General features: G+C 52.1%; 2 protein-coding genes across 4 annotated transcripts; one reads left to right on the plus strand and one right to left on the minus strand.

The window, feature by feature from the left end:
* Positions 1-599: 599 nt before the first annotated feature.
* UHRF1 (ubiquitin like with PHD and ring finger domains 1) lies at positions 600-32,087 on the minus strand. 3 transcript variants are annotated; one of them, XM_036883914.2, is made up of 17 exons: positions 30,260-32,087; positions 28,846-29,012; positions 19,887-20,150; positions 19,011-19,171; positions 16,899-17,114; positions 13,261-13,361; positions 12,968-13,154; positions 12,115-12,238; positions 11,913-12,020; positions 11,500-11,604; positions 10,622-10,728; positions 8,599-8,761; positions 8,379-8,516; positions 6,742-6,877; positions 6,499-6,653; positions 5,105-5,209; positions 600-2,038 (listed from the first exon to the last, which is right to left on the minus strand). In XM_036883914.2, the coding sequence occupies exons 2-17, from the start codon at positions 28,996-28,998 to the stop codon at positions 1,892-1,894; spliced, it is 2,370 nt and encodes a 789-aa protein (XP_036739809.2). In that variant the 5' UTR covers positions 28,999-29,012; positions 30,260-32,087; the 3' UTR covers positions 600-1,891. The 3 variants fall into 3 exon arrangements, with proteins under 3 accessions (XP_036739809.2, XP_036739793.2, XP_036739800.2); XM_036883898.2 differs by having other exon boundaries at positions 6,499-6,656; positions 30,260-32,085; XM_036883905.2 differs by lacking the exon at positions 30,260-32,087 and adding an exon at positions 29,648-29,769 and having other exon boundaries at positions 6,499-6,656.
* A 1,516-nt stretch (positions 32,088-33,603) lies between these two features.
* ARRDC5 (arrestin domain containing 5) lies at positions 33,604-44,167 on the plus strand. Its single transcript, XM_036882913.2, is given in 4 exon segments — positions 33,604-33,856; positions 34,745-34,950; positions 43,557-44,064; positions 44,067-44,167. Coding segments are annotated over 4 exon segments (1,068 nt in total).
* Positions 44,168-52,626: the final 8,459 nt, after the last annotated feature.

Raw genomic sequence — 52,626 nt, forward strand, 5'->3', positions numbered from 1 at the left:
AGGACCAAAGGAGAGAACTTTTTTTTCATTAAATCACATCTGCCCACATCATTACTTAACCATCAGTAAAAGGCAGCAGTTAACAGGCCCACGCCAGTAGCTGCCTCTGCAGAATTCAGCACTACTCCCTTCCCAGAAGTTGATCTGTCAACTTGGTTCAAAAGGCCTCTGACTTCTGCTGGCAACAGCAGTTCAGATGGTCAGTCCCGGAACCCCCTTAGGCCTCAATTTCCCCTGGCCTGCAGAGAGCCCCTTCTAGGATGAGGTGACTTCTCGGTCGCTGATTTGGGCTGGTGATGCCCAGTCAAGGCAGAGCCACTCTCCGTGTTGCAGGTGTGTGTGTCAAGGGGCCAGTCGCAGATTCAGTTTCCTCAAATGTAAATGGGGGCAGTACCACCCACCTTGGTGAGAACTAAATGACTGCTGCACAACACTTTAGACTCTTCTAGGTCTTTGCCTTCTCCTCTGTGATGTATGTGGGCATGATGTTACCTGCCTGGTCCGTCTCCTGGGTTTTTAAGAGAACATGCAGTAATAAGAGCAGACCCACCCAGTGGGCTAGGAAGTGACTTGCAAACAGAAGAAAACAAACTAAGTGCATCTCTAAAAGACATTTATTCTGAGCATCTAAAATCTGGACAAAGAATATTGAGCTTTTTAGAAAACACCTACACAGGATTTTGTTGTTTCTCCCTAATACATTAATAACCTAGGCAAGGAGGGAAGAAGAAAAACCTTTAAAAGAATATTGCTCCAGTTTGTCTGCAGTTGTAATTTAAAATATCCTGTTCTGTTGAGGTATAAGCTGCAAACTTTGGTAGTTAGAAAAATTAACAAATCATTTCAAAAAAATACAAAACCAACAAAACAAAACAAAACAAACCCTAAGTCATAGCTTTCTTAGTACATATACAGTAACTACAAAAAAACTTTTCATTTAGAAAGTGTTTATTAAAAAAAAAAAATTCCCTCTTATAAGTCTCAATGGGTGAGTTGAAAATGCACTGTCGAGGACCAACGAAACTCAAAACTATCCCCAAACACTCACCTAGAATTGGGAAGAACTGGTTAACCACAGTTTTAGAATCTGGTTGGCATTTTCAACAATTCAGTGCTAAAAAAGAGCCCCATGTTTAGAAAGAAACAAAGGCACTTGAACATGGCTTTGTCTGCTTCCGTGGTGTGGTTCCACGTTGGCACCGCACACCCAGCCCCCACGAGAGCCCAGTGGAGGTAGTTTCTGTGGCCTCTGCTCCCTGTTCACATGGGCAGAGGACCCTGCGTGCAGCTCTTGAACCCGAAAGCAGACTGGTGGTGGGTGGCTTTGAGGCAAGGGCTCATAAGGGGCCAAATGGGATTTTTCCTCTTCCTTTCAACAGGTTCCTGGTGGGTGACAGCAGGGACCCTCCACGTCCAGGGCCACCGCCGGACACCGCCTTGCTGGGTTTTAGGTGATACAATGCTGTCCTGAAGATGTGCTCGCTTTCACTGCAAACCTTGGAAAGATTGTTCTCGGCAGCCAGACGCCTCATTGCTGGCTGGTGGCTTCGAAGCTGGGGACATGAGCAGCCTTCGCGCCTAGTCGTTTCCCATTCCATCTTCGGAAAAAAAACGTGTGTGTGTTTTCTGCTGATAAATCGCAGGCTTTGTGTTTTTTTTAAAAACCAAATAAAATGCTGAGAAGTCCAACTTTCTTTCTTTCTTTGAGCCATAACACAAATTCCTGAAAATTGACAGATTAAAAAAACAAAAACAAAAACCAGGAAGACGAGGCTTTTTAGGGAATGGAGGAAAAACTACATGTTTAATTTAAGCCCACTAAAAACAAAGTAGGGGCCAAAGACCCCTCTGATACATTTTTTAAAAATAGCCAAAAAGAAGTGCTTGGAGATCATCGTCCGCTGCCGTAGCCGGGGAAGAGCTCGTTGAGGACGGCCTGCAGGGGCTGGTTCACCTGCCTGGAGTAGCTCCGGCCCAAGTCATAGCGGCAGGCCGGGCAGCTGAACACCTGCGCCCTGAACGACCGGTCCAGGCAATCCTGCGAGAGAGAGCAGGTGGTGAGAAGTGCCAACCAAATGCCATCGGGGCCGCCACTGTCACCAGGGACAGAGTCAGGAGGAAGTGGAGACTCACAGGGTTCAGAGGCCCCTCCAAATCCTCAGTCTTACTTTCTACCACCAGTCTGGCCTCCCTGAAACCTCTCGAAGACGCCACGCTCACCCTGCCCTCCGGGCCTGGCCACTTGCAGATCACAACATCTCACAGGCTCGTCCCTTAGCTGTCGCCACTCTCGCCTCAGCTCAAAGCACGTCCTCAAGAGGGCACATCCCCCAACGACACTGACGTATCAGAAGCGGCCCCACTGTAGCCAGTCCTATCACCTCCCCGTTTATCTCAGAACAGCACCTTCCACCTTCTGGAATCGTCTTGTTTACAAGTGTGCTTGTGTGAAACAGGCCAGGCACTGCCTGCGATTAGAGGCTATGTCCGCTGACTCTCCCAGCAACCGAGCACAGGACCTGACACATAGTAGATGCTCAATACGTTCCCCTGTGAAGGGAGGGAGGGAGGGAGGAATTCTGACCCTAGAGGCCCTGGAGCCAGACTTCTGGGTTCGAACCCAATTCTCAACCAAGTGATGCGGGGGGAAGAAAGGCAGGTGGAGAAAGGGTAGGGGGCAGACAGGCTGTGAGAGGCAACAGTACGATCAGAGGAATAGGGAAGACCCCACCTGGCCAGCAGCGAGGCACGCGGTGTGTGGGCACCTGCACAGGTGCAAACACCTGAGGGATGGCATCGGGCAGCTGCGTGAGGGAGTGAAAGCACAGCAGAAGCTTGCTGGCATCATGGCACTTTTAATGCCTGGATGCAGGCTGCAGGTTTTGCTTCCTATTTTAAAAATCTGAAACCTTTTTTCCAATAGAAAGTGCATGGCCTCGACTCCAGAGATAAAGGTTGCTTTTTCTGCTCAACACAACTAAGATTTGGGTCCACATTAAAAAAATCAGGTTCTGAGCTGCTGCATGATTATTCACAATAGCCAATGGTGGAAACAACCCAAGAGACAGCGACAGATGAATGGCTGAACAAAATACGGTGCATACGTACAATGGAGTATTATTCAGCCTTAAGAAAGAAGGACATAGTGATGCCTGCTACAACGTGGACTGACCTTAAGGACATGGTGCCCAGTGACATAAGCCAGACACAGGACAGACCCTGTCTGATCCCCCTCCTAGGAGGTCTCTAGGGAGCCCCATCCACAGAGACAGAAAGTGGCTGGCGGTTGAGTGTTTCATGCTGCACATGTGAATGTGCTTCATGCCACTGAGCTATGCTCTTAGAAATGGTTAAGATGGTAATAAACTTTGTTATGTACACTTTACTACAGTAAAATAACTTTCTAGTAGAGCAAAAACAAAATCAGGCACTGGGACATCAGGGTGGAGGGCCAGAGCCACTTTCCCGTGAGCCCCCCAGGATGCTGGCCATCTTGGAGGTGTACCAGCAGGGACGGATGGACAGGACAGACACATCACTACCGGCAGCCCCTTCCTCTGCAGGGTCAGGGATCTAGCGGCATGTGTGATCGATGCCCTGAGACGCTCGGTCCCTGAACTCCCTGACTGGCTCCGCTTCTGGGGTGGGGCCGGGCCCGACCTTGTAGCAGCAGCCCCAGCGTCTCAGCCTCCACCTGCACCCCAGCTGAGTGCTTGCTCTTCTGCATGCAGTGCAGGAGCCGGAAGCTGGCCAGGGGGGGTGCCTTCCACAGGGCGCAACTGAGGCTCAGAGGAGGGAGGCGGCTTTCCAAGGTCTCACAGCTGGGAGAGGCAGAGCTGGGGTGGGCCGTCAAACACAAAGACCCATGCCCATCCAAGCTCTTCCTCCAAGCACACAGGTGGTGATGAGGTGTCTCTCCCGACCACACAGCTAAAGGCGTCACCAGGCCACATTGGTGCGGCAAGGCAGAAAAGCACAGGGCCTGCCCTAGACCCCCAAACTGCTGAATGTTCTGTGAATCCTTCCCCTGGTGGATCCTGGACTGAGATGGCCCCCAAGGCCAGGAAGGGGGCGAGGCTGAAGGCAAAATGCTGGCAGCTCCGAGACCCAGGGTGATCACAGGGGGGACAGGCCCTCGTAAAGCCACCTGCCTGCTCTGCCTCTAAGTTCCTCCTGACTGAAACTGGCCAGGACACGGCAAAGACACCATTCATGCAGACCAGTGCTTCCCAACTGGGCCATTCTGTCCCCAAGGGACACTGGGCGTGTTGAGGACACCTGTGGCCGCCACAACTGGAGATGCACCTGGCACCAAGTGGGTGGGGGTTGGGGTGCTGCTCACCCCACCGAGGGTACCCAGGACAGTGTCAGCCCGCTGAGGGAGAGGCTTTGGTCCAGCCTCATCTCAGCCCGGCCCAATCTCTCTCAGTCATACTGTGTCCCTCTTGTGACCGGTCACCAGTCAGAACCTATGGCCCCACCTCCTGGCCCGGCTCCCCAGCCCCTCATCCCCTACAGGCCCCAGCTGCTCTGACCTGCCTGCCTGTCCAGGCTTCTCATGTGCCATTCTGCCTACCTGGGATGCTGCACTGAGGCCCTCTTCAGATGCAGATTAACACCACCTCCTCCAGGAAGCCTTTCTTCCTACTTCTTTACGAGCCAAGCACCTGATACCCGTCTAGCCGGGTCCACAGCACACTTACTCATCACTTATGACAACCAACCTCTGGCCAGGACTGCAGCCGGTCCTGGACCCCAGTCACACAGGAAGCTGGGGCAATGCCTGGGGGTCAGGAGACTCAGCACGGTCGCCTAGGGCTGGCAGGCAGCAGCCTGTGGAGGGGCGGGCAGAGGGCCAGTGTGGCTGGAGGTCCCAGGTGCTGCGTTTTACCCCAGAGCCCTGGGAGGTACGGGAGCGTGCAGAGCAGAGGACAGGGTGATCAGAGCCCCTGAGAAAGGCCGGGAGGCTGCCTGGAAACAGTGAGGCCTCATGAGGGGGCAGAAACGAAGCCAACCAGTCCAAGCCAGGCCCGTGGCAATGCGAGGTCAAATCTCAGAGCACCTTTCCAGCACCTTCAATCCGGCTCCCACGGTTGTCCCTCACCTTGCACACATTGTGTTGGCACACAGTTGTGATCGGGCGGAATACCAGCTCCTGGCAGCAGATGCACTGGAAGGTTTCCTCCACTTTACTCAGGAACTTCTGGAACTAGAGAGAGCATGTGAGAGCAGCGTCCAGGCGTCAGAATGAACGGCCACCTTTGGGGAAGGCAGAACAGCAGCTCCCCGTGAGGCCCAGACCCTGGGTCCCCGGATTTCATTAAGTTAAGGACACTGAGGTGGCAGAATATTCTGAATTATCCAGGGGGGCCAAGTGTCCTCACAAGGGTCCCCACCAGAGAGAGAAGTGACACTGAGAAGGCCGTGTGACCACAGAGGCAGAGGCTAGAGGGATGCAGCCACCAGCCAAATGCATGTGCTCCTAAAGCTGGAGGAGGCAAGGAGCTGCGACTCTCCATGGGAGCCTTTAGGGGGCCCAGCCCTGCCCGCCTGCATCTTAGCCCCGAAAGGCTCATCATCCCTGGGGGCTTCTGGTTTCCAGAACTGCAAGAAATAAACCTGCGTTGTTTTGAGCCCCTAAGTCTGTGGTCATTTGTCCTGGCAGCTGACGGGGAGTCCAGGACTGTAGTGGGGGAGGGGCTGAGGCCAAGGGCAGAGGCCCTGCCCTGGGATGATGGACAGAAAGGGCCAGGGCAGTGTCAGAAATAACAGGCAGATGGCCCAGGGTTTGGGCTGGACTCCGAGAGTGGGCGGCTGAAGGCCAGTTCCTACCAGGTGGGGGTGGCAGCCAGGGGACACAGTCACCCGCTGTGGCAGCCCATTTCTGTCACCCAGCCCCGCTCAGGTCAGGACTGGTGATTCCTCGGGGTGTGGAACACAGAAGGACCTGCAGGCCCAGCAACCCCACTACTGGGTTTATACCCAAGAGACTGGACAGCAGGGACTCCGTCGGGGGCCTGCACCCGGTATTCACAGCGTGATTCACAGGAGCCAGGAGGCGGGAACAACCCAAGTGTCCATCAGCAAGCAGATGGATAAAGTGTGGTCCAGCCACACGCCTTACAAAGGAGGACATTCTGACACCTGATCGGCGTGGATGGACTTGGGGACAGCATGCTCATTGAAATAAACCATACCCAGAAGGGCAGATCCCGTCTGACCCCGCCTAGAAGGTCCCCGGAGGAGCCACACCCACAGAGACAGAAAGAGGCAGGGGGAGGGGAGGGGAGTGAGCGTTTCATGGGACAGAACTTCAGTTCAGGAAGATGGAAGGTTCTGGAGACGGAGGATGGGGACGGCTGCACACCATGAACGTGCCTCACGCTGTGAGCTATGCACTTACGGACAGTTAAGATGGTGACTCCTACGTTATCTCTACTTCCTCACAACATGAGGACAGTGAGGGGACGGGCTGCAGGGCAGGCAGGGGGCGCTCACCGGCCCATCCTTGAGGGACTTCAGGATCTCGCTCCACAGCTTAGCGTTGCTCCTGTCCTCCTTGATGAGGCTGCTTTGCTGGGCCGAGAGGCTGTAGGGCTCCACCTTGGATTTCTTGGGCGTCCCCTGGGGGGACCCGGGGCTGGACTTGCCGCCTTCTGGGACAGAGTGGGCGGGTGAGAGCGGGCAGGTGGCCCCGTGCACAGGTGCACGGGTAGAAGGGCCACCAGCCAAGACACCCACCTGCGGACGGGCTCCTCCGCTTGCCCTTCCCCTTCCCGGGGGACGTGAAGTCCTCCTCCTCCTCCTCCTCCTCGGCCTCCCTCTTGCTGTGCTCCTTCTCCTTCCTGGCCAGGGCCTCCAGATAGCCTTCCGGATACTGCCAGAGGGTGGGGACACTGCTTCAGACTACTGGAGAGTTGAGGGGGGACCCAGACTCCCTGTGCGATCTGGGGATCAGGGAGGGCCCCACCAAGCCTCCTGCCACCCCGGCCCCAGGTGCCACTCCAGCCTTAGAAACTTAAGACTTCTTTCTGGCTCAGGCTCAGCTCAGAGGCCTCCTCGGAGCAACTCTGGGGCCTTAGGCAAAACCTCGCTAATCAAGAGGTTTCCTAGGGAAAAAAGGGCGAGTGGCACAAGCCACCGCTGACAGGGTGGAAGTAAAGCATTGAGGGAGACGGTGTGTGGAAGATGAGTAGCTCCAGACCCAGCCAGGAAGACAGTCTTGCTATCCCTCCGTGGCAGGCAGACATTTCCCTCAAGGGGCCAGCTGGCACATCCCACGTTGGGGGGACTCTGAGCCCTGCTGCAGCTCAAAAGCAGGCCCAGCCCAGAGGGGAATGAATGGGCATGTCTGTGCCCCAAGATAAGTCCATTTACAAACAACTGGCCTCAGGGCCTTTGCTCAGCCACCCAACCCAACCTGTTCTGATGGATCTTGGGCTCCTCCAGGTCCTAACTGGCATGATTTGGTTAGGACCCCACCTCTAAGACATCTACAATCCTATGGGATTCTCCAATGTCTCAAGAAACCAAGTTTCTTCAGCAACACTGAGCTGCAATGAAGACTTAAGTCATAAATAAAAATCCTACTCTCACCAGACACTACCACTCCCATCCCGTGTCTATTTCTCTCCCCAGCAACTCAGCTTCTGAAATTCCCTGTGGTACAAATACTAGGTTCAGAACACAAACTCTTCGTGACCCCCCCAGGGGGTAGGCGCTATCAGACTCTCAATAGCAATTAAGATTCCTTAAATAGTCCCACCACGAGTTATCAGCTATAAAGCAACTGCCATAATGAACAGAAAACACCATAATTACAGTGCAAAACAGCCAGCTCCCACACCGGGCGGGTCCCGGGAGACGGGAGGCGGTGGTGCTATGAAGAGGTGAATGACCCCTTGGTGGGGTCATGCCTCCTTATCTGTGCATCTAGACCTCTCTGTGTTCCACCGGTTCTGCTGGTTTGTTTCTGTGTTTTTGGAGGAGGGAAGGGGAGAGAAGCAGAGAGGAAGGGAGAAGGCAGCCAAAACAGAGCAGAGAGGACTCCAAACCGCTTCCAAACTCCCCCATCACACAGCCCTGCTAAGGAAGTCTGGCTCTCGACTCTAAAACTAGCAACCAAATGATTCCCTTTCCACATCTGCTGGCAAAAGACCGAATGGCATAGCCAGCAAGGTGTGAGCAGCTGGGCCACATCCGCCTGGACGCTGTTCAGGAGAGAGACCCAGAAGCACCCCCGGCTGAGAAGGCAGGCTCTGGCTGGCTGCACTCTCTGCCAGGATCCCCACGACCCGGCTCTGCAGCCAGTAGGTGCCGGCGGGCCGGGGCAGGCTAGAGCCGGCCTCCCAGCCCGGAAGTGGCGGGCCTGGACGCACCTGCATGGTCAGCCCCAGCTTTCTGATCCGGTCTTTCCCCTCCTTTGTCCAGGGGCCAGGCTCAGTGTCGTCCCTCCGGAGTAGATAGCGCCACACAAGGAAGCCAGACTTGCCCTTCTCGGGCCAGTACCTGACGACCTGTGGAAAGTGCAGTCGGCTATCAGTGTCACCTGGGGGGCTGCAGGGCTGAACGGGCAGGGGGCACGGGCAGGGCCCTCACCTTGTAGATGCCGTCATACCGGTTGCCCTCCACGGGGGCGTATTTGCTGTGCTTGCGGCCCTTGACGTTGCGCACCACCCGGACAGGCTTCCCTGACCGCCAGTCCTTGGCCTCTGCCCCTTTGCGGTCGTTGATGGGTGCACTGCAGTTCAGAGCCAGGGCCCTGCGGGGAAAGCGGGGCCCCACATTGTAGGCTGGATTGTGTCCCCAGAAGGAGAGGGCTGAGTCCTAACCCCCAGCACTTATGAAAGTGACCTTCTTTGGAAAGAGGGTGCTTGCAGATGGGGTCAAGTTCAGAGGAGGTCGGAATGCATTAGGGTGAGTCCTAAATCAATGACTGCTATCTCTAAGGGGAAACACATACAGGCAGGGGAGACAGCCATCTGCAGATGGAGGCAGAGGTCGGAGTGATGCGTCTAACAGGCCACGAATGGGAGCAGACACTGGGAGAGCCATGAAGGACCCTCCCCTAGAGGTTTCAGAGGGAGCACAGCCCTGCTGACACCTTGGTTTCGGACTCGGGGCCTTCAGAATTATTCGAGATTTCTTGTTGTTTTAAGCCACCCACAGTGTGGAATTTGGTTACTAGAGCCGCAGGACACTAACACACCATGTGAGGAAGACACCATAAAGAAAGAACGAGGGGGTGCAAACATGGGTGGGGCTGGCAGGTCTGTCCCACCACAGAGCAGAGGCCCGGGACAGGCAGACCAGAGGTCAGGCTCAAGGCGTTCACGCAATGACGCCATCCGCATCGGCGGTGTATGAAAATGCACCCCATCTCCATAGCTGCCCCATGAACAACAGCATTTTGTAAAGAACAGATTTCTTCAACTTTTATGTCCAGATTTTATCACTTAATGTTAGCTCATGAGCAGTTCCTCACATCATTTAATCTTTTCTGAAAATGGGATTTTTAGCAGCTGAAACTAAAATATCCTATTAGACAAATAAATGTGCAACAATGAACCCCGCCCTCTTTTTCTCTAGCTATTTAGTTACTGGCATTTTGCTGTCTTAGATAACAAAATGGTAAACACTACCACATATAAAATTTTCATCTCTCCACATCTTTCTTATGTGCTTTCAAAGTAGAATTACAGGGTCATGAGTAAGAATGTTTTCATGGCTCTTCATCTGTACAGGTAGAGCTTTCCAGAAAGATGGTACCAATTTGTATTTCTACCAACAGTGCCCCACTAGTCTAGGCCTTGGTATTTCTCAACATTTTAGAATTTTGGGTCAATTTCAGAGGGGAAACGAACAGTATCTCACAAATGCTTCCATTTATATTTCTTCAATTACTAAATGTGAATAATTTTTCATGGTCATTGGAGATTTGCCATTTATATTGTGAATGATTCACATGTCCTTTGCTTTCTTTTACTACTTTTTCTTCTTGAGTTAAAACAGCTCTTTATATATGATATAACCATCATGTGTCATGTTTGCTGCACTTTTCCCCCTAATTGTCATCTGCCTTTTCATTTTACTTACAGACTTTATTGATGAAATTTATAATACTCAAAAGTCATCAAGTTTCTGTCTTTTCCTTTGGGCTTAATAATGGGTTTTTTTTTTGTTTTTTTGCTTACAAAGTCCCTACCCATCCTGCAATCAGCGGTCAGCAAACTCTGGCCTACCACTTGGTTTTACAAATAAAGTTTTATTGGAACACTGCCATGCTCATTCATTTAAGTATATTCTGCAGTTGCTTTCATGCTCTGATAACAGAGTTAAGTGATTATAACAGAGACCATGTGGCCTATATAACTGAAAATATTTATTATCTGGCCTTCCCGGGAAAAAGTTTTCTTTAATGCATCTCAATGACTCAGAAGTCTTTATCAGACACAGAAGGGAAGAAACATGTTTGTCACCCTGTGTTCCACCACATTCTTAATGGGAATCTGACTTCCTGGACATGACATCGCAAAACAGAATCAACTCCCTCCTCTTTGCAGCTGCCCAAGGACAAGGCAGAAGGGTTGTTGGTGAAATAAGAAAACCTGTTTCTTCAAACCTGTTGGTGTTGGTGAGTTTCTGATCACAAGACTGTTCTGCAGTCCGCTTGTTGCCGGAAAGATCTCGACCACCACTACCTGTGTATGTGAAAGAATTCCCGTGGTCCTGAAACAGAGAAGGGCAAGCTGAACCCTCCACGCAGAGAGGAGAGAGTCCACGGGAAATAAACCCACACACACCCGTCAGGAAGTCAACTGTCAGAGAAACAAAACAGGAGGTGGTGAGGATGTGGAGAGACTGGAACCGTGTGAGCTGCTCATGGAAATGGACCACAGCACAGCTGCTGTGCAAACTGGGAAGTTCCTCAAAACATCAAACACAAATTATAGGACCCAGCAATTCCACTTCTGGGTCTATGCCCAAAAGACCTGAAAACAGATCTTAAAGGGTATTTTATACCCATATTCACAGCAGCAAACCATAGAAGCAACCCAAGTGTCCATCGGCAGATGAGCAGACACACACAACATGGTCCACACACACAACATGGTCCGCGCACACACTGGGGCACGGCTCAGCCTTTAAAAGGAAGGACAATCTGACACCATGGAGGACCTTGGGGACACGGTGCTCAGCAACATAAACCAGACACAGATGGACAGATCCTGTCTGATCCCACTTCTAGGAGGTCCCCGGAGGAGCCCCATCCACAGAGACAGAAAGCGGGTGGTGGGGCCGAGGGCTGGGGGCTTAGTGTTTCATGGAGACAGAGTTTCAGTTTGAGAAACTAGAAAGTTCTGGAGATGGAGGGTGGGGATGGTTGCACAACAGTATGTGTTTCATGCCCTTAGCTGTGCATTTAGTCATGGTTATATGCTTTATGTGTACCTACCACAGTAAAAAAAATACCCCCCCACCCCCACCACAAACACTCACCACATCATCCTCGTACCCCCCAGCGAGGACCAGGGAGTAAGCCCCATCGCTGCTCCGGCCATGGATGCCCGCCACGTGAGGTCGATGGACGCCTGCCTCGCTGACCTGTGAAAAACACCAAGAAATCACTGGCACCTTCTTGTCTGGCCGCCACAGAAAAGCTCCAGCTCAGCATCCGTGCTCCCGCCTTCACCCGTGGCCTGACTCTTCGGCTGAATACATCTCGCCTATTAGAGAGCCGCTCCCCCAAACGGCCTGAGTCTAAGCCACGCCAGGGGAGCTGCTGGCTTGCCGCCAGCCCTCCGGCCCCGCCGGCTTGCAAGGAGCCCTTTGCCGGTGAAGTGCAGCTTCTGGAAAGCCAGTGAGGCCAGGGCCTGTTGGCTGAGCCAGGGAGCCGGGGTGTTCGCAGGTACCTGGACTCTGAACCTCCACATGGTGCCCACGGGGATGCCTGGAATGGGTCCATAGTGGTTGGACGGGACGATGGTGCACTCCTTGGTGCGCCCCACGCACGCCATGCCCTGTCCATCCAGAAACAGCGAGGAAAGAGTGCTATGAGCACCCGTGGGGGGGTGGAGAGGGCAGAGGGGGTGCAGCGGCTGAGGCCCGCCTCACCTTGCCCCAGTCCCGCTGCGAGGACGACGTGGCCGATGCCATCTTTGCCTTCTTCTTGCTCTCCTTCAGCTTCTCCCCTGCCAGCACCACCTCGCTGGCGTCATTCCGACACTCGGGGCAGTACCTGTGGCAACGGGGATGTCACCCCCAGCCCCGGCCCGGCCCGCACCCGCTGGCTCCGTTCAGTGCGCTGCTGTCCTGCGCTGTCCAAGGAGCGGCAGGGGCCGTAGAACTTTAAACTCATTAACGTCAAGGAAGACATCCAGGTCCTCGGTCACGTGGGCCACGTCAGGTGAGCAGTGACCATGGTGGGCAGCGGGGCAGGAGCATTCCCATCACCAGAACACTCACCAGGCAGCAGACTGTCGTCCCCCCACGCTGACGGGAATTCCCAGGTGCCCCCCGACAGTGAGGGCAGATCCCGCTGGGATGCGGGACACACTCGGGGAAACCCAATGGGCACGTTCCTGCGGCTGTGGAGTCAGTTTCCCCTTCTCCATGGGGTGGGGAGGGGGCCATGCATGAACTGCCACCTCCAAGTGGCACAGACAGGTCTGCTAATAGGCCGCGGTCCTCAGACCAGGGCCTAGAATGGCACAGCCTTTGGACCATGACAGTGGCCACCAGCATGGGCACCAGAACGCCACGGCCAAGAGGCCTGCTCTCTGCTTCCTGCCTGCCTGCTCCAGGCCCACCATTACCCCGAGGCCGAGGGAGCACAGGAAGCTCCCTCACGTGTTCTGGTGCTCGCCCCTCATGGGCTTGCCAGGTGACAGACGTCCCGGGCCATTTCCCGGCCCCTCCCAGCCCCCGGCACGAAGGCTGTCTCTGGGGCAGCCCGGCGTCCACTCACCACTCATTGTCGGCGGGGATGCTGCTGAGGGGCGGGTGCAGGCAGTATATGTGGAAGGCCATGTCACACTCGTCACACATGAGCTGCTTGTCAGGGTCCTGCTTGCCCCCGCACAGGTGGCAGGCGCACACCCGGCAAGTCCTGCTCTCGTCATCCTTGCAGTGCTTGCAGGAGGGCCCGCTCTTCCCTGGACACGGGAGGTCAGCTCAGCTCTGGCGGGGCCGGCCAGGCAGAGAGGGGACAGGAGCCCCCGCCCCGCGCAGCAGGCCTGCAAGGGCAGGGCCAGAACTCACTTCGCACTGGGTTTTCAACCACAGGGTCCCCCTCACCCGGGCGGTCGATCTTGAATACTTCATCCACGAAGATGATCCGACAGTCATCGAGAGAATCATCCCTGTGAGAGGCAAGCTGCTAGAACATTCCAGCTGGCTGACCCGCCACGGGGCCTCAGAGGACTCCGCCACCTAACGCGCTCTCAGACAAACACTTCTGATTCTAAGGGCGTCACCTAAGCGGCTTCATGGGGCTTCTTGCCTAGCTACGCTCCTCGCCATTCAAGTCCTACTAAATCAGGGGGACAAATACAACATGTAAGCCAGAGTTTCATTACATGATGCATTTGAGAGAATAATTTCTAACCTTCAGATAGGCAAAGCCACTGAAACAAGGCCCAACATCCAAAAACCAGAAAGTCTGACCAATTTGCCTACATCACAATATAAAAACTCCTCAAAATACAAAACACACAAAGTTAAAATGACCCCCAGGGATCAATCTGCATTGGCAATGGCCAATGGAAACTGCATGTAAGCCACAAACGTGCACCAGATGTGTGATTCTACGCTTCCTAGGAATAAGCACATTCAAAAAGTAAAAACAGAATCCGTTTGAGTATGTTTCGCGTAACCTGAAGTACACAAAATATTATTTCCACATGGAACGAGTATTAAAGAAATATTAACGAGCTATTTCACATTCATTTTTGGCACTGTGTCTTTGAAATCTGTTGCATACTTTACGCTCACGGCACATTTCAATTTGTAGCAGTCACATTTTAAGCACTCAACAGCGCATATGGCTCATGGCTCTGGAACTAGACCACGAAGGTCCAGATCTACCCACCAGTTCACAGCAAGTCCAGGGACAGAGGCACAGAGGAAAATGACACCATGAGGATGCAGATGGCCACACCCCGACTGTGGAGATGCTATGGGACGAATGCCCAGGCTGCTTCAATAAATCAGTTAAGGAAAAGGGGCTAAAAAGGAAAGGACAAAAAAACCTAACGATAAAAGAGATTTACAGGATATCTATCAGCCTAACTGAAATCTGAGGACATGACTTAGACCCTGATCAAACAAATGGCTAAAAAAAAGAGAGAGACCAGGAGGAGACTGAACAATGACTGGATATATGTTATTAAAACATTATGGTTCATTCCCATGTTGTGATAGCATCTTAACTGCATTTCTTTTAGAGCCATTTTAAAGAACTATATTGTAAAGTGTTCACAGATAAAATGTTTTGATGTTTGGGAGTTGCTTCAATGAAACAGAGGGTGGCGACATTCTCAACTGAAGGAAAAGCTTGAAAATCCATTGCGAGTGGACACGCTCTTAGAGAATCACTAAAGGAAGTTCTTCAGATAGACAGGAAATTACAAAGGAAGAACAAGAGAAAGCAGAAATAGGAGCACCTGCAACAGACTGTCCTCCGTGTGAGTTTTCTAGATCAAGTGTGGTGACTGGAACGAAAGTCATCAACACTATCTGATCCTCAACAAGAGAGCGTAAATGGGACGTAAATGGAAGAAAGGCCTTCGCACTTCACTCAGTGGTAAAAGTGATGCCCGCATGTCACATGTTCATAAGGTGAAATCCAGAGAAACCACTAAGAAAACTACACACAGCAAAACACTCAAAAGACCATAAATAAATCAAGAGAAAGTCCTAAAGATTTTAAGTAACCCACAGGAAAGACAGAAGACAACAAATGGGAACAAGAAACAGAGGAAAGAGACAGAAAACAAAGAAAATGACAAACTTAGGCCCTAACATGCTAACATCCACTTTATATGCAAAAAGTCTAAAGCAAAGGCCGGCATAGTGGATTAGAAAAAAAAAGACCCAATTACATGCTATTTGCAAACTCCAAATTCGATTGTATAGGTTAAAAGTAAAGGACAGAAAGATACACCATGCAAATGTTAACTTAGAAAAAAATACATGTGTCAACACACACACACACACACTTCAGATAAAGTGGACTTCTGACCAGGGAAAATTACCAGAAGCAAAGAGAGACGTTACGTAATGAGAAAAGGATCATTCGACATGGAAGACATATCCACCCTAAGTGTGATGCATCAAACTTCAGAGCCTCACAGCTGTGAAGTTGAGAGGAGAAACAGACACATCCTCAATGATAACTGGGCACTTCAACATCCCCACAGCAAGTGACACAAGTAATAGAAAATCGGCAACAAGAATACAGAAGGTGTGAATAACACAGTCAACAACAGGGTCTGAAGGATATAAACAGGACATTCTACCAAACCAAGTTTTTTTTTTCCAAGCAACCATGGAATATTCGCCAAGACAGACCCTGTTTGAGCCCATAAAACAAACCTCAACAAATTTAAAAGGACTGAAATCATAGAATATGATCTTTGACCATAATGAAGTCAAACCGGAAATCAATTAACAGAAAGACAATGTGAAATCTCTAAACACTTGGGAATTAAACACAGCACTTCTAAGTAGGCCAGGAGTCTCCCCAAGATAATTTAAAAAGTATAACTGAATAAAAAGGAAAATAGAACATAGCAAAATATGTAGAAAGCAGCTAAGGCAGTGCTGAGAGGGAAATTTGTAGCACTGAATACGGACATCGGGAAAGAGATTTCTCAGAGCAAGTTTAAGTTGGTACCCCAAGAAACTAGAAAAAGAGCAAAATCAACACCCCTCCCCGCCAAAAAACATCAACAGAAATCCAAAAATTTGAAAACAAGAAAACAACAGAGAGAAGCAATGAAACAAAAAAGCTGGCTATTTCTTAACAATAACCACACTGCAGCATGGCCTGAGCTCCGGGACCTCGTCCCTAAAAGCCCACGACAGCCTCCACTGGGGTCCCTGCTGCCACGCTGCTCCCTGCAGTCCATTCCTTGTTCAGACAACAATTCTTAATTTTAGGGCTGACGTAGTGGAAGGCGGATTTAGTGTTCCATGGGAGCAGTTTCAGTTTGGGAAGATGGAAAGTTCTGGAGATGGATGGTGGGGATGGCTGCACGACAATGAGAATGTGCTTAATGTCACAGAACAGAACACTTAATGGTTAAGATGGTTAAGTTTTCTGTTATGCATGTTTTAATACACACACACAGAGGCAAGGTAGAACAGGGCCTGGCAAATGTTTGCTGCGGGGGCCAGACATTTTCTGTTTTTCAAGCCACGCGGTCTCTTTCTCAACTGCTCCAACTCTGCTCTTATCACACCAAAGCAGCCACAGGTAACTGGTAGACAGTTGAGTGTGACTGTGTGCCAATAAAACTTTATTTGCCATAATAGGCAGAGAGCCGGCTCTGACCTGCGGACTGCAGTCTGATGATCCTTGATGCGGGATGCACCCTTATTTTTGTGAATGTGTATGCTTGTTTACACACAGAATGTCTCCAGAAGGTGATGAGAACAGTGATTTCTCCAGAAAGGAGAACTGGGTGACCAGGGACAGAGAAGGGAGATAGGCACTGAATGCCCTTTCTTTACTTTCTGGATTTTGATTTGAACTTATCACCAAATTCAAAGCAACCAACACAACAGAAAAAGCAAGCTTGAAATGTCCACTGTTGGGGCCTGGGGCACAGAGATGGTGCCACAGGCAGGGGCAAGAGGTGGTGAGTGGCGGAAAGATCCCCAGCGGCGCCACTCACCCGAGTCTGACGTTCGCATACAGCTCCCGCGCCGTCCGGGTCTCGCGCTTCCGCAGGATCTCCGCGTCGTACCAGAAGCCGCGCTCCTTGGGGTTGTCAGGATTGTAGTTGAGCATGACCGCCTGGCCTACCTCTAGCTCATGCCACTTGAGGACGGTTTGGGCACGAGCCCGGACGTCCCGGGAGCTCATCTGGACCACTCCGTTCTCCGGGTAGCTGGGAGGAAAACCCCGTCCTCAGAACCCGAGTGGCCCAGGAGGCAGAAGCCTAGGCAGCGCCGCACACACACACATTTCTGCTTTCATCTCTGTAGCAGGAAACTCCCTCCCCGATCATCTCATTTACTGATGTTAAAAAGACACATGCACAGAAGACACGTTCCAATGACAGAACTACCACGACCTGAACTGTGTCTCCCCCAGAGAGATACGTTGTGGAGTCCTGAGCCCTGGTGCCTGGAAATGGGACCTTATCTGGAAACAGGGTCTTCGCTGATATAATCAAGGTAGCTGGAGTAGGGTGGCCCCCAAATCCGATGACTGGTATATGCTTGTAAAAAGGGGGAAAGAGACACGGAGAAGAGTGACACACAGAGGGACAAGATACTAGGGTGACATGGCCACCAAGCTGGAAGAAGCAGAGGAGGACCCTACAAGAGCCTTCAGAGGGCGTGCAGCCCTGCTGACACCTTGACTTTGAACTTCTGGCCTCCAGAACCAGAAGAGAATGAATTTCTGTTGTCATAAGCCACCAGTCTGTGGCACTTTGTTACGGCGGCCCTTGGCAACTAATACAGCAGGAAATTTGGGGAGGGCATTTAACTTTTTCTACATGCATGTATTGAAAGTAGTTTCTGTAGCAAGATACATATTATTTTGCTTACGTAAATACAATACAGTGGACATGAGAATATAATAGGAATTCCTTATTCTAGATAGGCAGGAATATCCTAACAGCATCAAAAAAGGCATTAACTAATCGAAACATATTTTAAAAGAAATGCATTCTATCAACAGCACTAAAACTCTTGCTGTAAAGGGGATGACCCCAAACCTATTATGACTACCTGTGCTCATTATTTTTGCTGGTAAACCACAAAGAACTAGAGTGCCAAACTCCTCCTATAAAGAGCCAGACAGTAAATATTTTCAACTTTGAGAGCTGAATGTCTCTGTTGTGAATACCCAACTCTGCTACTATTAAGAAAGCAGCCGCAGACAATAGGTAAATGATTGGGCACTGCCGTGCTGCAATAAAGCTTTATTTACAGAAACAGGCAGTGGGCTGGATGCCGCCTGTGGGCCGTTGTTTGCAACCCAAACCGTAAGGGTGGGAATCTGGCACTGTGATCCATTCATCCACCAATTACTCCAAAAATTTCTGCACAGCTAAGTTTAGGATGTGCCAGAAACTGGTCTAGGCGGTAGGGCCCCAGCAGGGAAGCAGATCATGAGCCCCCTTCTGGCAGGCAGGCCTGCCCTCTGTTATACGCTGGATTGGCATCCTTATAAGAGAAGAGACACCAGCGTGTGCTCTCTTTCCACGTCCATGCAGAGGAGGGGCAGTGTGAGGACAACACCGTGAGGAGGCGGCCGCCTGCAAGCCAGGAAGAGAGCCCTCCCCAGGAGCCAGCCCAGCCAGCACCGTGGCCTTGGACTTCCAGCCTCCAGAACCGTGACACGATACATGTCTACCGTTCCAACTGCCCAGTCAGCGGCATCTTGTTATGGCCACCAAGCTCAGACACCCTCTGTGTTCACAGACAATTCCTGCGCTTCAAACACAGCAAGTGCTTGATACTTGTGCACGCCCCGGAGGCGGAGAGGAAACAGGCCCATGGGAGGGGCTCTGCAGCCATATGTGGTACGAATAAAACAAAACAAAACAGGAAACGGGGACCTGAAATCGCCACCAGATGATCACAGCGGATGCTCTAAGACCTGAGGAGGGGCCCCACAATGCCGCTCCTCTGGGATGGCCTCCTGTGTGGTCTGAGAGCGTGCAGGTGGGGGCCCCAAACCCTGATTACCACCCCAGGCAGCACCAAGGCCCAGGTCCCGCGCACAGGGAGCTGGCGCCCCAGGCCTGCCCACCACCCGCGGTGCCACTCACTCATCATATTTCACGTGGTAAATGACGTCTTCTTCGGGCACTGCACTGGAGGTGGAGCTGCAGGGCTCGTCCTGGGATGGCACCTTCCTGGTCACCCGGACCACCCGAGCCTCAAACCACGCCCCCATGTTTGTGTCCCGAGCGTCCACATACTCATTGACCTGCGAGGACAACAAGGAAACTCATCCGACTGGGAAAGACCCCACGAGCAAGCCCCCAGCAGCCTGTGGAGGTTCTCAGGCGCTGGCTGCTCCGGGACTGGGATGCAGACCCACATGCCTGTGACAGGGCTGCTTGGCCACGGCCCTGTGGACACGTGGGGCCAGGTCAGTCCCTGTGGGAGGCTGTCCTGGGTACTGTCGGGGGGACTGCTGAGCAGCACCTTCGGCCCCACCTACTCGATGCCAGAAGCTCCCCAGTCGTGATGACCACAGATGTCCCCAGATGGTGCCAAGTGTCCCCTGCCATGCAGCCCAGGGAGCCCAGAACCACCCATTTTTCAAGAGAAGCTGCGAATCCAGGTCTTTTTGATACTGATTGTGACATTCCCTGATCTTAAAGGGTGGCAATAGATTCCGAAATTTTATAGCCACCACAAAGGTCGCAGAGATGACAGCTGTAGTCCAGACACAGGATCCCAGAGGGACCCTGGACACGGTTTCTGCCAAGGAATCTTCAGGAGCCCAGCCCCTGGGGATGTTCAGGGCAGGACCAGGGGTGCTGGCCTACAGGGAGAGCTGCCTGCCCTCATGAGCTTGGGGCTGGGCAGCTGGGAGCCAGCAATGACGGAGGGGCGTGGTGCAGGCTCCCCAGCAACCTGGGGGGTGCAAAGATCAGCCAGCATGCCCAAGCTCAACCCTTCTGGGGGAGCCTCACCTTGTACAGGCCCAGCTCTGTCTCATCCCACACATCTTCATCCGCTAAGCCCGCCTTCCCGTCGGTCTCTACGGCCGCCTCACCACTGTTCGAGGACTTGTCAGATTCGCTCTGGCCCAGGCAGCAGCCGGAGTCTGTATCCGACAGCTCCGAGTCCTTCTCCTTGCTGCTGCTGGGCGGCAGCACCAGGTTTTGCCGAACCAGGAGCTGGATGGTGTCATTCAGGCGCACGTCATAGTCAAAGAGAGTGTGGCCGTCCTCCATCTGCAGAGGGACAGAGACAGATCACTTGCCTGCCAGACTTCAGCGTGTGTCTGGGGCGCCGGACGGCGGGAAGACACATGAGCCAAAGCACTGGACTGCCCTCTCTGTGGGCACCATCCTGATCAGATACAGGACAGTGAGATACATCCCCTCCCAGGGATGCACGCTGCCCCTCGCTCCCCACAGGGCTGCCAGACCATCTCAAAGGAAGACTCCCTTGTGTCATATGGAGAGTGCTCCTGTGAATACACAGCGTAACCTGACGTGCTGGGATGCCCATCAGGAAGTGTTCTTAATGTTTAAAGTGTTTTGCAATGTTTGCTACAACAAATGTGCACTTTTATCACTGGCTTTCATTTGAGAGCAATTCTGCCCCCCCAGGGAATGAGTGATGTCTGGGGATTTCTGTGGTTGTCACAACTCGGGGTGGTCCTGGCATGCAGGAGGTGGGGACCAAGAATGCTGCCCAGCCCCCTTCAGTGCCAAGGACAGTCCCCTAGACAATGACCCAGCCCAAAATGTCTGTGGGTGTCAAGGTAAAAAAGCACTGCATCAATTATTTAGGAAAATAAATTGAGTCCAATTCCTGCTCACACTAGACACCAGAGTAGGAACCCAACAGCCAGATGGTTCAAACCAGGTGCCCCCCAAGCCCCCACTTCTATGAGTCACTCCCTCTTTCCCACTCAATGTGTGTATTTGAATGTGAGCAGATCCTGGGGCCTCAGGTCAGAGGCTGATGGAACACAGTCTGCTGGAGGTCAACAGGATCCCCTCGCCCAGAGGGCTCTCCTGCAGGTGATCCCGCCCACGGGGGACACTTGGTAACATCTGTGGTTGTCATGACTGGGGGAGCCGCTGGTATCAAGGGGATGGGGGCCAAGACAGCAGCTCAATGCCCCGACAGTGCCCAGGACAGTGCCCTGGAGAATGATCCTTCCCTGATGTCAGCAGTGCCGAGGGGAGACCCTGTCTTGTATGAACCAAAGGAGATTGCCCCCAGTGCGATCTGTGGGGCTGCAGCTCCAGCCTGACCCGCCCAGGGCAGATGCTCAGGTCCACCAACTCCACCCTACTCTTCGACCCTTTCATCCCAGTCCCACCCACCCCTCCCGCCCGCTGCGGGAGCCAGGAGCCGGCACGGCGCAGTGATCGGCACCATTGTCAGTGCCCCATGGCATACCGCTGGCACCGAGGGCCCTACATGCGTTTTGTTCCATCCAGATGCCCTGAAGGCAGGTCTCTGCCCACGGCACCATGAACACTCAGGACTAGATTGTCCTCTGGGGCCGTCCTGGGCACTGTGGGGGGGTGACCAGCATTCCTGGCTCCGCACTCAATACCAGGGCCCCCCCAGTGGTGACAACCACAGTGTCCCAGACATATGCAGGGTCTCCTCGAGACAGAACTATCTGGTTCCACAGCAGTGCCCTAAAGAAAAAGGAGGAGAGGGAAGCAGATATACAAATGGGCAACTTTCCCTCCTTCCCAGTTTTCCCGGAAGTTGGCGGTTCAAAGGCCTGCCTGCCATTAGAATGTGAATAGCACCTGGGTCACGGTGACTGGCAAGTTCCAGGGTTCAGGGCCCTCCACTGTGGTTCCTCATTTATCACAAACCTGAGAATCTCACAGATGACTTTTCTACCTGAGGAAATTGCATCTGAGCACGCAGACACTCACCTGCGGCTGCGGGGGCTCCCAGAGCCACTCGCCGGCTGGCCAGTGAGCACCCCTGACATGCCTGGCTGGCCAGGTCCCACAGGCAGCCCAGCTGAGTCGGACTCGGCACCAGTCCGCCAACTTGGGGCCGACGCAGGGCAGCTCCAACAGGTAGAGGGGACACGGGTGGGCAGGGAAGGGTCAGCCTCCACACGCACGTTCGCCACAGTGCGATTTCAGGGAGCCCACGGGGGGACACCCCAGAGTCCAGTCACAGATGAACGCACCAACGCAACGTGGGCCATCGAGACGCAGCAGCGTCGCTCAGCCATGGAAAGGGGTGGCACCCTGACACGTGACAACATGGAGGGCCCGTGACCACACAGTGCTCGTGAGAAGCACCAGGGATACAGAGGGCCGCACGGTGTGTGACCCCACTTCTGGGAAACATCCAGAACAGGCAGATCCACAGACAGAAAGTCTGTGGTTCCCTAGGCAGGAGGAGGAAAAGCTAAAAGGCCCAGGATTTCCTTCGGGGACGAGGAAAACGTCCTAACACCGACGGATGATGGGCGCGCAACTCCACAAATGTACTAAAAACCACTGAACGGTACACGTTAAGTGGGTGGATGGTGTGGCTGTGAATTACATCACAACAGAGTGTTACAAAAACGGGAAAGAAGGCAGCCCACAAAGGCTGTCGACCGTGCGACCCCACCTACAGGACATTCTGGAAAGCACAACACTGTGGAGACAGGACCAGCGGTGGCCAAGGGCTTACTTACTGGGAGTTGGGATGAAGTGGTGCAGTACCCGGGCTTTTAGGGCGGTGGAGGTACGCCGTGGGCACTAATGGTGGACACGCGTCCTCGTAAGTCTGCCAAAGCCACACGTGCACAGCACCAAGATGCCCCTGATGTCAACTCTGGACCCTGGGGGATGACAACGCGCCCATGTAGGTTCATCAGCTGTGACAAATGCACCACCATGGTGGGGACACCGCCCTGCGAGGGGGACTGGCAGGGGAGGCAGGGGACACGGGAAATCTCTGAATCCTTCTTCATTTGGCTGAGAACCTAAAATTGCTCTAAAAAATTAAGACGCTCGCCCCCCTGGGGCCCGGCACCCCCCCATGGTTGGGCAGACACCCCCCAGCTCTGCTGACAATGGGCCGGGTTGTTCGCCGGTGCAGTTGTCCTGGGCACTGCGGTGGGTGAGCAGCCTCCCGGGGTCCACCTGCTTGATGCCAGGGGCTCCCCCGTGTGACAACCACAGCAGTCCCCAGACATGCCCAGTGCCCCCGGGGGGGGGGGGCAGAACCGCCCCCAGGGAGAACCAGAGCTGGAGAGACCCTCACGTGGGTGCCCAAGAGACATGCACGCTGATGCTTGCGGCATGCTCCCAGCAGCGTTATCTGCAAGCAAGACAGTGGCTGATTCATGCGAGGGAGTGTCACACAGCTGCGTGTGACAGCCAAACGTGCAAAGCAGATGCGTCTCCCACACATGGATGGAAATGAGGACAGTTTCAGAGGACGGGAATAAACCAAGCCACCTGGACACCAGAGAGGCCAAGGGGGAAAGCTGGAGCAGAAAGGAGGCCCGGGTCGGATTTCTGTTTTACAAAGAGATAGAATGGCAGCTGGGGCGCGTGGTGGGGAAGAGGGAAAGGAGGGGTCAGGACGAGGCTGAGGATTGCAGCCAGGTCATCGGGCGCAGGAGGAATCCTGACGCGGCCTCCGGAGCACCCACATGGCTCCTCTCTCCTGCTCTTTCCTGTGCCAGTGCCTCCCGCCGGCTGAGCCCCTGCTGGGCCCGCGGAGGCCCTTTGCATCTGGGACGGGTAGGAGGCCAGGCCGACAGTGCTCCCCACCTGTTCAGCTGTGAGCTGGGAGACAGAGGGTGCAAGGAGGGGTTCACGTCTCCAGGATGCAATTCACAAAGAAGTGCGGCTGGTCTGGCCACTTCCTGAAGCCACTTTGGGAACTTTCCAGAAGAGCCCCACTGGCGGCAGGAAGAAGTTTACACAACTTTTGTTTCGGCGAGAGGGTGTGTGTTGTATCACCCTCTGCCCCCACCCACCCCGCCTGCCCAAAGCGGGGCACAGATGTTTAGAAACCATGGATGAAAGGCTGGGACTGGACCCAGGCCCGCCTCAGGTCACCGTGTCCTGCGTGAGGGGTCAGAACATGCCATGTTCGGGTTTGTTTTTGAGATCCTCAACTTCCAGCTAAGGTGGCAGCATTTCTGACAGCTATAAAAACTGAATGACAGGGGAGTTGCCCCTGACGTTAGAAATCCTGGCCTTAAAATTAAATCTGAAGTTAAAATCCTGACCAAAATTTCCGCTGAAAAATCCCTGAAATTGTCCACAGTAAAATATGTACACAGGGTTTGGGGCAGGTGACCTGGACAGCAGATTCGGGTCTAAAGGCGAAACTGCCCATGACACTTGTTATGTCTTTCTTGCTTTTTTTAATCCAAGATGCTTTCTGGGCATTTGGAATCCTGTGCCACGGGCATCATGTAAAAACTAGACAGACACACAGGGGATCTGAGAAGCAAGCGCACGGGTTCCATTTGGGGCCGTGGATTAAAAGCTCACCATGCCTGTGTTTCTGCCCATTGTGACATTTCGGGACATACTTTTCAGGGCACTGAACGATACCCAGATGCAAAGGGTGGGAAATAGACGTCACTGGACTTGGCAAGCAGTGGCTCTCTGGCCAGCTTAGAGGCGGTGACTCCAGGGAGAGGATGGGATGTGAATGAGACTGCAGGGCCTTCACGAGGGCAGGGAGCACTCGTGCAGGCGGGCCCCATGCAGTGGGCTTGGAGGCGAGGGAAAGACCTCTGCTCTGCCTGCCACCCTGGGGACGCAAGACCCCCAGCCCCCCAGCCTGTCTGCGGCCACCTGAGGCACAGGCAGGACAGGCGGACGGAGAGATAGGAGAGAAGAAACTGCCCAAAGCAGGATCCCAGGCAAGGCAGAGGGGACCCCACTTCTCCCATGGGGATGAGCAAGCAGCGTGGGGGCACCTGCCAGGGCCGGCGCAACCAGCTCTCACATGCCAGCCCGTGGAGGACACAGAAAGGGCAATGTGTTGTGACAACTGAACTCTGCCCTTTGACCCTGTGGGGCCATAGCTGAGAAAATGCCCTGGAGTGGCGATTTGGGGAGAGTGCAAGGCCACAGCTATGGCTGTGATACCACCAGGCTGTCACTGGCCGTGTTCGCTCGTGGCCTCTCACAGCAACAAAGGAGTCCTTGCAGAAGGATGCCGCCGCCAGCTAAAAGAGTGTGCACGCCTGTGGGCTCGGCTGCAAGCTTTTCTCGGCTTTCCACTTCCAGTATGATAAAAACTGACGGACATAATCCACACCAATGAAAGCTCTTTGGGGTCTTCAGTCACTTTTGAGGGTGGAAAGGGGTCCTGGGACCAAACAGCTTGAGCACCCCTGCCCTGAGGAACTCCTGTAATACAGTGCCCTGGAGAACCTTTTCCAGCACATTCCACAGCAGTGCTGCCCTGACAGGAAAGCATGGATGCACCCAGGAGGCTGGATGGAAGTGCAGGGTGTAGCTGGTATGCTTCGACCAGCGTGACAGTCCTGGCCTGCACCCGTTTTGTGAACAGAGCTTTAGGGGACACACCTATTCAGTTGTGCACGGTGGCTGCCTCTCCGCTGCCATGGCGGAGGTGAGCAGTCCCACGGAGATGAACGTCCACTGTCGGGCTCTTTCAGAAAGGAGCTGACAGGGTTTCTGCGGGATGTCTTGGGCTTAGGAAGGAGGCCCTACTTCACACGGCCTACAGAACAAGTCTCTGCCAGGGGGCTATCATACATGCGGCTGGACCCTATCCCTTGGGGAAACAGGGGTAGCATTCAGAAAAGGCCATCCAGCAGGGACATCTGGTGAGGCACTGTGACATAAGTGACCCTTGCAAGGCCATTCCCAGGACACCACTTCCCTGATTTTTCAGACTGACCTTAGCATAGGCTTCAAGACCAGTAAGGCTGGTTTTGCTCTTTTCCTAAAACAAATTGTCTACTAAATTAGTAATTATCAACTAGGGGCACTTCTGTCGCTCAGGGAGCTCTTGGCCATGCCTGGAGACATCTGTGATTGTTACCACTAGGGAGGTTCCTGGCACAGGCCATGTGACACCCCACAGTGCCAAGGGTCCCCCCAACCCCAGAGAACAATGACCAAGGCCCAAATGTCAGCGATGTCAGCAGTGCCGAGGCGCAGAGAGTTACCTGACTTATCCAGCCTTCTCTCCAGCCAGGCTGGGGCTCAGCCCTTCCTGTCCATTACCCGCCTGAGTTCTCGCAGTGCCACCGTGTGGCAGGTTCACAATCAGCCGTTTGACCTGCCTGAGCCACTGGGCCAGGGAACTTGGGAAGATTCTCTGTGAAGCGCAAAGGCCCCTACCTGTGCATGTTTAAGTCACCACAAATGACAGCTATTGTTATTTTTATGGACAGCCAATAAAGGCGCCAGATGCCTCTCACCCTTGCTCAGGCCGGGCTGCCGCCCCAAATCCCTTCCCCCATTCGACTCCCTGCATTTCCACCAATCAAGCGACAGAGTCACCAACCCATTCAGCCTCCACACGCCTGCCACTGAACCCTCCCATATCCTGAAGACAGACTCAGCTGTGTTCTGCTTTATCCTCTCGCTCAACCTCACTGCAGACCTCGGACGGCCATACCACGTTTCTTTAAAAAGAAAAAAAGGTCAAGGAGCCTCACTGGAACATTCTGTCAGAGCAGCAGGTCTCTTCCCCCCCTCAACCCCCCACGGAAACGGCACTGCTTTCTCTCGCTATCAGCCCGGTCTGTTTGCAGACTTCTTGGTGCTGTGCTGCGCTGTGCCTCTGTCCCCCTCCCTCCTGTCACTGTCCACACCTCCCGGCGGCCAGGCCTGTTCCTCACCGGGCAATCTGCGGAAATTGCATCACGCTCTGAGGCCCGGCTTCCTTATTCGGAAGACAGAAACAACTTCAGGTTAATTCCCCTCACGTAGCTGAGGGACAGGAACGAGCGGCAGCTAAGTTACCCGGGAAGATGGATCCTTTTGAAAACTATAAAAGCTGCCCTTCAAGAAGGCAGTGTGAAGACCCTACGATTAAGGTACAATGTATGTATGTGTCTTACGCCCATGGGGTGCCCATCATCAGCAAGTTTTATAACGTACGCTGATGTCAGACTTTTTTTTTGTATGAATCAGATATTACATTACAAATGAAGAGGTCGGATTTTGGTCACACAAGTGTAGACATTTTCAAAACTCCAAACGGCCTGCTTATGATGTGTGTGCCTCACTACGTACAAGTTCGACCTAAAAAAACAAGAACCACAAATACTGAGCTCTAGCTAATGACATGGCATGCTGAAGCGTTTAGGGGTGACACAACTAGTTTTGCAACTTACTTTGAAATGCATCCTAAAACATAAAAAACGGATTGGTGGATGGGCAGAACACAGCGAACTGCATGATAAAGTGAACACTGAGACACATTAGTGGTAAAATATACGGGCAGGCGTCTGGATGTGTAGGGCTCTTTCAACTCTGCACATTTGAAATGTAAAAATTTAAATGCTCACACAGTGCGTGGCACAGAACAGACACTCAAAAATACTTCCCTTGAACTTGAGGAGACTTGATCCAATCCACCTTTGAACTACACCACGAACCCTGTAGCAGGCTTGCACTGGAAGTTTCCAGAAACTCTGTGCAAGGGCCTTCTGCTGAACACTTAGACTGTGGCAAATGAAAATCACTTTGGAGACCACAAAAATGAGCCACCGTTGGAGGAGGCGGGAGGAAAGAGCCCCCAGCGGGGCTTACTCAGAGCCCGGCCTCTGCTTGAGGCGCACGCGCACGCGACTGCACAGTCAGATGCCCAAGTTGGCGGGATCGGCTTCCCCTCCCCATGCGGGGCGGGTTAACTTAGATTCTTGAGACACTCAAGTCATCGTATCTCCCACAGGAAGGAAGCAGACGGTCTCCAAGGGCGCCACAAGCCCAAGAAATTAATCACCAGGTCTCATGTCAACTAAGCACACAGGATCCTCCCAACCCCCAAAACTCCTGGCCAGGGACGGAGCATTTATTTCTCCATCTAGACACCAGATGGCGGCAGTACCCACATCAAAATGCTATGCAACAAAGTCGGGCACACACAGCCCAACTGGAGACTTTTAATCCAGTACAGTCTCCACGCCGTCCTCCCTAAGGTCCACCCAACTCCCGGATGGGCCCAACAGATGGGACCCCCACGTTGGGGCACACCATCTTATCCTCCCCAGATAAATCCCACTCACAGGTACGTCCCCTGGCCCCCCAAAAGACACCAACAAAAACGGAACTCCCCCTCCCGCCCCAGCCACTGGAGAAAGCGTCCCAAACGTAGGCAGCAATAAAGCATGGGTGGCCATTTTAAATGCTACCAGGGGCTGGGGAGAGAGGGAGAAGAAAGGAGACAGAGGGGCAGGGCCAGCAGACCCCGCGGAAAGCACCAGGCCCCCAGCAGCGGGGAAAGCAGGCTCCGAGTGGTGGAAATTCCTGATTAGGAATCACCAGCTCCAGACTCTGAACAAACTGATCCGAATTTCTAGGAAACAGACCCTGGGCACTAAATAGGTGTGGGCCGGGGCCATTAGTGTGTGTTTCAAAGAAAAACCCAAGTCCCTTCCGACCCAGTGTCTGAGTAACGATTCCAGGCTCTTCCTTGAAATTCATCAAACTCCACCGGCTACCTCCAACTTCTTTTTCTCAAAATTATTTTGTGGGGAGCTTCAGAAAAAGCATGGGGAGTTTAAAAGCCCAAACGCTACAGATTCTAGTGCCAGCTGCCTGTCCGGTGTGTCAATCTGCGAGCAGAGCCTTTGTTCCTGGCTCAGGCATTTGAGGTTTCCGCGGAGAAGTGAAGCAGGACGGGGCGAAGGGGGGAGAGTGTATGTGCGACGCCTGGACCGGGCAGGAACAAAGGTGCTGGGCGGGCAGGCGGCCTGCGGGGCGGGTTTACCTGCTTGCCCCTGTAGAAAAGCCTCTGCAGGCCTGGCTCCACGTGGAACACCTCCTGGATCTTCTTTCTCAGCTCTTCCACCTTGGTCAGTCTGGACAACGAGTCCACGGTGTGGGCCACCTTCCCGTCCATGGTGCGAACCTGGACCCACATGGTGTCTGCTGGTGCTGAGGCAGGAAGAGAACAGGACCCCTAGGTCAGTTCGGCTGCCTCTGCCATCACCAGGCCATGCCACACTTGGTCATCCTTGCTTTTATCCGGTCTGTGGACACTAGGGAAGACCCAGAACGCCCTCCCAGCCCCCTGGTCTCCCTAGACCGCAAAGCAGGCCCAGGGCCTGGCAGACTAAATGAAGGAGTTAATGCATTAGTAACTAGCACGGGTGGACGACTGAGGAAGGAGAAATTAAGGGGAGGCAAATGGCATCTTGGACCACTCAGTCCAACTCACTCCGCCTCTCAGAGAGAAAAAAACCATCCAACGTCCAGAGGGGGAGGGAGGACACAGCGAAACGGTATGGGATGGGGTTTGTTCATTGATTCGTTCATTCATTCTCTGGATTAATACTGACGCAAAAGGGAAACCCAAAAATCTGGCGCCCGTTGTAACTTCCAAAGTCCCAGCGAACTCAACTAAGTGTGTGAAGCAGGTGAAAGGACCCCGCCCGAGACCCGCGGGCCCCTGACCCTCTGTGCCCGCAGCCCCCACCGCCCCCCGCGCGTGCGCCGCGGGCCGGCCCCACGGTGGCCATGGCAACCGGCCGCCCCGTCCCGGCCGCCCCCGCGCGCGCCGCGCAACTCACCTCTGCCCCACCGCCGCCCCGAGGGCCGGCTAGAGTTCCCCGGACCCTGACCTCCGACCCCGGTGCTCCTCTGGTCCTACCGCCCGCTTGCGCGGGCCACGCTAGTGAGCCCACGCCCACCCCCACCGCCGGGACCGGCCAAAGGGCCCCGCGCGCCAAGTCCCGCCCCCCTTCACTTGGGCCGCCTCGCTTATTGGCTCCTCTGCGCCCGGCCACCCCGCCCCGCTCGCTCCCCATTGGTTCAGACGCGCCCGGGGAACTAAGGGCGCGCGAAATCGGGCTCGGGCGCGACAATTGAATCGCGGGGCGACCCGCGCGCAGGCGCGGAGCCTGACATCCTCCCCCGCAGCTTGCTGTGCCCCCCCCACCCAGGCGGGACGACCCCAGCGGGGCTCCCGGGACGTTCCGCTTGCCGTTGTGGGAGCCCGGGCTGTTGGGGACCACTCCCAAGGGCAGGGGCAGAGCCTGAGACCGCATGCAGGGCAGACCCCGTGCGCCCGTGAATGCCGTGCGTCCCGGGCAGCTCCGAAAAGTTTTGCAAAGTCTCGGCGCCGGGTGCGCCAGGTCTCCTCCCCGGCCCTGCATAGCACCCCAATCCGCCCCGCCACTTACCTCTCCAGCTGCCCCGATCCACTCTCGCCTGCTTGCGCGCCTGGCCGGGCTGGAGATGGCGATGGAGCCGCGTGCGTGGCCCGGACCCCGCGGAGATGTGCGTGAGACCCGAGGCGCCTGGACGGCCACCTCTGCCCGCCGCGCTGCCAGCTGCTCTGATTTTTTTCCCGCGAAAACTCGGCGTTTGGGAGTTGCGGGGCCGCGGGAGGCCGCGCCGGGGGCGGGCGCCTGCCAGATGATTGGCCGCCGCAGTGGCGGGAAGCGAGAAAGGGGGTGGGGGGCGCCCCCGCCTCTGTCCACCCCCCCAACTCCGCCCAGCAGGCCGCGGCCCCGCCCAGCCTGCGCGCTCTGCTGGGCGCGCCCAGTGTGCAACGGGGCCGGTGGCGGGACCTAGGACCCCCACTGTGCCTGTCCCCCCCCCCCAGGAGCCCTGGGCATGGACCGCTGGGATAGGGACCCCTTGACCTCATAAGACCATTCCCGCAGCCCTGCTCCCCCGCCACATATTGACAAGTAGGGCCAAGAAGGCCGTAATCAGTGTCTAAACACTGCAAGAGAAAGTGGGGCGGGGGGGGGGTGTCCCACATGAGACCGCCTGCACCCAGATGGCTGGCCTGATCACCCCAGTCCCTCTTCCTAGCGTCAGGGCCCGCCAGAGCCCCCCACCCCATCCACCCGCAGGGCTTGTTCTCTGTGTTTTCCCGCCTCGTTTTCCCGCCTTCTCCGGGCTGTCCAGGCGGACAGGACTGCCCTGCCCCCTCCACCCTGCCTGCTCAGCTCTGGCCAGTCTTGGCGGGCACACAGTGACCCATGCTGGGCACCCACAGAGCACCTGGACAGGGTGCTCAGTGCTGGGGGGCCGAACAGTGGGCCAGGGCAACCCCGTTATTTGTCTCTGGAAGGGTAAATTCTCGTCTGGAGAGACGGGCATGATATGAATGAATAAAGCAAGCCATTTCAGATACTGCTGCCTGCAATGAAGACAGGACAATAGGTGGCGGGTGACCAGCGGCCATGTGGGGGCTGGGACAGAGGATATTCTGGCTGAGGTGAAGAGGTGGGCCTGACCCAGCAGATGAGTTTGAGCTGGGACGTGAGATGAGAAACCAAGGACAGACGGGACGAGGAGGGACGAGCAAGCTCAGAGGCCGGAAAAGACGGAACCACGTAGGAGGAGCAGCAGCAAGCGGCCAGTTGTAGCTGGGCTGACTCTGCAAAGGGGGGGGCAGGAGGAGGTGAGGTGGGAGGGGGTCCGAGAAGACCTCACAGGCCACCAGGAGGACTTGGGTCCTACCTCTGGAGAGCGGCAAGTAGCACAAGAGGACTGTGAGCAGGAAAGTGATTGATGGGCTCCAACTTACGTTTTTACAAGGTGTCTCTGGCACTGTCCCGAGTCCCTTCTATCTTCTGCTTTTACTTGCTCAGATGGTAGACAGAATGATGGCCCCCCAAGAAGCCCATACCCTAATCCCTGGAGCCTGCGAATATGGTTCCTTACATGGCAAAAGGGATTTTGCAGATGGGATTCAATTAAAGATTTTTCAAAGGGGGAGATTATCCTAGATTATCCAGGCTGGCCCAGAGTCATCCTGAGAGTCTTAACAAGAAAAAGAGAGAAGCGGGAGAGGGAGAGTCAAATCTGGGAAGAAGTGACAAAGCAAAGGTTGGGATGATGAGATCTAGAGGCAAGGAATGTGGGAAACCTCTAGAAGCTGGAGAAGGCAAAGGCCGGATTCTCTCCCAGAACCCTAGAGTGCAGTCCTGCTGACACTTTGATTTTAGCTCCTTAAGACCCATTCTGGACTGCTGACTTCCAGAACTGTAACACAATGAATGTGTGTAGTTTTAAGCCACTAAATTTGTGGTCATTTGTTACAGAAGCCATAAGGAAATGAGTGCAGTTCAAATTCAACACAGAGATGGGGCTGTTAATTTTCTCCAACTTCAGGACTCCATCTGTGTGTCCAATGGCTCAGCTATCAGCTGTGTAGAGGCCATGTCACAGATAGGAGCAGTTATCAAGCAGACCTGCTGGAATTTGTAAAACAGATGAGATCTTCCAGAATGAGAACACCTGCCACGGGAACCTGGCCTATTCCTGGGGAGGGCATATCATGTTTGTGCCTGCTGTTGCAAAAACTCAACATGGGCAAAAGAGGGAATACATTCTTCATGTACATTTGGTACAGAGCACAGCCCAGGCTCCTTGCATATCATAACACAGAAAGAGGTGTCTGGCTTTCCCTGCAGAAAAGACAGAGGGATGCAAGTTTCCACTTCTCTAGTCATTTCGAAAAAGGGGGGTTGCTTGGGTTAATCAAGAAATATGAGTAAAAGACTTTGCCAGGCATCTCCGAAAGCAGCTTACAAACCAGTTAGGTAGACAAGATGTTTCTGTGACAGACATCACATAAAATAAAGCAATAGGCAACAAAGACAATGAATGAGGCTTATCAGAGTCTGGACAATGGACACTCCCTAGCTCCTCCTCTGCTTCATTGTCCCTCCCACTTAGGCAACAGCCCCTGTGCAAATCAGGCCCCAGGCATAACCACTAGGATGCAGAGGGCTCCGTTTCCCCTTTGCAAAATGATAGGCTCTCAAAGGTCATTAAGTCATTCAACAAACTTTTAATCACCCCTCCCTCCCTGTCTTGACTCAGGCCCTGAGTCAAGAAGACCTTGATGGACTTGGACTTGAGCTTCCAGAGACAAAGTCCTACCCTGGAGGGATTTCCCATCCAATGGGGGAGACTCCGACATAAAGAGAAATGTCAGTTGTGCAGGGAGATGGTGTCCGTGTTTAGGGGTACAACACGGACAAGATGCTCTGAGCACCTTCAGCACACACCACATTTCATGTCCTAGCCATATCTGCAATTTTTTTCTAACACAGACTGGAATAAATACAGAGCCGTTCAAATGACAGTGATTTGTTCAAATGTGGGACTCTGAGAAGGCACATGACACATTTGGGGGTGATCTGATAGGGCAGAAAATACCTTTGGGTTCATTCCCCATGCCTCCCCATCCATAAATGGAGCTTATAATGCCTTCTTCACTCAGGGGCTGGAAGACTTTTCACACTATGTAGCAAGAATGCTGGGGTCTTGTGGTTGACTTTGGTTATTTCCCAGAAAAAAGTGGTCACCATTTCATGAGCCAGTGAGGACCTCAGGATTGTTGCCACCCATCCCCAAACAACACCCTGGCCACGGGGAACCCCTTCCCAGAACCTTAGCTGGATGATGTCATAGAAGAGTGACCTCATTGTGGCCAAGGAACCGGGAATCGCAGTGGGATGGGGGAAGGGGGAAGATGTCTCTCCATCAGCGCAACCCCCTCATGTCTGTGGTGAAGTCGATTGAATTATTGCTGCCCAAGGATGCAGTCTACCTGGCCGGCTCCAGCATAAAAGGGCAGGTGGTTCTCATCCTGAACAGCACCCTAATGGATCCCATAGTGAAGGTGGAGCTTGTGGGAAGAGGCTACGTGGAATGGAATGAAGAAATTGGGGCATCCTGCGATTATAGCAGAAAGGTGATCTGCAGCAACATGGCTGACTACGTGCACAAGACAAAGACATTCCCGGTGGAGGGTAAGGATGAGGCCAGTAACCAACCCTAGCCATATAGGAACCTGGGTCTGGAAGGTAAACACATCTGTTAGCAAATCTCCAGGGATACCTGAGGTGGGTTGAGGCCTGGTTCCTGCCTAGGAGGGAAGCCATATAGAACAATGACCATCAGATACATGCAACACAAAAATAACAAGACCTAAGGAGCTGACCAGAACCCAGATATTCAAAATGACAGCTCAAAGTTCATTCATTCAGTTCACAAACATTTATTGAGCACCTACTGTGCACAATGCCAGGTGCTGGAGATCCAGCAGTGACTAAAACAGATGGTTGCTGGCTTCACTGGAATTGGCATCCAGTGGGAAGACACAATAAAAAGAGGGTTTTGGAGAAATCCAAGAAAAAAAGTAAAATGAGGAGGTACAGAAATGGGGGTGATGTAAGTTTCTCCCTGGTCCTCAGTTGCCAGTGAATCAACATTAAGCACCTACTATGTGCCATGCACTGAAAACCAAGATCCACGAGGGCAGGGAGTTCAGTCTGCCTTGCTCACTGCTATAAATGCAGCCTAAAACAGCCTCTGGCTCACAGTAGGGACTCAGAATGTTTTGCTGGGCGAATATGCATCTAAATTCTGAGGCCCAACCTCCAGTTTCTCAAGCACGAAGCAAGGGTCACCACTTCAGCCTCGTCACCCACCCAGGAGATCCCTCTCTAGCCCAGCTAAGGCCTGAGCCTTAGTATTTACAGGCCATGCAGGTCTCTAAAAGCCCACAATTCAGCTTCACTCAGAGGCAGGAGCGCCAAGCTCAGAAAACCTCCCTGCCAGAACAACAAATGAAGAGGAAAAAAAGAAGAAAAAAAAAGATTCCAGAACCTTCTGATGGTGGTGTGTTTTGCTTTCAGATAATTGGCTAAGTGCAAGCAGCCACACCTTTGACTTCCACTTCGACTTACCTCCCAGGCTTCCTTCTACCTTCATCAGCAAAATTGGTCAAGTCTCCTACTTCGTGCAAGCCTCCTGCATGGGTCGGGAGCACATTCTAGCGAAGAAAAGAATGTATTTGCTGATTCAAGGGACTTCAGACTTCAGCAGAGAAAACCTCCTGCAGGTAGTGATGGGGGCAGAGGTCGGGGGAGAGGGCAGGGCACAGGGGAGGCCCCCACAGGGAAGATAAAAAGATGACAGGTCCCCACACCCAGTGAGTTCAACAAAGCTGAATCAGAAACCAGGGCAGGCGCTAAGCCAGTGGCGCTCAACAGAGGCAATTCTGCCCCCCAGGCACCCCTGGTGATGTCTCAGGATATTTGTCATGACTGGGAAGGGGGCTACTGGCATCAGAAGGGTGAGGAACAGGGGTCTCAACACCCCACAGTACACAGGACGGCCCCACCCCAGAGAATGATCCTGTCCCAATATCCTTGACCCTGCAGTAAGTCAGGACTGGGCGGAGGCCCCCCTGTGTCCCCCTGGGTAAGAGAGAGGCCTGGACAGTCCGTGACTCTCTAGGAGCTTTGAGCCCTCAGACAATAGAAGTGCGCCCCCACCCACAAAGAAGCAAGGAAAGGGGGTGGCTCAATCCCAGGAGATGAAAAGCTGTGCGGCGTCAGCTCGCCTGAGCAGAGGTTTTCTGGACGGCTTCTGGAGGCTCAGGTGCAGAGGCGGAAGTTGGGACGGGTGGGGTAACACGTTGGCCAAAGACACTTCACCTCTCTGGGGACTCATTTGCATATCACAGTGTGGTGCCCGAGAAGGCCGGCATTTTATTTTTTGAGGTCCCAGTGAAAATCCCATTTTCTTGCCTGTAAAGTGAGCACAGAGATAGCGCCTGCCTCCAGGGTCATGGAAGGAGAAATGAGCAGCCTTAATTTGAGTCTAGGGCTTGCATGATGCCTGGCACAGGGTTGGGGAACACAACCATGAATCTTGTCGCTGCTGCCATGGCTGGTATTAGTATCTATGTAGCAAGGATCACCTCTAGCCTGGCCCACCTCATGGGAGGGTCCAGGAGGGTCCCAGGAGGGGTAGAGGTTTGGAGGGGTAGATCAGCCCTAAGACGAGCTGTGGGAGTCAAGCTCCAGCCTAGGGGTGGGATGCCCAAAGGTGCAGGATGGAGTCGGTGTATGGAGAGACAGGACACGGAGTCAGTTGGAGGAGGTCTCTCGACAAAGTGCCGATGACGGCTTTATTTATACCATTTTGCACAAGGATATGATTATTTTTTATTTGTTCTTTTGATTAACAAGCATAGGCAAGCTTTTTTCTTTATGTTTCCTTCTAATCTATATATGATTAGTCAAGTGTTAGGTGATTTTTTTTTCTGTTCCTTGACCTAAACTTTTCTTAGCAACATGGACTCTATTGTGTCTCACGTTTTTTGTGGTTTTTTTGGTATCATTAATCTACAATTACAGAAAGAACATTATGTTTACTAGGTTACCCCCTTCACCAAGTCCCCCCCACATACCCCTTCACAGTCACTGTCCATCTGTGTAGTAAGATGCTATAAAATCACTACTTGTCTTCTCTGTGTTGTACAGCCCTCCCCATGCCCCCCCCACACTATACATGCTAATCATAATGTCCCCTTTCTTTTTCCCCGCCCTTATCCCTCCCTTCCCACCCATCCTCCCCAGTCCCTTTCCCTTTAGTAACTGTTAGTCCATTCTTGGGTTCTGTGATTCTGCTGCTGTTTTGTTCCTTCAGTTTTCCTTTGTTCTTATACTCCACAGATGAGTGAAATCATTTGGTACTTTTCTTTCTCCGCCTGGCTTATTTCACTGAGCATAATACTCTCTAGCTCCATCCATGTTGTTGCAAATGGTAGGATCTGTTTTTTTCTTATGGCTGAGTAGTATTCCATTGTGTATATGTACCACCTCTTCTTTATCCATTCATCTACTGATGGACATTTAGGTTGCTTCCATATCTTGGCTATTGTAAATAGTGCAGCGATAAACATAAGGGTGCATCTGTCTTTTTCAAACTGGAGTGCTGCATTCTTAGGGTAAATTCCTAGAAGTGGAATTCCTGGATCAAATGGTATTTCTATTTTGAGCATTTTGAGGAACCTCCATTATGCTTTCCACAATGGTTGAACTAATTTACATTCCCACCAGCAGTGTAGAAGGGTCCCCCTTTGTCCACACCCTCGCCAACATTTGTTGTCGTCTGTCTTTTCAATGATGGCGATCCTTACTGGTGTGAGATGATATCTCGTTGTGGTTTTAATTTGCATTTATCTGATGATTAGCGATGTGGAGCATCTTTTCATGTGCCTGTTGGCCATCTGGATTTCTTCTGTGTCTCACGTTTTTATGCAAAGCGGTTTCTAAGTAATGCATGTGACCACAGAAATGTGCAGCATGTAGCAGTGACTATGGAGTCTATCAGCTCAGGGTGAAATATGGGTCACTCACTGCTACAGTTAGCTAGGCAGGTATCATCATCTATATTTCTAATGCAATGGGTACATTTTATCTCCTCATAATATTTATTCTATCATAGGTAGATGCAAGATAAAAATAGAAAGCATGATTTAGTGCTGTAAGAGGGCAAGTGTAGATGATCAGGTCTGTGCCCATAGACTAGGTATTAATCCAAGCTGGACAAGGGCAACAAAACATCCACAGGTGCAGACAATTTCTCTCAACACTCGGGGGGGTGAGGTTCTAAGCCTCACCTCTGTTGACCCCCATTTTCTCACCTGATGGCCCCCCTGCGACTGTGCCTGTCTTAGGTTGTTACTCCCTTGAGGAATCTTACCCGTCTCTGGCTAACCAGCCATCTTCCGGGGCCATACAGGGAGATGTAAAGCTGGTAAGTGAGAGAGAAGCAATATTCTTTGAAAATATTAGCTTTTCACTTCTTTGCAGATTTATGCCCAGCACTTGTCTTGAGGTATTTTTACCACTTGGAAGAATTATGGTACTTGGTAGTTTCACGTATGAGGTGCAAATTCTAGTAAAGGGCTGTAATTAGGAAGGAAGAAGAAAAACTATAGAAGTAGCAAATAGAGGAAAACATGAGAAGATAGATTAAGTGTCAGACAGGGTTATTCCATTCAGTATTCCCCCATAACTCTATTTCTCTAATTTTCCTATAAAACACTTCATCACTAATTTCACTAGCATTACAAAAAAGGGGGGCATTCCCACTTAGGTGGAGATGGGGTAGTCAATGTTTGACTAGCTACCTGCAGGTTTTGGTATTCTATGCCAAGATTGCCATCTGGCCCCTGCATGTTCTATTCTTCAGGACCACTGTCCTGAAAAGCTTCTGGGAAGTTTATGTTCTCCTCCTTTCAGTGCTGCTTAGCAAAGGTTAGCTTAGCCCTTGGCAACAATGCAAGCAAAAACAAAGCCAATAGTATAATGGAGAATAACAAAATCAAGGTGGGTGGTAGGGGGAGCCAGCTGCGAAGGCCCCTGCTTTGTGGGGGTCTTCCTCCAGCCTGAGCTTTGCTACACAGCTCGAGTAGCATGGCTCCCAGCAATGAGCAGACCTGAGCTCAAGGCCTGCTTGGCCCCCTGCCCCCTGTGTGACCTTGAGCAGGCTCTGTCCCTTCTCTGGCCCTCCCTTCAGAGCTAATCTGAAGTGCAGGAGGCTCAAGGCAGGAGTTGGGGAGCAGAGACCATGAGGGGGCAGGAGTTGGGGGACCAGGGCAGAGGTCACTCCTGTGGTCCAGGTGAACGATGAGGGACCCAACAAAGTAGAGTCAGAGTCTTCACACACACACACACACACACACACACACACACACACACACACACACCGCCATGCCATGGTCTGTCTTCCCCACAGCAGCCAAGAATCAGATGATAACCTGTCCACAGCTGTTCAGGGTTCCCACCTTCCTCAGGGTCAAAGCCCAAGTCCTCCCCTCAGCCCACAAGGCCCTGCATGACCTGCCCCATCCCCTCCCTGTCCTCCTCTCCTCCCTCTCCCTACCTCGCTCACTCTGCTCCAGCCACATGGGCCTCCTCACTGTTCCTCTAATGTGCCAAGCCCTGTCCTGCCACAGGACCTTTGCACAGGCTATGGCTTCTGCCGAGAACTCCACACAGTGACCTTCCTATCCTTCTTGACCCTTCAGGTATTGTTTAGAAGCCATGTATTGACATGCCTGCGGTGCTGACGGCTGAATCAACTGCCTCAACCCCCGTGGAGGGCAATCTAGCTATATCTATTGAAATTTGGATGCACATTTTACCCCAGCCATTTCCCTTCTAGAAATTTGACATTTTTTCACATGTGTGACGTGCCCTCTGACAACACTATAGTGACCAAAAATTGGAGTCAGCATAAATGTTTACCGTTAAGGGATTAAAGAAACAGTACACCAAGGAATATTCAGATAATATGAAGGAGAGACAGAAAGGGAGACAGAGACAGAATGAGGCAGCTCTCCGGGTCAGGATCTCTAAATTACTAGGTTGAGTGAATAGATATTTAAAGTGAGGTTCAAAACAGCGTGTCTAGCTTTGGTGGTAAAAACAAGAAATGTACTTCCTTGCAGGTGTAACAAACCAGAGACATTAGCAGCAGACACTGCCTCCCAGGAGGGGAGCGGGGGAGACAGGAGGTGCAACACTTACCCCTTCCACTTTTTTTGTTTAAACAGGTTTATTGAGATAGAATTCACATGCCTTCTACACCCATTTAAAGTGTACCATTCACTGGTTTTCAGTGTATTCACAGAGCTGTGCAACCATCACCAGTCAATTTTAGAACATTTTTAATCCCCCAAAAGGAAATCTTCCCTGCCTTTAGCGGTTCATCCCCAGAAAGCTTTCCCATGTCACCCTCCCATGCCCCTGGCAACCACTAATTCATGCCCCGTCTCTAAGGATTTGCAGGTTTATGGAAGTGAAATCATATGCTCTGTAGCGTCCGCGCTTCCTTCCTTTTTATGGCTGGGTAATACTCTGTTGCATGGACGGTCCACATTTGTGTGTATCTGTTCATCTCTGGATGGCCACTGGGGTTGTTTCCACTTCTTGGCTACTGAGGATCATGATACTATGCACATGCACTACAAGTTTTTTAGGCAGACATATCTTTTCGTTTCTCTTGTGTAGATACCTGGCCTGGGACTGCTGGGTCAGACGGCCACTCCATGGTTTTTTATTTGAGGAGTTGCAAGACTGTTTTCTGCAGCTGCTGACCCCTTTTCCATTCCCACCAGCCACGCACCAGGGCTCTGATGTCTCCCCATCTGTGCCACGCTTTGTACCTTCAGAGTTTTGAAAGTGACCCATTGCCTCTCGCAATGGTCAGTACTGTTTGGGACGTGAGCTTGTCCTGGAGACATTAACTAACCATCAGCTCCTCTTCTCTCATCCACCACTTTTGCATCACGCCGCAGCCTCATCGCTGTCCCTATCGGGAATAACCTGGTTCGTTTCCACATCTGCCATTGATAGGTCTGCCTTCCCCACCAGAACAGGGACTGGGCTGGCCTTTGCTGCTGTGGGTTTTCCTTGAACTTGACACCAAGTTGATGCAAATAAATACTGGTTGGATGAATGAGTCCCCCCTAAGTTTCATATATGCCAAAAAACCCCAGATTCAGGAAATCCCATGTTGGGTTCATGCCCCAACATTACTGGGAACCAGGGCCCTTTGGCCACCCCGCCTGGCCTGGCCTGGAGGTCTCTGCTGGGTCACTGCTGGTGCCTCTGGGCACCTCCTTCAGGATCAAGACAGAACTGCTGCCTTGGTCTTGAGTTAGGGAAGCTGGTTCCTTAACACCTGCAGGATCCTAACGCATGCCACGAATTTTCGAATAAGACTGGGGGGATTTAGAATGAAACTGCCTGCAATTAGCCTTCCTTGAGGGGAAGCCTGAGAAGGCCTGGGAGAGGCGGAGAGCAGGAGGTGAGGTTAGAAGGGGTCAAGGGTCAGCTGAGGTCTCCAGGAGGTAAGCCAAGGACCTGGAGCAGCGTTTTCAAACCTGGGTCATGACCAGTTAGTGGGGTGCAAAAATCAGTTTAGCAGGTTGCAAGTATATTTTTATAAAATAAAAGAACAGGCAAGACAAAAATAGAAAATATCAGAAAAAAATCAGTTTGTGGGTTGCAAAAAGTGTTTTTTAATTTTTTTAAATAAACTAAGAAACCAGAACAGAGAATAAGATAAATTGAATGGAAAATATCAGAAAAAAATGTTTGGTGGGTTGCAATCAACTTTTTTTAAATGAAAGAACAGAACAGGATTTGCCAGAAAATATAACTTTGTTGGGTTGCGACAAACTTTGTTTTTATAAAATCCATGCATAGGACAGAAGAGAATAGTATTGGATAGAATTTTACCAGAAAAATTAATTTTACAACCAACTGATTTTTATAAAATTTCTGTTTTCTGTGAAAGAAAATAATAGACTAGAACTAACAGAAAGAGAAATGCAGAAGACCACAACATTTTTTAAATGAATATAATAGATAGAATAGCCAACATCAGCAGGCATGTAGTAAGGATAAGTATTACTTCATGAAACTTACTTCTCTTTCACAGATCTAGATGTAAATATACATTTGTGTTGTTCGCCACAATATTAAAATCAATTTTTTTAACAGTGAGTTGTAGCTTTAAAAAAAAAGGGAATAATATACAACAAATACTCTATGTGGTCTGCAAAAGCTAAAATATTTATCATCAATTCCTTTATAGAAAAAGTTCACTAACTCATCCTCTAAAGCAACTCTTTGTGGCAGCTGGGAAAAAAAATCTTCAGGCTGCTCCTTCTGGCATTTTTATGATATCGAACACAGGGAAACAGTGTAAATGTCCATCACGGGGTGGGGGTGGACAGTAGGTAAATAAATTATTTTGCAACACACTCAGTTGCCATCACAGAACGTCCAAATAGGAAAGGAAATTGCTAGAAAATAGAGGCAGCTTGGCTTCCTTGAAGTATGAAAACAGGTGCAACACTATATGCAAATAGATATATTCCTAAATAATATAAGAATTGACTGAGAAGGACAAATGCCCAATTCAGATGATGGCCATCTGGACAGAGGAGGAGGAGGAACAATAAGGCAAATCGTACCAGTCAAACTGGTGATGTTTTATTCCTTAAACTGGTGGGAAGATGCATTCAGGCTTATTATATTATGCTTCAACTACTTTTTCCTAAAATAATATATCCAGTTTAGGTCCCTCTGTGTATGTTGCGAGAGAATAAACGTGCAGGGTACAAGAAAATGATCACTAGAATATACAGGGTAGTTGCGTTTTGGGAGCAGAGTGGGGGACAAGCCCACATGTGAGGAACTCTGAGGGAAAACTGGCAAATTTCGACTTCTTGACTTGGATGGAGCTTACGATACAGTTGACCTGGTAGTATTTGTTTACAGTTACATGTTTGCTTTGTGGAGTTTTTGGTGAATGAGTTGTATTTCCTGATAAGGTGCAGGAGTTTTTTAAAACATCCACAGACACGATAAACCCCAAATTCAGGATAAACGGTGAGGAGAGAGGCAATGGCACTGGGAAGAGGGGACCATGGGAGCCTCAACTAGACCTGTTTTGATTTTTTTTAAGGTGCGGCAAAATTTACATATAAAACTGACCATCTTCAAAATAGTGATAAAAAATAAATAAAATAAATAAAACTGACCATCTTCCCCATTTTTGAAGTGTACAGTTCAATACATTCATATGGTTGTGCAACCCTGATGTTTTATTTCTAAAATGGGCAGAGATGTGCAGCAAATCAGAGGCCCTAAATGCCGATAAAGCAGGGCTGGGAACGTGGCAGGAGCGTGCTAGGAAATGGTCAACACCCGGTCAGCTCTGTGGCAGGCTGCCCCTCATTGCTAATATTTGCCCATCTCCCTGGTGAAAAGACCCCAACGTGGTCGATTTCAAGCTACCAACTTGATGTCATGAATGGGGAGTTGGAGGGGAGCTTGGAAGTATTTTTTTTTTACACTATCCTCTCTTACTCTCTTGCTCTTTTTTTTGGCATGATGAAAGGGCACACACACACACGTGCTTATAAATGCACTGAGTCCCTTCGGAAGGAGACACTGAAAGGCAGCAAAGCAGGGAACAAATCGCTCTAAGCCCACCCCGCATCACATCGAGTCTTTTAAAATATCACCCACAAATGAGAAGTAAAATGTTACCCAAGCCGCTCATTAAATGTCATGTGTACGTGACTTTATTCGCAATCTGGCAACTGATTAGTTGATAGAAATGCTGCATTTTTGAGGCATTTGTTTAAACACACTACGTAAGTTCATCTCTCCAGTTTTCTTTCACGATCAGAGCCCAGAATATTTTCTCCTGAAGTCCGAACTACTTGGGTGAACCCTAGTCGGACGTAGACGGTAAGACGTTCCCTGCCCTCCAGAAAACCAAGGCCCAGAGAAGTCAAGCCACTCGCTCAAGGTCACACAGCCAGTGAGTGTGAGGAACAGAGGTGGGGATGAAGCCAGGGTCTGCTGGATTTCTTAGGCTTATTTAACAGATAGGGAACTGGATACTCAGAATGGCAAAGAGCTTTGCTTAAAGGAAGCTGGGAAATGACTCCAGGTTTTCAAGTCCCTAAGGCTCCAGATTCCATCTCAGTAATTCTTAGCAGGAGAATCCCAAGAAGCTCGAGGCTTGGAGGGGCTATAATGATGGAGTGTCAGGGGGGCACCAGGATCTTGTGGCCACGATCCCTCATGGCTGTCCACTGCCTCCCCAACCCCCGTCCCCTTCTAGAATCCCCTGTCTGTGGAGGCTGAGGAGAAGGTCTGCTACAGCTGCTGTAGGCAGGGCGCCATCTGCCTCCGGATCCAGATGGAAAAGAACACCTTCACGCCAGGGGAGAAGGTTGCTTTCACCACAGATATCAACAACCAGACCAGCAAGTGCATCAGGACGGTCATCTTTGCCCTCTATGCTCACGTGCAGTACAAGGGCCTCATGCCCAAGGCCAAGCAGCGGTCACGGCTGGACAGCAGCGAGGTGGTCCGGCAGGAGGCCAACACCCAAATTGCGCCCTTCAACACCACCAAGATCATGAGCACCTTCAGCCTCCCGCACGTGCTCCCCGTGAGCAGCGACTCGCGGGACAGCGAGCTCATGAGCACCCGATACGAGCTGGTGGGCACCATCCACCTGCCCTGCTCCTTGGCCAGTGTGAAGGCCAGGCTTCCCATCACCATCACGTGCACACCCAGGGACACAGACACCTGCCCGTTGCTGCAGGGGGCAGTGTTATCTGGGAGCCAGGGTCACCAGAATTAAATGCCCAAACGTCTAAATATTGGAAGCTTTGTCAGACTCTACCGGAAGCCCTTCCTTTGTCTTGCACGACGGCCTTCCCATGAGCCTGGGGGTGGACAGCGCACTGCCTGAATGTCCCCAACCACGGCACCCACTTCTCCCATCCCACAATCGCTCGCTGAATGCCAGGCAAGGCCCAAGGGAACGGACCCCCACCCCAGTTAGAGCTCCAGGCCCACCTCCTCTCTTACAGGGGTCTTCCAGGGCCTGGACCAGGGGTCCTCAACCAGAGCCGAATCTGCCCTCCAGGCACACTGGAAAAATCTGGTTATACTGGTTGTCGCCCCTGAGGGGGCCAGGGGTTACTCCTGGCACGGAGGGGCTGAGGGCCGAGATGCTGCTCAACACCATACAGTGACCAGGACAGCCCCCCACCCCCACAATTAAGAATAATCCAGTCCCAGATGGCAGTCATGCCAAGGGGAGAAACCCAGCCTGGAGCAGTCATGGGGCACGTAGTTGCTGAGTCCCAGGGCTCTTACCCTAGTTGGGGTGCACTACTCCTCCATCACAGCCTCCTGGGGCCCCCCCACCTCACTCAGGGTACACAGGAGCTCCTTCCCCAAATCTGCCCCAGATCCTCCATTCCTCTCCCTCCTCTGCCCCCACTGTGGCCCCGTCCACCATCACCGGCCACCCAGACTGGTACAGTCACCGGCACCTGGGTCTCCTGGCTCCTGTCCTTGTGCCCTACATTCCGTCCTCCCTGCAAATACAAATCAAGGACGCCCAGTAAAAACTGAATTCCAGGAGAACGATAATTCTCTAAGTGTAAGTATATCCCACACCATACTTGGGATATACTTCATGCTTTTTAAAAATTCGCCCATCATTTATCTGATGTAACCAGGCTTCCTGGATCTTACCTGGTGGTCCCATTCCCCGAGCAACTGGAAGACCCTCAGCATAAACCAAGCCACCTTGATCCTCAACTCAGAAGCTCCACTGGGTCCCCATGCCTGTGGCAGGAATGTAGGCAGGGGCTTAGGGCAAGTCTTCTTGGAATAATGAATGACTCTGAAATATTTCTTCAGGCACCCGCAGGCCTCAAAATACCTGCGCCTGCCTCACCCCTACTTCGGGCCCTCCGTTAGCGCGCACATGGAAGGCATATGCACTTGAATCTTGCCCAAGGCATCCCGGAAGGTTCTGGAAGTGTCCAGAAAAAGAGGCAGAGTAGCACCAATTGAGACATTTGTTCCAGATCAAACTTTTCGGGGGGGGAGGCAGGGCAGATAGAATGCACAGGGTTAATTATTTCATTTCTCATTTTTTTTTTAAATGGGAGCAACCCCCTCACTTTTAACCACATCTTTAGGGGGTCTCCATAAGAACTTGTCGAGTGGAGGTCCTGGCTTCCTAGAGACGGTTGCTGCTGGGCCAGGGTGGCGATGTGCCCCTGCTGGCTTTGAGTAGGTGATCTTCCATTTGCAGTGAACAAAAGGATCCAATCCCGGGCAGCAACCTATGGCTCCGTTGCTTCCCAGAAACTCACAAGAAGGCCCTTTTTTTCTTTTTTAGGTGGGGAGGGTGTGTGGTGATGATCTTGCCTGCCCTGATGTCCTCAGCACTAACCCGAGCATCCACAAGTCTCCAGAGGCCATCCCACATTCCCAGAACTAGATCCAGAAACACTATGTACTTCACAGCTGCAAAGTCGATGCTGCCGCCTCCAGGAAGCCTTCCAGCTACACCTGTCACTCTCCACGAGGCTCCCCAACCCCATCCCTTCCTCCATCTAGCCCCAACCACATGCACTCCACCAGCTCACCAGTAAGGTCCCAGTCACCTCCATGTCACCATGACGGTCTCCTCACCATCCCTGTCTTATTTCCTTAGACTTTACTTGGAAAAATTCCAAGCCTACAGAAAAGAATTTAAAGAGTGACTCAACAGCCACCTGATCTTCCAATGGCTTCTCCAAGCATTGATGTTGGTCAGTCTGCAGTCTCCCTTTTTCTCTCACTCCCAAATTACTGGGACGTGAGTCATAGCATCTTAGTGCATCACACCTATGCTTCCCATTTCCCCCTACCCTAAGGATTCTCCGAGATCACCAAAGTACTATTAACACTCTGGGGGGTTTTACACAGATGCAATACTATTATCTCGTTATATACTCCACGCTCAAATTTCCCTGCTGCCCCATGTATCTTTTTTATTGTGGTAAAATATACATAACATGGAAGTCACCATTTTAACCATTTCTAAGAGCACAGGGCAGCAGCATTAAGCACATTCACATATTGTGCAACCATCCACCATCCAGCTCCAGAACTTTTTCATCTTCCCAAACTGGAACTGTCACCATCTACTTTCTGTCTCTATGGATGTGACTCCCCTAGGGACCTATGAGTGGACTCAGGCAGGATCTGTCCTTTTGTGTCTGGCCTATTCCACTGAGCATAAACCCTGAAGGCCCATCCACTTTGCAACAGGTGTCAGGATTTCCTTCCTTTTCCAGGCTGAGTAATATTCCATTGAATAGGTGGACACACTTAGTTTACCCATTCATCCATCGATGGACACTCGAGTTGCTTCCACCTCTTGGCTACTCTGAATCATGCTGCTGTGCACATGGGTGTGCAAACATCTCTTGAAGACTCTGTTTTCAGTGCTTTTGGGTAAAGACCCAGAAGTGGAACTGCTGGGTCAAATGGTCATTCTATCTTTAATTTTTTGAGGAATTACCACACTGTTCTCCACAGTGGCTGCACAGTTTTATTTTTATGCATTTAACTTATCTGTCACGGTTGGGATTTTTTTAGGGGAGTGGGAGACAAATAGAAGGCCTGATGGGGATCACATACTACATTTTCTTGTCATATTTCTTCCATCTCCTTTTGAATCCAGAGAATTCTGCCTTTTTGGTGTGTTTCACGACTGCCATTTTTTTCAGAGACCTGGGCCAACTGTCGTGCAGAACCTCCCACAGTATGAATGTTTCCCCGTGATTAGATTCAGTCCAGGCATTTGGGGCAGTGAGATTTCAGAAGTGGTACTGGGTCCTCCTCCAGGCATGGTACCAGGAGGCACGTAATGTGCTTCACCACATGGGTGATGATGTGAACCTTCATTGCTTGGTTTCAGGGATGTAACCAGATCTCCCCAGTACCCGTACCTTCCCCTCTTTGTGACTGAGAGATCACCTGTGCGAAGGATATTCCAAGACTATGTGACTACTTTGTTTCTTACACCCTTTTCACCCATCCGTAAGTGCCCCTTGCTTGAATCAGTTACCACACTGGTGGTGATTTTTCTCATCACTGTAGACTTCTGGTTTTGCTACCTGCATTGAACTGCAAAGAGGGGCTTTCCATCCCCGATCGCTGCCATCTTTGGAATCTCTCGCCAGCATTGCTTACAGCTACTTCCTTTCTCCCCTCACATCCTCTTCCTTGACTTCCCTGATGCCACACCCTTCTCATTCCTCTCCCACTTCTCCGATTTTGGATCTTGGGATTCTGCTTTCTTCAGAGTTGCAGCATCAGTGCCTCTGCTTCCAGGAAGACTTCCAGCCATGCCAGGTGGATCCTCTTATCCCTCCCCTTCCAGGTCCTGAAATACAGATGACTTTCAAGGATCGTTCTGACAGACACCCATATCCCACTGCTTGCTCAACATTGAACTCTGGAAATGCTGGGTCAAGGGCATTGGGCTTGGTCCTATGGCTTATGGGGAAATGTTCGGAGTGTCTTTCTTTGGAAATGGGATAGAGAGTGAGGATCTGAGAAAATAGGTTTGAAAATCACTCCATGGACCTTGTGGATGGAATAGAGTTGAGAGAGAATACAGGGGCAGAAATACATTCAGGAGCTGCTTGGTCTGAATAATAGAAATAATGATGACAATAATAATACCGTAGCATGTACTGGCTCATTTTCCATCAAACTGTTGCCTCCTTTTTCTTGGGCACATAGGGCTGGACTACATTTCCCAGCATCCCCTGCAGTTAGGGGAAGGCAAGTGATTGATTCCGCTAGTGGGATGGAAGAGGAAAGGATATAAGTCACTTCCGGGCTGATCCATTCAGAACTTTCCATGAGTCTTGTTCCCTTTTTACCCCTTTTGCCAGCTGCCCAGGAAACTGGATCTGGCCTTGATTGCTGAATACACAAGAAACAAAACTTTTTTGAATAAACAACCTCCACTGACATTGAGAATTTCTTCTTCCAGCCATTGTTTTACCCTAGGATTTCTCCACCTCTGCACAGTTGACACTCGAGGGCCAGATAATTCTTCAGGGGATAGTCCTGTTCATTGTAGGATGTTGAGCATCATCTCTGGCTGTTACCCACTAGATGCCTGTGGCAACTGCCCTCCCCACTTGTGACAGCAAACATGTCTTCAGACATCGCCAAGTGTCTCCCAAGTGAGCAGAATTCCTTCCACCCGAGAGGCTCCGGTCTACCGGTATCATACAAGTAGCTACATGTATGGACACCTTTGGACATTTTGGGGACACAGACTCAATGTGGCCACAGCTAAGCCTGTCCTCTCATCTTCCCTCCATCCCTGCCCCTACCTGCTCCTCTCTCAGCTCCCTGTTTCAATGAAGACCCCACCCGAGATGGTAATTACTGACCTTTTATTCTCCCAAGTCCTCTTTGTCTCACTTCCTAAATCACTACTACACCTGTCCACTTCTCTCCATCTCCCCAGCCACCATAATCGAAACGAGGCCACCATCAATGCTTGCCTGGACTGTCACCAGTAGACACCTCCCAGACGACCCTGCTTTCCCTTCTGGCCCCTACAATCCATTCTCCACACAGCAGCCAGAGAGCTTTTAAAGATGCCACTGTGATCACACGCCCAGCGGGGCCAGAGAAGCCACCTCCAAGGTGGTGCCCTCACTGTAGGCAGGAGGCTCACTTCCACGCCACGTGGGCTTTCGGGGTATCCTCAAAACATGGCACCCAGCTTCCTCAGGAGCAAGTGATCCACACAAGTGCAAGGAGGCCACCATGGCTTCTTATGACCCAGTCTCAGAAGTGCCTGACACCATCACTTCTGCCACATTTTGTTTTAAAGGAGCAAGTCACCAAGTACAGCTCAGAAATCAAAGGGAAGAAAAGCAGGTCCCACTGTTTCAAAGGAGTGTCAACAAACGTGTGGACAGACTTTTTTAAGACCACATTCTCCAACCAATTCCTTGGCAAATCCCACTGGATCCACCGTTAATATCCTTCCAGACTCTTCACACTTTCCATTATCACCACCCTGGTCCAGCAGCCTGAGTGTCCATCAGTGGAACTTCCAGAAAGTTCTGCAAGTGGATGGTGGGGATGGTTGTACCATACTGTGAATGTACTTAATGCCCCTGAACACCACATTTAAAAATGATTATGATAAATTAAGGTAAATTTTATGTTGTGTATATCTTATCACATTTACAAAAATTTTTTAAAGATAATACTACCCAACACTGCAATTGGTGGTTACTATGCCCCAGGCACTGTGCTAAGCTCTGTAGTAAGTCATCTTATCCTTTCCACCTTTTGTGAACTACAGACAATGATTAGCACCCCCATTTTACAGATGAGGCACTAAGGCCCAGGGCATGATTTGTCCAGGTTCTCACAGCCAGGTTGGGATTCCCCACTGCGTCATAGCGCCTCTCCCAGACCCACAGAGACGGCTGCAGCCAAGAAGGAAGGGCCCCATCACAGAGATGGGGAGCTGAGGCAGGGGACATTGCCAGCCAGGGTCCCTCAGCATCAGTGAGTGGCTGGGCTGGGGACATGGGATGGTCTGAGCCTGCACTGGGATTATGAGTTTAAGTCTTCATTTCTATCTCCAATCTGGGCCTCAGTTTTTCCTTTACTGCAAAACTTAAAAGGGAATTGTGGCAGCCGCCAAGACTAATGGGTACCTCGGAAGCAGCCAAGAGTAACAGGTATGTGGGAAATGCCAGGAATCCAAAATACAGGCTCTCTGGACCTCAGTTTTCTCGCCTGTAAAATCTTTTCAGTAATTATATTAAACATAATATTACTGTATTGAATAATAATAATAGTTTTTATTAAATACTTATTATTATTCACCTTGGCACAACTCGACCTTTAGGGCTGGGTTGGGTGGGGCTATCTTGGGCACTGTGGGGGGCTGAGCAACATCCTTGGTCCCCACCCGCTGGATGCCAGGAGCACCCCTGGGTCAGTCAGGACAACTGAAAATGTTCCCAGACAGCTCAAGTGTCCCCTGAGGGCAGAATCACCCCAGGTGGTAACCCCTGTCCACATTACAGGGTTGGAGGCCAAGGAGGAGTAGTATATCCGATAGTAAATGCTAATGAGATTCCCAGGTCTGCTGTGTGACCTTGGGCCAGTCACTTCCATTTCTGGAAGCCTCGGTTTCCCACCTGCACAACTCGGATTTATGAATAAGCCTACCTCCTGAAGACGCTGGATGAAACAAACTGGCACCTATAAACTGCATCAGCCAAAGTAAGGCTCACTCTGCAGGTACCCCAGCTGGGGTCTTCTGGAAAATTCTGACTCACAACAGCAGGCCCCTGCACCCTCCCCACTGCCTGCCTCCCCTCCGGGCCCCCAGATTCAGGGGACCACACAGGCGGGCACGTTGGGAACGCTTCCTGTGTGGTGGCCGGCGGGGCCCACTGGGCCAGGTGGGCCAACGGGAGAACGCAGCTGGGGCCTCCCCACTTCCTGCCCTGGGGGAGACGCCTCTCATGTTCTGTCACCCCCACCCCAAAAATAACATGCCCTGGGAACCGAAGCCGCCCGCACCAGCTGCAGCCTCCAACTGGGGGACACAGGACAGGCGGGGGGCCGGCAGCTGCCACCATGGCGCCTGCCCCACTGGGAATGTCCTCTCTGCGACTGCTGCCACCTCCGGCATTCCGATCCCAACGGGCTGACTGGCCTCCCCCATGGTCTGGACACATGAGCTCAGAGCAGGCTGGCTGGGGGAGGGGTCTCCTTTGCCACCCTAGGTGACAGGGGATCCTCTCTGGCCAGAACCCCCAGACCCGAGGTGCCTCCGATCTTCACCTCAAGGGGCTGTTTGAGGGGGAAGGGGCTAGTTGCCAGGACAACAGCCCCCCACTTCCTCCTGGGAACAAAGGGACCGCCGGGAGAGCCAAGAACGGCGTGTTCCTTCCCCGCCAACATGACTGGCACATCCTGGCAGCTGCCACTTGGAGAGCTGTGCCATGAGCCACCGGGCCTGGCCACCCTAGACAAGGCCACTCAGTGTGGAGGTGGTCAGGAGCGGCTGTGGCCCCAGGGATCCAGTTCCTGGTCAGCTGCTCCTAGGCCTCTGTCCTTCCGGTACATTCGGACAAGGCGGTCTGGCTGCTCTGCCTGCAGGACTTCACAGCAAGGCCAGGGGGCTGCAGATAGCCTGCTCCAAACTGGACAGGCCAGCAGGCCCACGTGGTGGGCTGCCTGCTGCTCAGACCCCTGGACTGGCATTTTGGAGCTGGGGGTGCCCAGTGGGACCCGCCTGGCCTGGGAGGGACTGGCCCAGGGGACAGTGGGTCTCAGAGCAGCTCCCCTCCCCCAAGCCCATCACCGCGCAGGGCACAGCGGACAGTTGGCGCCATGAGGACGGAGGGGCGGGGACAGGCCAGGGCCTGCATGTTAAAAGACCCCCAGCTTCCTGCGGCGAGCTGCCGGAGAAGACAAAACCTTGCTTTCTGGCCACGCAGCCACAGTTGGGCAGACTGTCCACCCACTGGAACCGCAACGTGGGGAAGACGAGGGCAGGCCTGTCGTGGCAGGATAGGGCTGCCAGAAAAAAATACCAGACAGGCAAGTAAATGAGTAATTTCTTAGCATAAATATGTCCCTTGCAATATTTGGGATATACTTATGCTAGAAAGCATTCATCGTGTGTCTGGATTCACATTTAACTGGGTGTCTGGTATTTTTATTTGACAAACTTGCAACCCGAGGCCAGGGGAGTTGGAAGGGGCAAAACCGAGCTCACCAATGTCCCTCAGACTTGCTCCTCTGCTAGGCTCAGCCTCAGGGATGTCCCCAGTGTCCCTCCACCCGCACGTCCCCAGCAGAGGCCGGAGTCAGCCTCACCTTCTGAACCATGGCCTGTCCACTCTCCTGCTGAAGTCTCTCTCCCTTCTGCTCCCACCTGCTGCAGACCTGGTCATGAGCCATCAGCTCCCGCCTGCCCCCCACTCCTTTCTCTACCTCTAGAGGGCTCCACCTCTCCTTCCCCAGAGCCCTGAATGGAGCCATCCCTGCCTGACCCTATTCCTCTCTCAGGCCTCAGCCTAGGCACCACCTCCTCCTGGAAGCTTTCCAGGACCCCCCCTACCTGGGTTCCCACACATTTATGGACTCCAACCCCCATCACAGCCCTGATCACCATTTTATCCACTTGGCCACCAGAGCCACCTCATCCAAAAATCAGACGCAAGAAACTCAGGGCCCAGGACGCTTTTAGGAGCCCACGGAAATGGTTTCACGTTCATTTCTCTTGAAATCAGGAAAAACATGAATATAACACCAATGCAGTT

This window comes from Manis pentadactyla, chromosome 12 (genome assembly GCF_030020395.1).
Source record: "Manis pentadactyla isolate mManPen7 chromosome 12, mManPen7.hap1, whole genome shotgun sequence".
Taxonomy (NCBI): domain Eukaryota; kingdom Metazoa; phylum Chordata; class Mammalia; order Pholidota; family Manidae; genus Manis; species Manis pentadactyla.

What these genes read in the sequence shown, in the direction of transcription:
- UHRF1 (XM_036883898.2), bottom strand. Translation starts at nt 28,998, where the DNA reads ATGTGGGTCCAGGTTCGCACCATGGACGGGAAGGTGGCCCACACCGTG. An exon ending in CGCAGCGGGACTGGGGCAAG is followed by an intron (nt 12,021 to 12,114) that starts GTGAGGCGGGCC and finishes CTGGATGGACAG; the next exon opens with GGCATGGCGTGCGTGGGGCG. An exon ending in AGTCCCTCAAGGATGGGCCG is followed by an intron (nt 5,210 to 6,498) that starts GTGAGCGCCCCC and finishes TGCTCTCTCTAG; the next exon opens with TTCCAGAAGTTCCTGAGTAA.